The sequence below is a fragment of the Rutidosis leptorrhynchoides genome, chromosome 3 (assembly GCF_046630445.1).
Source record: "Rutidosis leptorrhynchoides isolate AG116_Rl617_1_P2 chromosome 3, CSIRO_AGI_Rlap_v1, whole genome shotgun sequence".
Taxonomy (NCBI): domain Eukaryota; kingdom Viridiplantae; phylum Streptophyta; class Magnoliopsida; order Asterales; family Asteraceae; genus Rutidosis; species Rutidosis leptorrhynchoides.
The window spans coordinates 519268379-519340467 of NC_092335.1; the positions used below are offsets into that span (position 1 = coordinate 519268379).

At 33.5% G+C, this 72089-nt stretch overlaps 4 protein-coding genes and 1 non-coding gene across 5 annotated transcripts; 2 read left to right on the top strand and 3 right to left on the bottom strand.

The window, feature by feature from the left end:
• Positions 1-12436: 12436 nt before the first annotated feature.
• LOC139898310 (cytochrome c oxidase subunit 6b-3) lies at positions 12437-15015 on the bottom strand. Its single transcript, XM_071881039.1, has 4 exons — positions 14907-15015; positions 14171-14259; positions 13244-13325; positions 12437-12789 (listed from the first exon to the last, which is right to left on the bottom strand). Exons 1-4 carry the CDS (start codon positions 14913-14915, stop codon positions 12736-12738), a joined length of 234 nt encoding a protein of 77 aa, XP_071737140.1. The 5' UTR covers positions 14916-15015; the 3' UTR covers positions 12437-12735.
• A 2162-nt stretch (positions 15016-17177) lies between these two features.
• LOC139898311 (protein FLX-like 4) lies at positions 17178-20931 on the bottom strand. Its single transcript, XM_071881040.1, has 4 exons — positions 20703-20931; positions 19014-19549; positions 18404-18543; positions 17178-17604 (listed from the first exon to the last, which is right to left on the bottom strand). Exons 2-4 carry the CDS (start codon positions 19499-19501, stop codon positions 17270-17272), a joined length of 963 nt encoding a protein of 320 aa, XP_071737141.1. The 5' UTR covers positions 19502-19549; positions 20703-20931; the 3' UTR covers positions 17178-17269.
• A 903-nt stretch (positions 20932-21834) lies between these two features.
• LOC139901876 (uncharacterized) lies at positions 21835-33538 on the top strand. Its single transcript, XM_071884546.1, has 2 exons — positions 21835-22518; positions 33014-33538. The coding sequence occupies exons 1-2, from the start codon at positions 21835-21837 to the stop codon at positions 33536-33538; spliced, it is 1209 nt and encodes a 402-aa protein (XP_071740647.1).
• Positions 26723-26829, bottom strand: LOC139903219 (small nucleolar RNA R71). Its single transcript, XR_011778057.1, has one exon. It is a non-coding gene; the product is annotated as a small nucleolar RNA R71 (small nucleolar RNA).
• Positions 33539-33676: 138 nt separating the features above from the next.
• Positions 33677-36100, top strand: LOC139901877 (uncharacterized). The gene is made up of 5 exons (XM_071884547.1): positions 33677-34391; positions 34482-35036; positions 35136-35238; positions 35470-35633; positions 35769-36100. Exons 1-5 carry the CDS (start codon positions 33677-33679, stop codon positions 36098-36100), a joined length of 1869 nt encoding a protein of 622 aa, XP_071740648.1.
• Positions 36101-72089: the final 35989 nt, after the last annotated feature.

Here is a 72089-nt window from a genome sequence, read left to right on the forward strand (position 1 = left end):
CCGGTTAAAGAAATTTCGTCCCGAAATTTGAGTGAGGTCGTCATGGCTAACAATAAATATGTTTTCCTGACGAATATGAGCTGATAAATAGAGTTTTATCATTATTGAATAATACAAATAAAACAATTCGATTATTCGAAGAGTACGAATGAAGCTATCACCAAAGATTGAGATAGAGATATAACTTTTGACGTAGTCACGATTGAATTTAGAAAATAAGGTGCGTCTTAACTTTTGACGTTATCTTGGTTGAATTCTGGAGTTCAAGGGATTTAAAGAAAATCTTCGAAATCTAAGAGATTTGATTCTTCGGCGAATAAGGAGATTAAGATCTCTTCAATTAAATACGGTGATCTGCGTTGATTACTCTGTCTGATATTTCCACTATAAATTAAGCTCTTCCGTTCCATTATTCTCACCATTCCTATACTTTCTTTCTTAGTTCATACATCCAAAAGATTGTGAAAATACTTAATCCATTTCTAATCCTTGATATTTTTCCAATTATCATTTCTGTCATCCTTCTTTTCATTCTTCCACCAGAAAAATATGTTTACTTCTACTATCGCCTTCAGGTGATACTATTCTTAATTATACCGTGTCTTTATATTGCTATTCGTATTAATATCTACGATTTGTAATTTATGTGTTGTTATCGGGCTCTATATCTTCACTTATACTTCAAAGTCCTTGCTTCTGTTTTCTATAATCATTGTCATTCACAGTTAATGCTCTCTCCTATTTGCTGCTATTTATATCCCCTTTCTATTTCAGAGCTTCATACTTTTGTTTTCTTTTCACAAGTAATAGTCCAGAATTCGTAGGTATGGAGTTTCGAATTATCATAATATACAGGGTAGAGAGGAATGGTAGTAGCACAATTTAGTTTGTCAAATTACTAGAATCACTGAGAATAGAACTATCAAGAATATATTTTCTTGATATGTTCAGAAGTTAAGCAGAATGAAAGAGTTATGTAACATGGCACATGATGACGTTATGATTTGTGAATCATCATGTCCCATTAGAAACTCAGCATGACTTACTGTAATATAATCACGTTGATCAAGTGTCATTATATTATACTAACTCATGCATCAGTTCCCAATATTACTTCAATCACATTCATATTTTAAGCTCGAGAGTTTACAGAATATAGAAACTAACAGTTTCTATATGATGTAACACTGATAGTACGAAGAGATTAATGAATTCAGATAAGAATAGTTATAAAAATATATTCAGAAATATTGAGGATATTTATAATGAAAGATACGATAATATCTTTGAATATCTAAGATCAGAGGATGATGGAGACTATTGTCTGCAAGGGTTTAGAGTAATGAGAAAAATATTCGTTAAAGACTTCAGCAGACATTGAATTATTTAGATTCTTTGAAGTCAAACTAATTCTTTGTGATTTGTCCAAGGCTTCTTTCATAGTTTCGCATAATCCGCTTTTCGGTACTAAATTTTCTATTGAATGTTTCCACTATAATGATACACAGGAAGCACGAGGAGGTATATAATTTCGGACGAGAATATTTATGAAAATATCCTCAGAAATATCGAAGATATTGATGATGATATTTTGGAATTTCTAAGTTCGATAGTTGATGGAGAAAGATTTTCCTCAAGATTTTAACATGACCTCGGAGCAAGATATTCTCTAAAGATTTCAACGGATCCAGAATTACCTGAATCCTTTGAATATAGGGTTTGGTCCTTGTATTTGTCCTTGGTCTCCTTCGTGGTTAGCTCAATCCGTTTTCCAGTTCCAACTTTTCTGAGCTTTTCCAACATTCTATTCTTTATCATCAAACTTCCGATGATTAAGGTCGTTTACAGTTTTTGTTGCTTCATTCAACTTTTCAAAATTCAGAGTATTAGTTCGCAGACTGGGTGCTCTTCAGAATTTCAGAATGGTAGATCATTATTCTAAGAGATAAATGTTATACATATAACTGTTGATGTAGATATGATGTGAGTTTTCAAAATACTGCTTGCCGATTCTTCTACATTTACTGCTACCATAACTGAATCATTGATTATCGATCTGAGGTGATTTCAAGAGAATTGTGTTTTTTTTTTAGATGATTAAACGCTGACGGTAATATGGTGGGATATAAAAGGTTCCCCGGTAACAATAAAAGAGCATACATATAAATCAAGGTGATAATAAGGTTGTTTCGAACGAAAAGTCGAAGTTGATTTGCTGGAGCTGTGACAAAATTTGCTACTTTGAAAGGAATTACCAAGTTATTTTGGTAATAATAACACTAAAGGAATTATCACAACTATGTGTTAAACGTTTACTCAGTTTCCGAAAGTTTTTCAGATGCATAACTAAATGCATCAATCTTTTCTCCCGTAGATGAAGTGCGGTTGATTCATCCTATCGATTGAGGTGTTTTCAAGAATCATGAAAGGTTTGAACGCAGATTGTAATTGTGATGATACGAATGGGGTTTAAAATGAAATCAAGTGGCAAACTTGAAGAATTGTTTAGTTTCATATGTTATAATCAATATTTTAATTCATTTTAATTGTCCAGTGTTGGTAGTTCACAGTTGATAGTCCACAGTAACAGTCGAGTAATTCATATATAGTTTAATATATAATATTCGAATTAATTAATAAATATCGTGACCCGTGTACATGTCTCAGACTCGATCACAACTCAAAGTATATATATTATTTGAGAATCAACCTCAACCCTGTATAGAGAACTCAATCATTACTGCATATAGAGTGTCTATGGTGATTCCAAATAATATATATAGATGCGTCGATATGATATGTCAAAACCTTGTATACGTGTCCCGATATTTAAAGTGCGTAAAATAAATAATAGAAATTAAATGACGATAATTAAAGTGCGTAAAGTAAATAACAGAAATTAAATGACGATAAATAAAATTGCGAGAATGTAAATTGCGATAAATAAACTGCGATAAATAAATTGCGATAATTAAATGGTAATACGGAATTAGCAGTTAGCTAGGAACAGTTAGCTAGAATTTTGTTAGCGTGGATTCTTAATAGAATTTCATATTGTTAATTAATCTGTTTCTAATCAATTTTTATTGTGTCCATTATTTCTTCATTATGCCACTTGTTGGATTTTGATAGGTCAAAATCTAAATTTGTAATTGGATGAATATGGTTATTCTGTGGTGAACGGATTTGTATATCGGTGGATGTAAGTAGGATAGTATATGACTGTTGAAACAGATTCGAAGAACGTACAATGTAACTTATTAATGTGAAATTTAAATAGTCCTCGGGTATTACCTACCCGTTAAAATATTTTCACCATTAACAGTTTGTACAAGAGAATTTTTAATTACAATCTTTATGAAAACATATATACATATATATTTTCTTCAGATGTATTCATGGATTTAATGAGTTAATATAATATTAAACTCATTTGCCTTTCGGTTGGAACTAGAATAAATAATCTTTAAAACTTTAGAGATTACATATTCGACATGTCGAACGAAGATCATACTCAAAGTACAGATGATGATATTGAAGCATGGATTGTTGATGGTACTGGTGCTGTTATTGATTGTACTGTTGGTGCCGGTGATGTTGCTGAAGCTGGTACATTTTGTACCATATTCTCCGAATTGATTATTCGAGCGCGAAGTTTGTTGACTTATTACTCCAGGATGATTGTCGGTCGGAACGAGCGGATGAATAAGGTTCAGAATTGTGGATAGGATATAATCTTGTCAAGTTACCCCGGAAATGAGACTGAAAATGGTGTCTCGAACAGGTTCGCCGGTAAACGCTTCAGGTTCATTGTCAAGAGGTGAATTCGGTTGGTGGAAGGGATTGCCTTCTGCGCGTTTCCATTAATTAAGTCGACTACGAACCCATCAGATGAATTGATAATGGCTGATTGGTTGATTCATGTAGGTGACGCTGTTTTCGGAGCTTGGGTAAACATCTATGTCGGAATAGCTGTCGAAATAACTATCAGAATAGCTATCAGAATCTGAGGGACTCGAACTGGTTGCAGGATTCATCTCGTACGATCAGATGAAGGATTTTTCGATAAGAAATAGATTATAGGATGTAGATTAGTACCCTGCTATACATAATTTACATATGCATATATAATACTAAAATCCCATAAGTTACGGAGGAATCTACGGAAGTTGTCAGGCAAAGTTACAGTAATAGATACACTAAGATATGAAGTAGCAGATACGCTAAGATATGAATTTTATCTATACACTATTCATGCAGTCAATGCAGTAAAACGTGTCTAGACTAAGAATGATAAGCAGGTAATTTTCCTAAGGATGATAAGCAAATGATTTCCGACTAGCAATGATAAGCAAAACTTTTGACATGCAGACACGGTCGAAGTCCAGTCTCACTAATGCCTCCTAACGACTTATCAGTTAGACACACTAATGCAGACCTGGTTCACTAAGACCTCTGATCTGATACCAACTATCAAGACCCGTCCTAATCCATCCGGACGAAGTCCACATCGATTATAAATGATTCACAATAGTTGATTTCATTGCGAGGTACTTGACCTCTATATGATACATTTTACAAACATTGCATTCGTTTTAAAAGACAAATTTTCATTTACATCGAAAGTTGACGGCATGCATACTATTTCATAATATATCTAACCATAATTGACTAAATAATAATATTGATGAACTCAACGACTCGAATACAACGTATTTTGAAATATGTCATGAATGACTCCAAGTAATATCTTTAAAATGAGCAATTACACAGCGGAAGATTTCTTTCGTACCTGAGAATAAACATGCTTTCAAGTGTCAACCAAAAGGTTGGTGAGTTCATTAGTTTAACATAAATAATCATTTCATAATTTTAAAAGACCACAAGATTTCATATTTCCATTTCTCATAAACATATGTCTCATGCATAGAGACAAAAATATCATTCATATGGATTGAACACCTAGTAACCGACATTCACAATATGCATATAAGAATATCCCCATCATTCCGGGATCCTCCTTCGGACATGATATAAATTTCGAAGTACTAAAGCATCCGGTACTTTGGATGGGGCTTGTTGGGCCCGATAGATCTATCTTTAGAGTTCGCGTCAATTAGGGTGTCTGTTCCCTAATTCTTAGATTACCAGACTTAATAAAAAGGGGCATATTCGATCTCGATCATTCAACCATATAATGTAGTTTCGATTACTCGTGTCTATTTCATAAAACATTTATAAAAGCGCATGCATTCTCAGTCCCAAAAATATATATTGCAAAAGCATTTAAAAGGGGAGTAATGAAACTCACCTAATGTATTTTGTAGTAAAAATACATATGACGACATTAGACAAACTGAACAATGCAGGGTTGGCCTCGGATTCACGAACCTAAATCATTTGTATATTCATTAATACATATAATCGTATTCGAATGAATATATATATATATATATATATATATATATATATATATATATATATATATATATATATATATATATATATATATATATATATATATATATATATATATATATATATATATATAAATTTATTAATTACATTACTTTTATAATAGTAACATATATTTTAAATTTTTGTGTTCATTCAAATGGTTAATATTTTATAGTTATATTAATATATTGATATACGTACTTGTTTAATATTATATTTAAAAATCGATAATTTGTTGTTTGTAAGTGTTTATATAAATAATTTTAGTAGGTTTTATATATATATATATATTTATGTGAAGTTTTAATATAAGTGTAGTATATATAATAAATATATTTTATGTACAAAGTATTTATTTGCTTAAAAATGATAGTTTTTGAGATTAATAAAGATAATATTAATAATCATATTATTTAATATTAATACTTATTTTGATAATAATATTATTAGTAATAACAATAATAATAATAATTATAATTGTAACTAGGGTTATATTAACGATAATAATAGTTGGTAACTACTACTTATATTAATGGTAGTAACAATAATAATAATTATGATGATAATATTAATAATAATACCTATCAATTACTAATAATAAGTATAACAATATCTAACTTTATAAATGATAACATTAATCATAATATTAATGGTAGTAATACTTTGATTAGCATAATAATAATAATAAGAATAATAATAATACAATAATAATAGTAATTATAATAATAATAATAATAATAATAATAATAATAATAATAATAATAATAATAATAATAATAATAAAATTGAAACTACCTTAGGAAAAGGTTTAACAAAAAGAACATATTTGTGCCTCATGCGAGGCTCGAACTCCCGACCTCTCGAAAACCCTAAAACACCCATCACCACACCTCTGCTTCAGTATTTCTGTTAAAACCCCTATCCTAAAATCATAAAACCCGTAAGTTGATGTTATCATCTTCTTCCATAGCTCAATCGCCCAGGAACCGAATTAATCACCACAACTAATTACTTGATCGATTTTAGGACTTAAGATAGATACATTAACGAGTATGATTGATTAAATGGATTGAAGGAAAGGAAAAAAATATAGATAGAGGAAACAGAAAACTGCTCGCGAATAGCCAAAACGGACCCGAATTTGATTTATGAAATCTGGACATGATTATAGGATGTTTATAAAATAAAATGTGTTCTAAATCATCCATACAAACTTTTGAAGTCGCCAATTTAGCTTCAATTGCTACATCTAACTCGAATTTAATCAAGATTTATCGTTTGACTTTTTACTTCATAACTTTGACTCGTAAAATTTGAATTCGTTTTGAGAAATTAAGACTTAATATTTTACAGATAGTTTAAAGAAACAATTCCTAACAAGATGGCATTAACACATTTTGAAAAATGATTTGAATTCGAGTTTTGATAAAAAAGAACAAAGAACAGAGGTTTTGTTGAGCTGTTTTCTTGATTTCCTGTCTAATTATTCGAACACAGTATCAAATAGGAGTATATATTGATGATAAACGAATTATTAGGTAGTACAGATGATATAATCAAATTTTGTTTGGTAATGGCAAGTGAAGTCGACACCTTCAATCAAGCAGACACAAAATAAATAAAAAAAATAAATCAGATGTAGATATGTAACAGATTAATTGACTTTTCTGTGTTATATATATCAGTATTTTTTATTCCATATATATAATTGGTATTAATAAGTGTATTAATTATTAATAATAATAATACTAATAATAATAATAATAATAATAAAAATAATTTTACCAACAATGATAATGATAATGTTAAATAATAAAATTTTAGTAATAATAGTACTTATAATAATAATTAAAATTTATAATTTTTCTACTATTAATAATAATAATGATAATACAAATTATACAGATTTTATATCCAGATATTATATAACAATATACTGGTATTAGTATTAGTATTAATATTAAATATAATAATGAGAGTAATAATATTAATACAACATTTATATTATAACTTGTAATTACATATATTAATATTATTTATAATTAATTATTTAATATTTCATATCTATACATTATATATATATTTATTGATTATACATTTCAATATATATATATATATATATATATATATATATATATATATATATATATATATATATATGTATATAGTAATAGTTATGTATAGAAATTACTACTATATATAACTATGTTTTTCATAACAAGTTTTTATTACTTAAGTAAATTTATTGATTGTACACATACTGAAGCTCATAGTATAATATTATATATTTAAAACCTTGCTAATGTTGATAAATTATGTTCGACATCATTTACATTCAATATAATCTATATAATTAAAATATCCCGTTTTAGTTATTATGAGTTATCTTTCACATAAACTAAATCACATTTGTTTACACACACTCGTTCGTGAATCGTCGGAATTGGTCAAAGAGTGGTTGCATATGTAGAATCAGTTCAAAGTTTTTAGACTCAACATTATAGATTTGCTTATCGTGTCGAAATTATATTAAGATCAAGTTTAAATTTGGTCGGAAATTCCCGGGTCATCACACGTCTTAGTTACCCGCTTTCATTATGAATTTGAGGAGAACTCTTAGATATAGTGTGGTCCATTCATTTTAATTGTTTGTATGCTTTATTGCTTGTACATTGTATATAAAGAGGATTATTGTTTTAGCCATGATAGGGAGTGTTTAGTTGTAGGTTAGTTATAGGGTTCTGGTGTTGATGTGACGGTGATGTGAAAGGTTAAGAGGATGAAAAGTTTAGCCACGATTGCTAATACTATTTGTGCAATGATCCAATGAGGCATAATTTAAACCGTAGTAAATGTTAACATGGCTGTTAAAGTTTGAATCGAAGGTAATATAATTAAGAACTCATTGAAACATTTAAATACTACTTTAACTAGTTATAACGTGAGTCTCTTTACAAAGCATCATATCTTATATGCTACGATTTTCTTAATTTGATTAAGAAACAAAAAATTCTTAGTTTTTTTACCCAAACTATATCGAATTACACGACTAACATTGTCATGGTATCATGAGTCGAATATTTGACACTCAAATTTCTCCATCAATCACTTCCTTTAAGTCGTTAACGGCGTTAATAATGCAAGATAGAGTATGGGTAGAGACATAAAAATCAATTTGGGTCCAACTCATTGACTAAGACAACATATAATTAAGGAACTCAAATCAATACAACTATGCCCATGAAATAAGTTGTACTCTGCACGTGTGCATCATTAAACTCTAAAACACGTGTGGTGTTGAATGTTTGATTGGTCCATTTCTATATTTATCTTCAATATACGTGTCAACCAACAAGAAGATAGACACTGTTATGACAATCGACAAAAGTTGTAATCAATTTCATGTAAGATTTTTAATTAGGTAGATTTATCGTTAACTAATTGTGTTTTCAAGCGTTTGTAAGTTTCATTAGGTATACATTAGCCGTTTCAGTTTTTTGTTGATTTTCAAAAGTTGGTTTGAGTATATTGGTGCATTGTTTCAAGGATTTTAGTTTTCATAGGATGGTTATGGTTGTATTTTAGAATCTAGTTCAAATATTTGTGTTCAATAAATCGACTGCAGGGTTTTGTCAAGCATACGGTGTCATTTGTAACGTGATAGAGAACAGTCCAAGGACATTCAACCCAAGCATGTCGAAGCTAATCAGTTAATTGTATTACACATCGAAAAATGTGCATATATAAGTTTATGAGAATCTCTTCTATCACCAATTGATTTTAGAGTAATGTGAAACTCATGAGCTTATATGTTTTACATATTAGTGGACCTAAATCGATCAAACAAATAGTTTCAGAGCCTGGTTATAGCCCAGATGTGTGGACGGTGATCAATATGTTGTTATCAATTCTCTATCATAACAACGCTTAAGATTTTTTTTATTTAAGTTCTTGTTTTTTCCGAAAAAACAAGAAGATAGATTTGTCATTACCAACATTAAACGTTAAAAGTCGCAAGATAGTAGTACAAACAAAGTGATCATTAAAGATAATAAGGACGACAAGTTCGTTAATTTCCTTGAAAGTAAGTTCGATAGTAATGAACGACCAACTAAGAAGAAGCAATGAAATTAGCAACTTGGAATACTAGATATTTAGGGAAAGGGAACTATAACTTGTAAATGATGCATTTTTTTGGGATATGGGAGTTCTTGTTAAACAAGGAAACATGACGTGGGACTTGGGACTAACTGATACACGAGATCAGTATGAAGTTGCCCAACTTCATATTTTAGTGGTATTTTTGAAATTTTTTATTATTAATAATGATAATGAGAAATGAGGATGTGATTCTTTGGAAACACTTGCTAGAGAAAGTTTATACGATTGCGGAAGGGAGTCAAATCACGAATATAGCGGATGTGAATTCGGAATTCGATCGGTTAAAAGTGATATGGAATAAACAAACAAGTTCCTTCCATGATAGCCATATTTAATTGGCTATCAAATCAATGAGGTATTCCGGTAAAAGAAGTGTCAAGTTATCGAAATTGTTTAAGGTATGGATCAAACTACAAATGTTGTTGGTGTTTGGGTTATATCGATTCGGTTAGATCATCTCCTTTTACATTGTTCATGGACAAATAGCATTTGGGCCTCTTTGTTCTATTGGTGAAATGTTTGTTGGGTCATGTCTTCGTCTATCCTAGAGTCCTCTCTTGATTGTTGCAACGGGTTGGGTACAAAGGCGGCGAAGTATTGGTACATGATTCGACCGGCTACGTATTGGGCGATTTGGAACGCAAGAAATGACGTTTTGTTTAATGGAAAAATCACTTATTGGGCCGGAGTGATGAACCTCGTAAAGTTTAAAGTGTTTCAATGATTAGTGGAAGCAAAGGTTGGTGCTAGTCACCAATACTACATATGGTTGGATCAACCTTGGATGCTAATGCAAAAGTGAAGATATTATTTGGCAAGTACGGTTTCAGTTATAAACAGCACATTTTTTTTTTTGAACAGCGATTAGGATCACCCAAGGGGGACTAAACCACCCGTTGCGATCATCTCCTGTTTCGACTATGCCGATGCATCGATAATAACCTCGCCCCCATCGCTGCCCGGGAGAAAACCTTGAAATTGATCCAAGGGCACGGCCAAGTAAAACCCCCTCCCCTATACCCCCCCCCCCCCCCCCCCACCCCCAAAACGATATGGGAAAGGTGTCATGGGTGGATACTTCATGCCAAGGATGAAATTGTGTTTTTAATATGTAGTCAACGGGTGTCGAACTCCTGACCTCCCCTAAAGGAGGCAGACCACCAATCGCTGGACCACATCACAACTTCGTTATAAACAGCACATATGAAGGTTTTTAGAGTGGCGCCAGGCCTTTTTAAAATTTTGTAGTGTGTCGATGTAATGGACCTAATGGCCTTTGTTATTTTGATATAGTTCACTTTTTTACACTTTTATTTAACTTTTTTACGTCATAGCCCCAAAAAAAAAAAAAACTTGACGATTTGTCCTCGCAAGGAGCAAGGTGCCTTGCGTCTTGCGTCTGGGCCATGAAATAGGTCAAAACGAGTTTGCTCCTTGCTTCCACCTGGAAGGAAGCAAGGAACAAGGCACCTTGCTCCTTGCTTTCACCTGGAAGCAAGGTCGCAAGAGGCACCTTGCGTCCTTTCTTCCACCCGGGAGCAAGGAGCAAGATGTCACCTTGCGACCTTGCTTCCACCTTGTAGAAATCTCGTTATGACCCATTTATTCCATGGTCCAGGCGCAAGGACGCAAAGCAGCTTGATTCTTGCGAGGGCAAATTGTCAAATTTTTTTTTTTTTTTTTTTTTTGGTTGTGACGCAAAAAGGTTTTAAAAAATGGGTAAAATTTGATAATCCCTATAGTTCATAACAGGTGGACAAGCCCATTGTTATTTTAGTAAGTCCACTCTGCTCCATCTTGTATTTTTCAATTTTTCATTTTATCCTTAAAAAAAACAAAGTGATCATTTACTCAAAGGGTAACATAATTTGTAAAAATGTCGACAAAGTGATCACATTTTTTTAAATCTATTTTATGTTTGTGTTACGCCCATCAGCCATCAACGTATTTTATTGGTACTATAAATATGTCGTTATAGTACCAATATAATACGTTGATGGCTGATGAGCGTAACACAAACATAAAATAGATTTTAAAAAAATGCGATCAAAATTTCGTACTTTAATCTTGCTCCTTATGTGCATTGTTGATTCTTGCTAAAGTATCGCAATTTTAAGTGAAACTCGAATGAGCTTGAATTTACAAGGGATTATCACCAAAAAACACCCATTTTTTGACCTTTTTGCGTGAAAGCTCAAAAAAAAAAAATTTTTTTTTACCAATTTGCCCTCCCAAGGAGCAAGGTGCCTTCTCCTTTGCGCCTTGCGCGTCCTTTCGACCTTGGTTCCACTTGAGAGCAAGACACCTTGCTCCTAACTCTCGGGTGGAACCAAGGTCGCAAGGTGCCTCTTGCTCCCCTTGCTTCCACCTGTGAGCAAGAAGGCACCTCCTTGCTCCTTGCTCCAGGTGGAACCAAGGTCGCAAGTGCCTCTTGCTCCTTTGCTTCCACCTGGGAGCAAGAAGGCACCTTGCTTCCAGGTGGAAACAAGGGAGCAAGAGGCACCTTGCGTCTTTGCTTCCACTTGGGAGCAAGGAGCAAGGCACATTGCTCTTTGCTCCTAGGTGAAAGCAAGGTCGCAAGGGAGCAAGACACCTTGCTCCTTGCGAGGACAAATTGACAAATTTTTTTTTTTTGGAGCTATCATACAAAAGAGGTAAAAAAAAAATGGACTTTTTGGCGATAATCCCTTTATAATATGTGAACCTAATGAAATTATATGACCATCAATTTCTAAAATCTCAATTTGGGTTTGGCTGTTTGGTCTTAAAGTAAAGAACTAATTAGTAGCCTACAAACGAGATGTAGAAGTTCCTCAAAGTGCATATGATAAACGTAACAATCTTATTGTGCAAATAGTAATTTAACAATTAACAAGGTATTAAGACCCGACATGTCAAGCATTCGACCGTGATACCGAAAAAGATTGATTTTTGTACCACGAACGAAAGCATTCTAAAAATTTAAGAAATGTAGCAAAAGCAATCAGACATGTCCGTCCATAAAATCGGTGTCTTATTTTCAAAATATCTTGCAAACATAAACACAGTAGAGAGATTCAAAACAGCATATATTGATGCCAACATCACATTTGCTTCCTTCGGATGAAAGCACTGAAATTACAATGGGCCTGGAAATACCCCATTCTCCCTCTGTTCGTTCCACTTGTCAACCTTCAATATCATCACAAAAAAAAAAAAAAAAAAAAAAAAAAAAAATTTAATAAAACCAAAACCCGGTCTCTATACAGAAGAAATAATTAACACTTGGTCAAAAATGATATTTCTCAACTATAATCATTCCAGATATTCAACCCGACAATGTCAACCCACTTATTTGAGTTACTTATCTCAAACAGGTCAAACGAGTAAAATTTTGAAAAAATGTTAGAAAACAGGGGTCAAATGGGTTTAAAAGTGTCGACCAATGTTTTGGGTCGACAAATCTAACCATACTAAATACTGTCTTTTTAGACCACTCAATTTGCCACCTCTACATTTGAACAAAAAGTTGTGGTTTTCAAACAAAATACCAATGAGAATCTGCAAATGGGCTGAGTGGGGCCCAGCATCTATGTGCATAATTAAAAGATTAATATTAAACAGGCAAAACTGACAGAAAACTCACCCATTCACCAGGGCAAAGAGAACGATAGAACTTAGCGAACTTTTCACATTCAGAAGCATCGTCACCCTTTGCCGCCACACATCTGCAGTTAATAATAAATATAACAAAAATAGTAATTTGCTCAAAGCAAAATAACATCGCTTCATAAACAGGATTTTCAGATGGTAAGAAGATAAATCAATGTATCCATGAACAAAGGGGGTTTCCCGATAACAGGAACTCAACTGTCAGTTTTCAGTTGTAACGAGATACGAATTCCAACAACAGCTTGTGAAGAGAAATAAATAGTGTATGAGCTCATTAAAGAATAAAATAGATGCATATCTGAGGCTTAGAGATTTTTATTTGATGACTATACTTTTAGCCCAAAAGTGGCGTTCAGCAGGTTGCAATCATGAAAAACAATAGGAAACTTAATTTTAATCTATGTAACATGCTTGATATATCTAACTAACTAACGGTAAAATAAGTTACTAGTTGATTCAAATACACACAGAAGACTTCAAGTGATATATAACATAGAACTATTTTTTTCTTCCCAGATCATTCTATCTCGAAATTATGATCAAAATAATACGGGCTTTATAATACAGTCATTACAATATTTGACCAAAGTCCTTGCACATGGTGGTGTGTTAACTTTTAAACTACTTCTTTACTATGTCATTATTGTCACCACCTTTTTTTTGCTTCAGATTTTTAAAACTTTCCTATTTGTTTACAGTGTACCTCAAATACCGTTTGGGATACACTATTTACAATCACTCCAGCCTGAAATATACGGAATACCAAGAAAATAGCCCAATGTGTGTGATCAGACGTACTTCAACATAATCAACATTCAAATTACAGCGATACCATGGTTTTTTCAAAGCAGATTGAGTACATATAACAGAGCTTAAAGCATAAGAAGTGATATTGTAATACCTGTGAAACTCTACATAGCGTGTGAAACAGTGTCGGCTTTGGTTTGTCGTTGGGAAACGGTAGTCACCGGGTGCAGTCTTCAATTCAATCTGAAAACAAAATAGTCATAAAACATGAAACTGAGAGTGACTTAATCCAAGGCAACTGATACAATATTAAACAGAGATGTCTAACACTAATTACTCGAATGTCTTCAGGTTCCAAACTTCGAATAATCCATCAAAGTATCGGTTAGCGACAATTATCAATAAAGAAAGATTATTTCCTGACCTCCTTTAAATTACAAAGAAAAAAATTTATTTAGAGCTCCATCCTCCTTTAAATACATATGCTACAGCTTACAACATCACAATAATGAACAATATAATTTTTTTTTCTTTGAAATTTAAGTATTAGAAAACACATTTCATATACACGATGGTGGAAATTACTATACATCAACTAGTAATTGTGCCTAGTACATATAACAATATATACAATCATTCAAAACTAAACCTAGATTCTAAAAATTTAATGCAGATATAATAAATAGTGATAAAAAAACCTAATCTCACAAATCAATAAACGATATATAATCAAATCATGAATCTTAGATCATAAAATGAAAAACAAAATGCAGATTATAATCTATTAATCCAGGAGTTTGCATAAACATATCAAAAGAAGAAAAACGGAACATTATTAATGTATAAAACTGAAACTAGAAGTACGGATATGAATTGTTACAATTGAATACCTCGGCCATGAATTTTATCTGATCGAAAAATAAAAAATAAAAAAAATAAGGTTTGATTTAAGCGTATTGAATTTGGGGAAAATTTGTGCGATTTTGACGAAAGAGACTACAATAATAATGAAGTAAAAATAAAACAAAATTAAAAATAAAATATTTTTACATTATCAGCCATTTTAATTTAATTGAGCGTACATTCTAGCCCTTTGATTTTAGTCACATTATTGGATATAAGGTTTTGGTTTGGTTAATTTATGTATAAACCAAATACTTACCGAGTTTCTTGTTCAATTTCTTGTTGTAAAAGTCGGCCTACTTAGTCGATGCGTCGTTTTTTAGGTTCTTCGTCCGATTTTTTATGAAAACGACTCAAAAGATGGTCAAAGCTAAAAATTTGTTCAACATTTGTCAAAGACGGTCAAAGTTGGTCAAAGTCGGTCAAAATTAGTCAGATTTTCGTCAAGATCTTATATGTTTTAAAAGTAGTGTTTGTTTTTATTTTTTGGGCCGCTCTTTTCTCTGTGTTCTTGCTGATTAGGTACTCGGTAAAATTAATCGAGTATGAAGTTTGATAGTTTATAAATTCAAGTTCTTATTTGAGAAATTTATGGTATACAATCAACTATTTTTGTACATATATAAATATAAATATACAATCCCTGATGCGTCCTCGACTCGGTCAACGCGTCCTTCCTAGATCTCGACCGATGCGTCCCCGAATCGCGGCATTGTTATGACATTTGCAAATAAAAATAAACGAGGAAAGTGGCCTCGTACGTTGCGACGGATAAGTTGTTATTTTTTTATATCAAAGTATACAATTTTAGATAAAGTTTTTTACCCGTAACGGCGTAACTCATCCTGAAAGAAAAAAAAAATGTTTATATATTTTTAGACATGTCAAATGTGTAATTGATGATTCTAAACCAAGAGGTCCCATTGAAACATGCGTACCTTAAATAGTTGCTTAATTTTGTATGTAGGTTGTTCCGGTCATTGTGTGGTATTTGGACTCGGTTGTTCAAAACATATGATCGGGAACAAATCAATTCTATATAACTGTGTACACAGACTGTACGGGTTGGTAATAACCAAATAGCAGCAATATTAGGTTATGATGATATCATACACAATGGTATTACTATAACTTGTGTTTCATATGTAGAAAAGGCGTAGAGCATAATCTACTACAAAAATTCACGCTTTTAAGATATTTTATCTGAAGATCTACGGACCATCTGTAAAGAAAATGTGACCTGAAGGCATGTATCCTGAATATTGAATATTGTTTTTATTATGTAAAATAACTTAATCATGTCTACAACATTTAGAAGCATATTTCTAAGTCTGTAAGGTTGCAGATAGCATAAGACATTATTTTATATTATGTCTTAGGAAAAACAATTACTCTGCAATAAAAAAGTCTGCTGCCGCATAGACATAATAAAATCTGCAAACTAGAAAACAAACGACACATTACTTTCGTCATAAACTTCTATTGAAAAGGTATAGTAAAGCAAAATTTCGAAGTTGATTTATTTATTAGAAATGTGAGAGATTTAAAATCAGTGGCGAATCCAGGATTGAAACTCAATAGGGTCTTAAAAAAATTTTCACAACTAATTATATTTGACGGGTACTTTACTGGTTGCTTACCTCCAAAAAACTATAAATCCTAAAAATATATGGGGTCCTGCAGTAAAATTTAGTGGTAAGAGAACTTTGTAAAAGAAATTTCCAGACTGGTCACAAGACCTCACTCCTCATAATGTAAATTCGCCATTGTTTAAAATGTAACTTTGAACAATAACTGTGATAGTATCTAATAAAACAAGAAAAATTATAATCATAACCTTAAGGACTATGATTAAGCATTAAATGGAGAGTTAATATTTTACATATATTTTCATGAATAAATTGACCCGCTGAAAATGAAAAATGCAGTACTTTATAAAATGATAACCTTCAAAGTTTAAACGCCATCAACTATCAACTATATAATTATAATGTATTAAAATTAGATGAAATGCAACAGTTGATAAATAAACCTTGCACCTTAGTCCTAAAATTGGATGAATTATATCAAGAAAATGGGGTTTGACTCAAAAACATATGAAACAAAAAAAATTGCTTACTAAACATGCCTAAAGAACAACATTCACATAAACAATTCAAAAGAGAATAATGCTAGTAATGCTAGATATGAAACTAAAATCAGGAACATTTTATCCAAGATTAAAAATCGAAATATTCTATAATACTTTATGAGTTGCTAACAAACAGGGTGATATCTGCATATATCACAAAATAAAGAGCGCCAAAAAAGAGAGTAAAAAAAAAGCCTAAAAATCGAAGTTAACGCCTGTTCAGTTTCTAGGGTATGAGTTGTCATATGGTGGAGGTCCTCTGGCTCTCCAATGTGCAATTCCACCAGGAACAACCGGCGGTGGATGTGGTCCGCCCTGATGAACCATTGGATGTGGTGGTCCCCATTGAGGATTAAAAATTGGGCCACCTGGTCTAGGATGAACACCATAGGCTCCAGCACCCACAAGACCCATTGGGACATGATTTCCATACCCGTCAACATAGCCACCACCACTGGCATGTATGTGAGGTGGCTGAGGTGGCTGAGGTGGCTGAGGTGGCGGTGGTGGGTATACTTCTTGGTTCATGTTGGTTCCACTGTGTATAGCTGGTGCTGCAATGAGCGTAAACATAATTAGAATTCAAGTAGAAAAAAATCATCAATATGCTTGTTCAAATTCGTACGCGTACACATTTTCCATATTGTAGATCTCAAAAATCAAGTAAATGGAAATGTTATAAACTGTAATCAGAGAAGTTGTGGAAGGTTTACGTCTGAATGCTTTTTTGTTGTTTGAGGTTGTAATAATCTGAAAATATATTGTTAGCGTTTAACGGCTTATGATACTTCAAGAATTAATACATATGACCAAAAAAGGGTGTCTTGTGATAAAATGACCTCTTGTGAAATGCGATTAAATTATCGCGTATTAGCTTATAAGCAAGGCTGCAAAATTCGCTACTCGGGAATTAATCAGTCGGGACTCTGGAAGGAGTCAGTAATCCGGGACTTAGTCGGGTTGTACTTTTATACATTTATACATTTAAATAATATATTCAAAATTGTATGTGTAAAAATAGAAGAAAACCACAAACATAATAACATAGTTGTCAAAAGTTGTTCATTCTGTTCAAGAACTCCAAAATTCTAGTTTAAATTCATGTTAGAATGTTGACCAATTTCTACTTTGACCGACTTTGATCAACAAATCCGATTTTGACCTATTAATGGATGTTGACCGATTAATTAAACGGATTTTGGAAAAACGGAACGGATTGTTCTTAAAAAGGAGTAATCGGGGATTAATCGAAAGTAATTGGGGTTTTTCAAAACAATGCTTATAAGGAACTAACAGGAAAACCAAATCATGATAAATTTATTTATCAAACAATAAAAAGAAAGAAATATATACCATTTGCCTTCTGGTCGGCCTTCAAAACCTCAGCTCGCAACCTCTCCACCTCTTTTGCCATCTCAAGAAGATCTTTCTCCATAACCTCCATTTGCGCTACTTTTTCCATATTTTTGGCTTTTTCATGCTCAAAAGTCGACCTACGCTCACCAAAAAAAAAAAAAAAAAAAAATAAAATAAAATAAAATAAAATAAAATAAAAAAAGATTAATGTATTAAACAGATTAGATTACTAGGGTTATGTACTATCTCTAATAATTGGTTTAATTGGTAAAAAAAAAGGTTGACATGTCAAAAAAGTTGAAAGACATCTATGTATGATAATGTATTAAACATGAAAGTTAACATAGTCATTATAATTAGATTATTATCAAGATTGTATATTGTATATTTATTTAATAATCACACGAGGCAAAATTCATTAAGAAAAACTAGAATTTGTAGACAAGATTGTTTAACGGTAACTCAGCCCGACCCGCACAAGACTACCCCATTTGGACCAGATACACAATAAGTATCCATATCCCAATGAACAACTGAGCCATGTTTTAAATAAAATGATAATTAGGAAAACTTAAAAGACATTAGAGCCAAGGTGTCGTTCACTAACCGTAACTTCTGGTGTTCCTGCCTCAACCTATCGAGTTCAACGTTCATTTCAGGTAATTTTTCTACATCAGCACGAACCTTATCCAGTTCTTCAGTAGCCTGTTTAACTTTATCAATGAGCTCTTTTCTAGTAGCCACTAAAGCTCTGGCCTCAGTGTGAGCTTGCTGCAGATCCTTCTTCACATTCTCGCCAGCTTTTATGTGAGGTTCCATTTTAGCCATTTTCTCCAAAAATATTCGAATTTGAACGTCACTTTCGGTCTGAATGCTTCCAATGTGGGCCCTGAGTTTTTGAATGTCTTGTTGAGTGGCAACCAAGTCTTGGCGTAAAGCCACATGAATAGCTGCAAGTCTTTGTTTGTCACTAGCAAGCCTTTCTATTTCGGCTGACCGTTGTGGCTCTATGTTTTGACCAACATGGTGTAATATCCCTTGAGGTTGGGTTGACCGGGACCCATAAGATGGTTGTCCATGCCCTCTTGAAGACATCTATCAGTCTCGTATAACCACCTAAAAATAGAAAATTTACAACGTGTCCTGCAAAATAAGGGACACGATTATAGGTAGCAGGTTGGGTAACACTGTAAGAGTGTCAACATGAGTTCGGGTTGGAATGAGTCCTTATTAGCAAAAGGTAAAGGAAGCCCTAGTTAGGTTGGGCTAAATACTTTTTTGTTCATTTCTATAACTAATTTATACTTCAACTATCAACTATATATACAAAAAGGAAAAAGAAAACTATTACAATAACAATCTGAATCTAAATATTTGTAAAAATTGATTTAGGAGGTTCTATGCATTAAAATTAGATTTTGGATTCAGAAAACAATGATTACATACAAAGCTAGACACGTCTAAACAACTGATAACCAAAGATTAATTTACATAATCTCTCACAGACACAACAAAAAGGTCCATCAACATCAGTGTACCACAACACCAATGTCGGAACTCGGAGCCAACTACAGATGGAACGAAACCAGTGACAGCGGGTAAACACTAAAAAAACCCTTATTTTTTAGTTAAAAAAATAAAAAATTTAGTGTAAACTTTTTTATTTTTAAATCCGGACGGGGCGGGCACCCCCTCCGGGTATAACTAAGTACCGCCCCTTGCACAACACTCACCTTTATAAATATATCGACCCATAAACATAAACACATAAGCAACACACAAGCATTAAAGCATATTAAGTAAAAATTTCGGTATTGAATTCATCGAAGATGTTCTAATAATGACCAACGATAGCTAAAAAAAAAAAAAAAATTAATCCAGAAAACTGTATCAGCAGCAATCAGTTTCGCTAAGTATATATACGATTCAACAGTCAATAGCAACTAATTGGTCAAAATTATGTACATAATAATGCAATACTATATCAGCATTATCATGAAAAATTAGGAATAACTGCCAACTTCACTGCATTTGTCATTTACAATTAATCAATTTCACAATCAAACAAACCGATCCCCCTAACTGCACACATGAGCAGATTGAGCTATTTAGGTATTATAATTATAATAATTATAATAATAATCAACAATCTAATTTGGGTTCAACATAGCTAGGGTTACAATTTCGAAATTAGGGTTTCAATTTAGCTACAGAGCCGAAAATTAACAAAACTATCAAACTAAACGTACGAAAAAATATTAATTTAATTTTCAGAAGATAATAAAGAAAAAATTACCTATCAAAGTAAAAAATATCGGTAAAAGGCAGCCGGAGAAAAAAAGTCGTCGTAGGGTTTCAGGTAGATGTATAATCAGTTATCGCCGGGCGATTGGAGTAACGAAACGAGCGGTGGAGCACGGTGGCAGAAAATGTTAATTGTAACGGAAAAGGAGATACAGAATTCTGTAAGCATTTTCTTTTTGTAAAATTTTTGTAACTTTCATGAGGTTTGCAAACTATGGCCGAACAGTATAACTTGTTGAATATGTAAACATAACCATATGTTGTGTTTCTATATTATTTAGGTCCGAGAAATTAAAGAAAGTAAATTAATTAATTTTTGATTATATTTATTTTACATACATAATATAAAAATAAAAAAGCAAAGATATATGTAGTAACATTGTTAGTGATGTACAAAGAATTTTTATATATGTAGTAACATTGTAAATTAGAGCTAGTGATGTACAAAGGATTTTTGAGATATACTCCATGTATTGATCATATACATAGTATTACATATGTATATTTCAATTGCTAAAAGTTAAAAGCTGAAGCTATGCGAAGTATATTCAAAATGACTGGACATATCCGCTAAAAGTTAAGTCTGCGGATTATGGCGCATTGATAAAAGACTGCGGATTGTCTTCGCTAAGTTATCGTGGACAGCAGTTAAATCCGGACACCGCGAATATTTTGAATACTATAAATAGAGAGTTTGGCCTCTCATTTATGGGTTGTTGATTCTCTGTCATTTGCCGAGACTTTGTAATTTTCACTTGTGATTTTGCCCAAGGAACTTTTACATTGTGTTAAGGTGAATCATGCTAATTAACAATCAAGACCGGGTCGGGGTGGTTGATCACTTGATTGAAAAGTGAAAGACGATCATCAGGGCCCAAAATAATCATCAAACATCCAATCCTCCATCTTTATCATTGCACTCAATCCTGAATTAAGTAACTTCTTAATATAGGATTGATCAATTTGCGCCATCCGTGGGACACGTTTCAAAATTAAACTCGGAATTTTTTGTTTTGTGCTATTGAACAATAAATTGGCTTGTTTAATTTTAATCGTGTGTTGTTTTGATGATTCACAGGTGAATACATTCATAATTTCTGACAAATTGCTTATTTTTTGAAACGATGAATGATAAAGGAATTGTTCGTGGTCTTGCTGTCAGTATGCAAGCAAATGATCAAAAAAGGGGAAGAAAGCAAAAATCGGCAAAAATGCTTCAAAATTGGCAGTCCGTGCCAATAAGTTTTCCCAAAATGCGAAGCGAAGATTTCTATGAAATGCCGATAGTAATATCGTGCAAAATCGCGCAGACAGGAATCACAATTATGAAAGTTCATGTTGATAATGGTAGTAGCGTTGACATTATTTATGAGCAATGCTTTGTTCAACTGCTAGAGAGTATTAGGGAAAATTTACAATCAACCACAGCCTCGCTGACTGGTTTTGCGGGAGAATCTTCATTGCCTATAGGGCTGTTGTCTTTAAACATTGAGCTTTTTGATGAAAATGATGCTAGTTTAGTGCGGCAGGCACAACTAGATTTCTATGTCATGCGGACTTCTTCTCGCTACAATATGTTATTAGGCAGATCTGCGTTGGGTAAATTCGGAATCGTTCCATCTACCATTCATGGCATGATTAAATTTACAACGCGTAAAGGCATTGCAATGATCAGTTCAGCGAGCGTCGTGCCTATTTGTGCGGCTGTCAATGTGAAAACTGCAGTTCAAAAAATTGTTGATGTTGCGGACAACATGGTAGCGGTTAATCCTGGCTATCATGATCAAAAAATTAAAATTGGATGCAATGTTAATGCGAATACTGATAGTGCTCCAAATGAACATATATTTAGGCGCAATATCCTTTCAATATGTAAAGCTTTTAGTTACTATTGTTCAATTTTTATGTAATAATCGTTTAAATAAATAAGTGCGAAGACAAAAGAAGAAAATGACGATTTGAAGACGCAAATGACCAACAAGCTAAAAAGTACAAAGTACAATCCAAGTGGTTCAATTTATTGATGAGAAACGCCTAAAAATGACAAGAGTACAAGCCGCGAAACGCAAAGTACAAGATATTTAAGCGTACGAAAAGGCGTTCGAAAATTCAGAACTGAGACATAAACCGAGCATCAACGTACAACTCAACGGAGCTAAAATTACAAGTCAACTATGCACAAGAATATAATATAATATATATAAAATTATATATAATTATATTATATATTATAATATTCAGCAGCCCACGTTTAACTCAATTTGGTGAGCTGGAATCCGAAGCTCCGCACTCGTGGAGCTGTAAGGCACAAAAGTACCGCACTCGCGGAGCTGTACAGTTCAAAGTGGGCCTATAAAAGCTCACGCTTTCTGCTCGATTCAGACACACCTTTTTCCAATCTATCTCTCTCAATTTATATATATATATATATATTTATATTATAATAATTTTAATTTAAGATTAATAATAAATTATGGTTTAGTTGGGTTATTGTAAGAAATGTTTTACGAGTTTTAAGTCGGAACTCTGTCTGTGTAACGCTACGCGATAAATAATCACTGTAAGCTATGTTCTTCCTTTTTAAATTAATGTATCGTAACTAAGTTATTATTATGCTTATTTGAGCCGAAGTAATAGTGATGTTAGACTAAATATTAAGATGGGGTTATTGGATTTTGTACCATAATTAAGGTTTGGACAAAAGACCGACACTTGTGAACATTGGACTATTGACTATTAATAGGTAGGGGGTATTGTCTAATCGAATGACAACTCATTGGAACCTGTCGAACCTATTTTCAAATTAGTTAATCTAATAATTATTAAAATGATTATGTATGTCCTATTTAGTGACGTTTATATGACGTCTTTTACGATCATTTAATTAATTATTCGGGTTGGGTAATTGATTATTCATTCTAATCAAGTGGGTAAATTAATATTCATATCTCATTAAAATAGGGGTGGATTACATACAAGGATAATTGGTGTAATTGTTAACAAAGTATTAGAACCTTGGATTATACGCAGTCGATAACCTGGTGTAATCATTAAACAAAGTATTAAAACCTTGTTACAGTTCGAATCCCTAATTAGTTGAAATATTTGACTTCGGGAATAAGGTTAATTTGACGAGCATTTTATAATTATGACCGATGGACTATTATGGACAAAAACCAGATAGGTATCAAATAAATACAGGACAAAGGACAATTAACTCAGATAAATAAATTAAAATCAAAACGTCAAACATCATGATTACGGAAGTTTAAATAAGCATAAAACTTTTATTTCATATTTCATCGTACCTTCATTTACTGTCATTTTAATTACTGCAATTTACTTTATCGCAATTTAAATTCTGTCATTTATATTATCGTCATTTATCTTAACGTTTTATTTAAAATTGACAAATCGGTCATTAAACGATAAAACCCCCCTTTTATAATAATAATAATAATACTATTATATTACTAATATATATATATATATATATATATATATATATATATATATATATATATATATATATATATATATATATATATATATATATATATATATATATATATATATACATACAAATATAATTGTTTAAAAATATAGCGTTAAACTTGGATAGCTCCCTGCGGAATGAACCGGACTTAATAAAAACTACACTACTTTACAATTAGGTACACTGCCTATAGTGTTGTAGCAAGGTTTAGGTATATCCACTCTATAAATAAATAAATAACTTGTGTAAAACTTGTATCATATTTCGCCGTATTTCATATTAACAATAGGTATATTTCGTACCCCTTCGCTCGCACATCAAGTTTTTGGCACCGCTGCCGGGGAACAAAAAGCGAAACGCTATATATAAAAAAAAATAGTTTTTAAGCTATTTTTGTAAAAATATATAAGTTTTTAAAAAATATAAAAACATAAAAAAGAAAAATATATATCTATATTTCTAAGTACGAAATTAAAAAGTGTAATTTTTTTTAGTTATAAAACTAATAAGTAATTTTTAAAATATAAGTTTTATTTAAATTATATTTTAAATATATTAAAATCAGAAATAGAGTTAAAAAAAAATTATGCTGAACCTGCATATTTTGGCCTGCATCAATCTGAGACTGCGTAACTCCGCACTCGCAGAGATTTTCTGGCACGTGGTACCGCACTCGCGGAGCCGTCTGACAGGTCAAACACTCAACCTGCATTTATTACGAAATTAGGGTTATAATTTAATTATTATTAATTATAATTAGGGTTTAATTAAATATTAATTAGTTCTATTTCGTTCTTATGAGCTCTTCGGGCCGGAGGTCCTTTGGGAAGCAATCTCTTTTGCGCTAGAGTAGAGGGAGGGACGACCTTATCTAGGCGCGGGTTCTATACCCGCGGGTGGAGTAGTGACTTCCTTCTAATCTAGGGTACGAGGAATGATTGTCTACACTCACCTTCCCCATACCCCACTTTCGTTGGATTGGGTATTGTTGTTGTTGTTGTTGTTGTTGTAATTAGTTTTAGTTTTAATTAAATTTGTATTTTTAAGTTTTATTTAGTTTTATTAATTATAAAATTAATACTTTTATAAAATAATAATACAAAAATAATATTTTTATAAAACTAAATAATTTTATCATTTTTTTTATTTTCTTTTTATAAATTGTATATTTTTTTATCATTTAATTCGTAATTTGTATATTTATCGTTTGTAATTAGTTTTAAACTTAGTTTGTGCCGTAGTTATTTTTATATTTCTAGTTTTTAGGTTTTGTCGTAAAATCCCTTAAGTGCTTTTTCTTTAGATTAAGATTTAGGCGCTTTAGAATTTTACGACGTCGCTTATCGCTTTAATATTTAATAGATTTTAGTGCCTTTTAAGTAATTGTCGTTTTCCGTTTAGAATTCCTTTAAGCTTTAATACCTTTAGACATAAGTTTTAATATTTAGTTTTTAGACTTTTAAGTTTCGACGCTCTACTTTCTTATTTTTATTTTTCGACTTTTTATTTTTCGACGTTTTTCGACACACTCTTTTTCTTTCTCATTTATACGCTCTAGTTTTTAGGACATAGATTTTTATTTCAAAATTTCGACGAAAAATTATTTTAAGCGGTTAAATTGATAGACATCCAAATTTTCTGGTTCGTAGTAATAGTTGAATTTGTTAGTGGCGAGTTGTGGGCTTCCGATTTAAAAGGTCCTGGCTACCTACTGCATCTATTGGCTATTCGAAACGTGGGCAAAATCAGAAAAGTCTATTAATTTGATAGCTTATATACTTTTTATCTTTTATAACTAATAGGATATTCAGTGAATGCACCGAGCAAAACGTTCACCACCTTTCATACGTTCACCACCTGTAACTCGATCAAGACATCTATCCAACATTGTCGCCGTTGATTTTTCTTTAGAATCGTCATCTAGTCGACCAAGTACTCCAATTCAAATTTCCGATAATCCATTTTTTGAACCCGACCTCACAATTGAGAATCCGGAGGATATTCAGGGACAATTCAGAGATCCTGAACCACTAATCATTCCTCCTGAACCACAGATTACTCATCCAGAGATTGTCGAGGAAAAAACCATTAAGTCAGAATCCTCTAGTGATTCAGATTCAACAAATTCAATCATGGAAAATCCGGAACCTCTAAGTATGGAAGACTGAATGAGAGCTAAATGCACTGGCCAAGGACACGCCATTATTAAGCCAGACATTAATGTGCCAGATTATGAAATCAAAGGACAAATCCTACACATGGTAACTAATCAATGCCAATATAGTGGTACGCCAAAAGAAGATCCAAACGAACATCTTCAAACCTTTAATAGGATCTGTACTCTATTTAAAATCAGAGAAGTTGAGGATGAACAGATCTATCTCATGTTATTTCCCTGGACTTTAAAGGGAGAAGCCAAAGATTGGTTAGAATCGTTACCCGAAGGAGCGATTGATACATGGGATGTTTTAGTTGAGAAATTTCTTAAAAGATTCTTTCCGGCATCTAAAGCCGTGAGACTTCAAGGAGAAATTGTTACGTTCACGCAAAAGCCAAATGAAACATTATATGAGGCGTGGACAAGATTCGAAAAGTTGTTGAGAGGATGTCCTCAGCACAGTTTAGACACTTATCAAATAGTACAAATATTCTACCAAGGTCTCGACGTCGCTACACGAAAAGACATCGACACAGCAGCTGGTGGTTCCATTATGAAGAAAACCGCAACCGAAGCTCACAAAATTATTGATAACACAGCCTCCCACTCGCATGAGTGGCATCAGGAAAAAGATATTTTTCGTTCATCTAAAGCGGCTAGAGCCGATTCCAGCCATGACTTTGATTCCGTTTCCGTAAAAATAGATGCTTTCGAGAGACGAATGGAAAAGATGAATAAAGATATTCACGCAATACGAATCAGTTGTGAGCAATGCGGTGGACCACACTTAACGAAAGATTGTCACAATGAACAAACGATGGAACAATGTGAGAATGTTTCCTACATGAACCAAAGGCCAGAAAATAATTATCAAAATAATTATCAACCGCCAAGGCCAAACTTTAATCGAAATCAAAATATTCTTTACAATCCAAATGGACCCAACAATAACTTGTACAACCAACAAGGTCCGAATAACCAACCAACTCAAAACAACACTTTCAATCAACAAAGACCTGGCTTGTATAAACCACCACAACAAACCGAAGAGAAAAAGTCAAATCTGAAAGAAATGGTACAAAAGCTAATGGAATCTCAAACACAATTTATTACATCTCAAACCCAAACAAATGAAAGGTTTGATCAGTCACTAAGAACTCAACAAGCTTCCATTTTGAATCTAGAAAAACACGTAGGTACTCTTGCTAGCTTGATGAGTAAGAGGGAACAAGGAAAGCTACCGAGTGATACTGAAGTAAATCCTCGGAATGAGAATGTTAATATGGTTTCAACGAATTCTAAAAAACCAGCATCAGAAGATGGGAAGGTTTTAGATGTGAGTAACAATGAAGAAGTTACAACACCACCACTACCCGAGTATGTAAAGCCAGTGGTGGCACCATACAAACCACCCATCCTGTTTCCAAGAAAAGGAGTTGAGTATGAGCAAGTAATAGGTAATAAAGTTTGTGAAACCTCTGGAAAGAAGAAGAAGAATAAGAAGATGCAAGAAACAAAAACCGTAGAAGTAAACCCGGTGAAGACAGTTCCACCAAAACCTCCACCCAGGTTAGGTGATCCGGGTGAATTTATTGTTCCTTGTCTACTTAGTGATTGTGTCATGTATGATGCACTAGCAGATTTAGGTGCGAGTATAAGTGTTATGCCTCTTTCATTATATAAGAGATTAGGAGTAGGTGAGTTAAGTCCAACGGAAATGAGTGTTCAACTCTTTGATCAAACCATTAGGCACCCAGTTGGAATTGCTGACAGCGTACCCGTTCAAGTAGGTAATTTAACCTTTCTATTCGAATTTATTGTCATTGACATAGAAGAGGACTCAAACATTCCTCTAATTTTAGGTCGACCATTTTTAGCATCCACCGGGGTGTTATTTGATGTAAGAAAAGGTAGAATGACACTTAGTAATAATGAAAAATCGATCACCTTTGTGAGTCAAAAGTTTAAATCTCCACCAAACAAAACCGTTGAACCAACAAAAACGATTGGTAAGAACCATGTTGTTTTAACAACTCCAACGGTAATGCTTAACAATAATAAAACACCTAAGTGTGAGGAAGATGAAGTAACACCTAATGATGACCTGATAACAAAGAACCCCGTTGTTGATACGAAATTAAATGACCCCGTTATTAATAGTTCAATGAAGAAACTTATTAAACGGATTCGCGATGCTAGAACCAAGGGGAACTTTAAGTTATGTAGCCGGTTAGTATCCAATCTATCGCCTAAATAAAAGGCAAAACTAGTTGAATTTGTAGAAATTACACAGGAATCCGACCAATGGCTTAAAGCAAAAGTCACAGATATGCAAGTTGATTATGGTCCAAGAGAAATTGACAATGAAGTTAATCACAATTTCGACACCACAGCTACCTAAGTGTGGGGAGATTCAAATGTTCTAAAAAGAAAACATTTTCTAGAGTTAGTTGTTCTGTTCTCGTGTAGTTCCGAGAATGGAATCCGATTGGTCTTTTCCGCTAGCAGACACTAAAGAACTAGTTTTCTCCCCCCATTCTAAATTTTTTGTTTTATAGGTTTTATATGAAATTTATATGCATTTTTAAATTTAAGTTTTGTGTGATTTTAAAAATAAAATTTACTTTATTTCATTAAGTTTAAAAAAATGATTTCTAAAATTTGTCGTGAGTTAAAGACTAGATCATAGAATCGAAATTGCTTTACCCGAGGACGGGGCGAAAAATTTTATTATCATTATTTTAATATTATTGATCTAAAGCATGCCAAAAAAAAAAAAAAACCCCGAAAATCTTTGCTTATTAAAACACTCGCTTTAAAATGACAATTTTTAATTATTCATTTAAATTGTTTTAATAAGTAAAGGTTTTATAAATATATATATATATATATATATATATATATATTGTATATATATGTTTGTATTTTATGTTATGTACAAATAGGGTAAAACATCGTATTTTCAAAGACTGGCATTAAGTTCAGCAAAAGCTACTAATTTTAACGACAAGACGTAAAATATCAATTGTGATATAAAACAATATGTTTGCAAATTCGATATTTTTAATCATTTTTTCTGCACTAATCACCCTCATGAATTTAAATTTTTACTGATTTCTTGCAAATGAGGGCATTGCAAGATCTCAAATGTGGGGAAGGGTTATAAATTCTCTCGGGTTTACACTTAGTTTAATTGCCAAATTTTGTGAAAATTTAAAAAATTTTCAATTAAATGAATTCAAAATCATGTTTATACATATTTATGAACGATAAAACTAGGTGATAATACCGAAATTATTGTTACCTCGGAAAGGACATAAATTAAGAAACAACCCAAAACACTTGAATTCATTTAAAATGGAATAGAAGAGAATAAAAAGGCAAAGAAAGACATATATCACATATTTTTGTACAAGATTATTGCAGGTACTTTTGCTTTGGACTAAACTAATCAGTTTTACCCGATTTACTGTAATATATTTGAAAGAAAGATGGATCTACACGATGAATCAATTCCATCATTAAAAGGAAGTAAAGTCTTCCGAAAAAGACACGCGCTTCTTGATTTAGGTCAAGAAGTTGTCGTCCAGACCAGCTGTAGGTTGACGAAGAATCTAGAAAAGTCATCTCTAAAATCAGCAGGAAATCCACGGACCTCAGCATCAAACAGGGTCGCCATGTGGTCAGACTTATTCTAACCATGAGAGGATCTGTCTCGTAAAATGGGGAGGGCGCCGTGCAAATTAGCTTGATAAGACTAATGAATCAGATCCCCAGAAAGGATAATCTCCTTAAAGATCAAAAATCAGCTTTTAAGACTGATATTACTCAATCCTTGAGATTGACCTTAAAGATTGAGAATTCAAACTCATGGAATTCAATGATATCTAAACTCGAGCTTGAACGAGAAAATATTTTGATCAAAATTAAAACCGATTTGTTTTCTGAAAACCTATTTTCAATGCGTTCATTACCATTGAACGTAAAATCCTAAGATTTCATCGGAATTCATTAGGTCACTTGAACCAAATCGGGTGTCAACCGTAAGAACGGTGGTTGCATAGCATGGTCGAAGACAGGACCTTGTACTAGACCGAAAAACTATAGGGCGATCTTTACTATTGCTCCTACAAAGGATAGTAATTGCAACCGATACGATATAGACCATAATCAAAAGCATGTCACGGGACATTGCCTTAACAGTTGCTTGTTCAACGCTTTCCTTTACAACCGGACGGTAGTTTACCGAAAGGTAATATACGGAGCAAGTATACTGGACGTGTTGCTTTCCTAATACAAGGTTAGCAAGTGGGAGACACAAAACCGCAAGTTTTGAGCTAAAATTTTCAAATCTGAAACCCACAAAATCCACAAAAGCATTTTGCAAATACCGGTGAAGGGTTATTCCGGAAAACTTATCTTGGGTAAAAGCTAGAATGAATTTTCAAAAGATCAAATATTTTCATAAAGATCCAATTTCCTTAAAGGATCTAAATTTTTATAGTCATGTGGGACTGTAAACCACATCGTTACTATCATTGTGTATACCGTCGTATCAAAATCACTGATGTATAAAGTGTGAAAATAAAAAAGTGATTCGAGTGAAGTGTGATTTTAATTTCAAGTTCTGTATTGCTTGAGGACAAGCAACGTTTAAGTGTGGGGATATTTGATAGTGCTCCAAATGAACATATATTTAGGCGCAATATCCTTCCAATATGTAAAGCTTTTAGTTACTATTGTTCTATTTTTATGTAGTAATCGTTTAAATAAATAAGTGCGAAGACAAAAGGAGAAAATGACGATTTGAAGACGCAAATGACCAAAAAGCTAAAAAGTACAAAGTACAATCCAAGTGGTTCAATTTATTGATGAGAAACGCCTAAAAATGACAAGAGTACAAGCCTCGAAATGCAAAGTACAAGATATCTAAGCGTACGAAAAGGCGTTCGAAAATTCGGAACTGAGACATAAACCGAGCATCAACGTACAACTCAACGGAGCTAAAATTACAAGTCAACTATGCACAAGAATATAATATAATATATATATAATTATATAAAATTATATATTATTATATTATATATTATAATATTCAGCAGCCCACGTTTAACTCAATTTGGTGAGCTGGAATCCGAAGCTCCGTACTCGCGGAGCTGTAAGGCATAAAAGTAGCACACTCGCGGAGCTGTACAGTTCAAAGTCGGCCTATAAAAGCTCACGCATTCTGCTCGATTCAGACACACCTTTTTCCAATCTATCTCTCTCAATTTATATATATATTTATATTATAATAATTTTAATTTAAGATTAATAATAAATTATGGTTTAGTTGGGTTATTGTAAGAAATGTTTTACGAGTTTTAAGTCGAAACTCTGTCTGTGTAACGCTACGCGATAAATAATCACTGTAAGCTATGTTCTTCCTTTTTAAATTAATGTATCGTAACTAAGTTATTATTATGCTTATTTGAGTCGAAGTAATAGTGATGTTAGACTAAATATTAAGATGGGGTTATTGGATTTTGTACCATAATTAAGGTTTGGACAAAAGACCGACACTTGTGAACATTGGACTATTGACTATTAATAGGTAGGGGGTATTGGCTAATCGAATGACAACTCATTGGAACCTGTCGAACCTATCTTCAAATTAGTTAATCTAATAATTATTAAAATGATTATGTATGTCCTATTTAGTGACATTTATACGACATCTTTTACGATCATTTAATTAATTATTCGGGTTGGGTAATTGATTATTCATTCTGATCAAGTGGGTAAATTAATATTCATATTTCATTATAACAGGGGTGGATTACATACAAGGATAATTGGTGTAATTGTTAACAAAGTACTAAAACCTTGGATTATACGCAGTTGATAACCTGGTGTAATCATTAAACAAAGTATTAAAACCTAGTTACAGTTCGAATCCCTAATTAGTTGGAATATTTGACTTCGGGAATAAGGTTAATTTGACGAGCATTTTATAATTATGACCGATGGACTATTATGGACAAAAACCAGATAGGTATCAAATAAATCCAGGACAAAGGACAATTAACTCAGATAAATAAATTAAAATCAAAACGTCAAACATCATGATTACGGAAGTTTAAATAAGCATAATACTTTTATTTCATATTTCATCGTACCTTTATTTACTGTCATTTTAAATACTGCAATTTACTTTATCGCAATTTAAATTCTGTCATTTATATTATGGTCATTTATCTTTACGCTTTATTTAAAATCGACAAACCGGTCATTAAACGGTAAAACCCCCCTTTTATAATAATAATAATACTATTATATTACTATATATATATATATATATATATATATATATATATATATATATATATATATATATATATACACACACACACACACACACAAATATAATTGTTTAAAAATATAGCGTTACACTTGGCTAGCTCCCTGCGGAACGAACCGGACTTAATAAAAACTACACTACTTTACGATTAGGTACACTGCCTATAGTGTTGTAGCAAGGTTTAGGTATATCCACTCTATAAATAAATAAATAACTTGTGTAAAACTTGTATCATATTTTGCCGTATTTCATATTAACAATAGGTATATTTCGTACCCCTTCGCTCGCACATCAAATACCAAAAAACAGATTGCGCAGTTACTCGTGCAGTATATGGATGTTTTTGCTTGGTGCGAAAATGATATGACTGGTGTTCCCCGTCATATAGCGGAACACAGACTTAATGTAAACCCTGCTTTAAAACCTGCAGTTCAGAAGCGTAGAGGCATGGCCCCGGATCGCGCTAAGTGGCTATGCGAAGAAGTAACAAAGCTGGTGGCAGCTGGTATTTTGCGTGAAGTGCAATATCAATCATGGATTACGAATCCAGTTTTGGTGAAAAAGCATGATGGCTCGTGGAGAATGTGCATTGACTTTAAAGATCTAAATAAAGCATGCCCTAAAGATAATTATCCGCTTCCAGAAATTGATTTAAAAGTGGAATCATTACATGCTTTTTTATATAAATGTTTTTTGGATGCGGCAAGGGGATATTATCAGATCCCCATGGCTAGGGAGGATGCAAATAAAACAGCTTTTCACACAGGCAAAGGCATATTTTCTTACATAATGATGCATTTTGGTTTAATCAATGCAGGTGCAACATATCAGTGATTAATTGACACTGTGTTTGAAAACTAAATTGGGCGTAATCTCGAGGCTTATGTGGATGATCTGGTAATTAAAATCACAATGCAAGAACGTATTGTAAATGATATGCGGGAAACATTTGATACATTGTGCAGAATAAATATGAAGCTTAATCCGTTGAAGTGTAGTTTTGACGAAACTGAAGGAAAATTTTTGGGCTATCTTGTCACTGAGCAGGGTATTCAAGCTAACCCAAAGAAGATAGCGGCCATTGAAAACATGATCGTGCCTAAGATGGTCAAAGAAGTGCAAAGTTTGACGGGTAAGTTAGCCGCGTTAATGCGTTTCTTGTCCAAGGCCGCTGAAAGGCAATTACCATTTTTCAAAACTTTGAAAGGCTGCTTAAAACAAAAAAGTTTTGTATGGACAAGCGAAGCTGAAACCACGTTTCAGGAAATGAAGAAGTTGTTGAAAACATTGCCTACGTTAATAGCACCAATTAAAGGCGAAATTCTTTACCTTTATATATCGATGGCAAATGAAGCTTTTGGTTCAGTTTTAGTTGCAGAAAGGGATAAAATACAAAAGCTAGTGTATTTTGTCAGTAAAGCTCTCGCGAGAAGCGAAATAAACTATGCGCCCATTGAAAAGTTTGTGTGCGCGCTTATATTAATATCGCGAAGGTTGGGGAGATATTTTCAAGGGCACCCGGTACATGTGCTAAGTAACATGTCAGTCAAGCAAGTTTTAACAAAACCAGAAATATCTTGTAGACTTGCGTTATGGGCAGTAGAGTTAGGTGCTTATGAAATCTCTTACCTTCCACGCAATGCTATAAAAGGCCAAGTTTTGGCTGATTACCTTGCAGAAATGTCTGGTGAGCTGGAGGTAATCAATGAGAGAACAGAGTTGAAGCCAGTGTAGGGTGAAACTTGGGATTTGTTTACTGATGGAGCCTCATGTGCAGAAGGTTTCGGTGCGGGTTTAGTGTTAGCAAGCCCAAGTGGTGAGGAGCACACATACGCGCTACGCTTCAATTTTGATGTAACAAATAATGAAGCTGAATATGAAGCATTGCTTGCGGGTTTAAATATCACGCATAAAATGAATGTTACCAAGTTGCGCGCTTTTACAGATTCGCAGCTAGTAGCAAATCAGTTTAGCGGCTCTTTTGATGCACATGACCCCTCAATGCAAAAATATTTGAAGTTATTGCAAGAATTAGCTGCGCGGTTTGAGAATTTTGAGCTTGCCCAAGTTCCAAGAAGTCAAAATAAGAAAGCGGACGCGTTGAGTAAGCTGGCCGCTTTAACATTTTCGCATTTTCAAAACCAAGTTTGGGTCGAGGAATTGCCAAGTAAATCAATAGACAATGATTTAATTATTGAAGAAGAACAGCCAAATTGGATAGAACCAATTCTGCAATATATCCGCAATAGTGTTTTGCCAAAAGATAAGCACGAAGCTCATTTAGTTCGTGAGCAGGCACCAATGTACATCATTCAAAATGATATTTTATATCGTAAGTCATATTGTGGCCTAATGATGCGGTGTGTTAGCCCAATTGAATCCGAAATGATAATGGATGAAGTACATAATGGTTCTTGCGCATTACATTCAGGTTATAAAACCATCGCGGCCAAAATTATGCGGATGGGTTACTTTTGGCAATCTTTATATCGCGATGTTGCAAAGATTGTTAAGCGTTGCAAGAGTTGTCAAAGGCATGCGCCGCAGAATAAGATGCCAAGGCATGATATGATTCCCGTTAATTCGCCATAGCCATTTCACAAGTGGGCTATTGACATTGTAGGACCATTTCCCGCAGGTCCTGGCAATGTCAAATTCTTAATTGTGGCATTTGACTATTTTACAAAATGGGTTGAGGCTAAGGCAGTTCACACTATCACTGGAGTGCAAGTGCGTAATTTTGTTTGGGAATATATTGTCTGCAGATTCGATATTTTACGCGAATTAGTTAGCGATGATGGTGCTCAAATAGCGAAAGATCCTTTTAAAACATGGTGCACTGATTTGAATATAGTTCAAAAGTTTACGTCAATGGCACACCCACGGGCTAATGGCTTATGTGAAGTGACTAACCGTGACATTGTGAGCGGTATTAAAAAGCGGTTGTATGAAAAGTGAACTGGTTGGGTGGATGAACTACTCAATGTTTTATGGGCGCATCGCACTACTTTCAAGAAGAGCACAAGGGAAACACCCTTTAGTTTAGTATATGGCTCTGAAGCAGTAATACCCGCTGAAATTCTTGTGCCAACGCATAGAGTTGCTAACTTTGATGAAGAAGTAAATGGTGAAGCCTTATGCGAAAATTTGAATTTAATTGAAGAGCGAAGGTTAATGGCTACTATAAGGGAGGTAAATAATAAACAGCAAATCGCCAGGTATTACAACAAAAGAGTGCGCGCATTATCTTTTGATGTAGGTGAATGGGTGCTGCGAAATAATGATGCGAGTAGAGCAGAAAAACTTGGTAAATTGGGACCTAACTGGGAAGGTCCTTATCAAGTTGTGGCAATTAATGCGGCAGGATCATATACACTCGCAGATATAGAAGGGTGAACTCTCCCTAATGCGTGGCATGCTGCTTTATTAAAGCGATATTATGCATAACTTTGCAAAAATAAAGTGTTGGCCAATGCACATGTGTATTCAAAGTGCAAAATGAGATGTAAAAAACCTGCATTTGCTATTTTTATTATGTGTTTTAATTTTAATTTTTGCAAGTCTTGATCACACTTGTAAGAATATGAAAAGTAAACACTTATAAGAATATGCGAAAGGTTTGTTTCTATTGATAAGAATAATCATACTTAGCGGAATACTTACGATATTCTATAGTATTTTGTTTTACAACGCTGGTATGTTTCGCAAAGGCTAAGTCGTGTAGTGATGAACCTGCCTACTTACTCAGAAATTAATTATCGTGAAAGGAAGTTTATTTCCTAAGTATTTGATTTTGCCATACTTAGATGCTTCGCGGTGCTAATTAATTGCCTAAGGATCGTTTTGGCGGACTTAGAAGATTCATAACGTATAAATATACACGAATACAGATTGTTTCGCAAAAGTACATACTTATTATGTGCACGATAATAAAAATTGGAAATTGCAAAGGACAAGTCCGTGTTATGAATATTATTGATAAAGCGCTATATAAATATAATTACTTGCAAAAAATAAACAACAAAATTTTTATTAATAATAATGCAGGTATAGCTGCGCGCTGTTTTTACAAGGTACATATTTGTAACACCCCGTCAAATCCCTTTAACGGAATGTTAATTCTGATCCCAGTGCTTGGCTTGACTTCTACGTAACAGCAATATTCTACAGTGGAAGCAATTAATACCTGAGAATAAAACACGCAAAACGGGTCAACAATAATGTTGAGTGAATCTACAGGTTTTAGGTAAACAATACAGTATGTTTAAGAAATAACATTTCGAAAACGTTTACTAGTGAAAGACCACCAAAGTTTAATGTTAAAGTTTTTAGACAACACTGTTTCTCGTTTCAAAAGTTTGTTGACACTACCATGTCAAATTTCAATCATTTGTAGACAACACCCTGTCAAGTTTTATCTCATTTGCTCGTAAACCATAGTTTAAATATCGTTGTATAGTATCTGAAAAACAGTTATCAGAAAAATAGTTTAATTTCTTTGACCACGAGATTCTATCGCTGCATACACCGAGCACCTGAATACTAGCATTAACCCGAGTATAGAAACCACTATACCCGCCTTTACCTCCTAAAATGTTATACACCTGTACGAGTGTATCTAATGTTCAAAATAAATGCACCACTGCTTTTATAGTGGGTGAGGTTGTTAACCTAACGGATCTGTCCATTTAAATTGTGCTTACACCGATGGTATTAAAAGTATTCAAGCTAGAGGCTTTGTGTACAAACTCAGTATGCATATGTGTAGTACTCATGTCAATATAAAAGTAATTGAAAACGTAAATATAACAACGTGTATTCTCATCCCTGAAAATATGTAAAAAGCGGGACTGTAGACTCACCTTTGAATAAAGCTCGGAATGAAAGACAAACGACTTGTACGGTTTAGACCCGAGTAATGTAACCTAAGTATATGTATTTAGGTTGGTCAATATATGTATCTTAAACAAGTGTGGTTTCATAGCATACGTTGTCTTATTGCTCGACTCGACGCGATTTAAAGTAAAAGTCAACTATATCATGCAAGTCAAACTAAGTCAACCGAAGTCAAACCAAAAGTCAAACTTGGTCAAAGTAGTCAACTAAAGTCAACATCAGTAGGTTCATGTCATATATTGGTCAACATGTCAAACCTAAGTCAAAATACGTTTTAGGTCATGAATGATCATTCTCACAATTTCAGTTTATCGTCATGCACAAAATTTATGAACACGTAGCATACGTAGCACATTATCTCATAGTACAAAATTCAAGTAAATATGACAAACTCCAGATCATAAATAGACTTAAAATAGATTCTAAAAAGTCTGGCTAGGGACTCATACGACAATTAAAAGTCAGGAATCAGAAGGGATACATTTGGGGTTTGCCAAGTCAGTTTCTGACCGCGCACTGATTTCATTTCGGCTATAACCGGAGTTAGGAACATGCAATTGATACAAGACCAGTTGCCATAGTTCAAAGAAAAATCAAAGTAACACATATCAAAAATCTAGCAACTTTTGTTTAGCCAATTGATACAGTTTATTCGTGCAAGTTGAACATTCTATTTTCAGCTCAAATCAGAATTCACATAAAGTATGGCTCTATTGTGCCCAATACATAAGGTTTCAGAGATTGAAATAAACTAACAATAAGTCACATATCATATTAAGTTTCATTTTACAGAAGTATACATACTCAATCAATATACAAAATTCAAAAAGTACAAAACCGTGTTCAATTTACAGATTCGATTCCCATTTCGTTAGTCACATTCGCATACGATTATCCGAAGATCTAGATACAATTAGCCTATGATATCTACATGAAAGATGAAGTACTTTTTTTCTATTTTTCAAATATGCAAAACTTTAATCACAGAAGTTTCCACATTTTATCATATAAGATTATTTTCATGCAAGTGCTGTATAAAACTACATTTACACTAATTTTAGCATATCTCAGGCTATACATAAGCAAATGACATGATATCCTAGTCCAAATTGAGTGTTTTTAAACTATATTTCCAGTGATATAAGTCTCACATTCCAATTCATTGTCTATCAATACCAGATTTCTGATCAAGCAACAAAAACACAACGATAATTCAAATCGACATAACTTAATCATACGGAAACGAAATCAAGCAAATCCAAAGCCTAAACTCAATAGTTTTTCGCAAGGAATCTGATTATAACATCATAATTAACATTTGAAAAACTTAATTTTTCTGATCAACAAATACAAATTCGTTTTTAAACCCTAGCGCATCAAACAATCAAAACAACGATTACAATTAACACGTACGCGTATAGACTTGAGCAATTGACAACATAACTATGAAACTTTATAAAAATCAGATTTTTAAGAATTAGGGTTCATGCAAATATACCTTAGATCGCCAAATAAATTACACCAATACGTAGAGGATAACGCGAATTGAAACTTTGATGTTGAACTCTTAAACTAAAAAGCAAAAATTGATGGTGCTATTGGATGGTGATGGGCGACGGTTCATGGGGGAGGGGAAGAAATCGACTGCACAAAAATTTGGGTAGGATATAATGCAGTTTAGGTTTAACACATACTATTTATATTAGGGTTTAACTAATACTAATTACAAATAAGTCCCCTAAGTTGCAAAAATTTAAACATATGGGGTGGGGAGAGGGGGTTCGGCCGTGGCCCACATGGGAAATATTCCTGAGCTCGTATTATCTAATTCCTTGTGATCGTGGTCCGTTTTAAGTGTCGTTTAGTCGTACCGAAGGCCCGGAACGCTAACCCGATCGTTAAACGCAACCAATTGTCTAATTTATTAAAAACCCAATAAATTAAATATTTTAAAAAGTTAATAATTAATAAAATTAATTATTAAAATAAACCCGAGCGTTTCGTTGCTCAAAAAGCTATTATCATAATCGTACCGTTTTTATCATATTTCATTATCCGAAATATTTATTTGAATTAATATCAACCCTTATTAATTACTAAAACCCTCTGAAGATCAAGTACGCATTTAATACACGTAAATGCATAAAAGTTAAATAATCGCCGTTAAATAAACTAACGGAAGGTTAACGAAAGTAACGAAAAAATCAGGGTTGTTACATTACCCACCTGTTATTGAAAATTTCATAACGAAATTTTAGTGATCGTCCGCTGAAGTGGTTTCCTAGAGAAACAATTGCAGATACTTCAACCTCATCTGGTCTTCAGGCTCCCACGTGAACTCTGGTCCTCTTCTCGCGTTCCACCGAACCTTAACGATAGGAATTCTGCTTTGCTTCAACTGTTTGACCTCACGGCCCAAGATTTCAACAGATTCCTCAATGAAATGAAGTTTGTCGTCGATACGTAGTTCATCTAAAGGAAAAAATCAAATTATCATCGGCTAGGCACTTCTTAAGATTGGATACATAGAAAACGTCATGAATACCGCTGAGTGTTTGTGGCAGTTCCAATCTGTAAGCTACTGATCCAACTCTTTCAGTTATCTCAAACGGTCCAATATATCTAGGACTCAGTTTACCTCGTTTCCCAAATCGTACAACACCCTTCCAAGGTGATACCTTAAGCATAACCTTGTCACCAACTTGGAACTCTATGTCCTTTTGTCTAACATCGACGTAACTCTTTTGACGACTTCGAGCCGTTCTCAATCATTCCTAAATCTGTAGAACTTTCTCCGTTGTCTCCTGAATAATCTCAGGACCTGTCAACTGACTATCTCCTAACTCGCTCCAACAAACGGGAGATCTACACTTCCTTCCATATAATGCCTCGAAAGGTGCAGCTTTAATACTCGCATGGTAGCTGTTATTGTATGAGAACTCCGCTAGTGGTAAATACTTATCCCATCCGTTTCCGAAATCAATGACACACGCTCTCAACATGTCCTCAAAAGTCTAAATAGTTCGTTCGCTTCCATCTAAACGGGTCCCCATTGCTTTCTGTAATGATTGCCAAAACCTGGAAGTAAATCTGCTATCGCGGTTGGATATAATGGATATAGGCATTCCATGCCTAGAGACTACTTAATGTAGATCTGAGCCAACTTCTCTATTTTATCGGTTTCTCTTATCGGTAAGAAGTGTGCGGACTTAGTGAGACGATCCACGATAACCCAAATGGTATCGTGACCTCCCGCCGTTCTCAGCAGCTTCGTAATAAAGTCCATGGAAATTCCTTCCCACTGAAATGTCCCGTTCTTATTGATTAAAAACGTTCCATATTACTTGATTTCGTTGCGAGGTTTTGACCTCTATATGAGACGTTTTTCAAAGACTGCATTCATTTTTAAAACAAACCATAACCTTTATTTCATAAATAAAGGTTTAAAAAGCTTTACGTAGATTATCAAATAATGATAATCTAAAATATCCTGTTTACACACGACCATTACATAATGGTTTACAATACAAATATGTTACATCGAAATCAGTTTCTTGAATGCAGTTTTTACACAATATCATACAAACATGGACTCCAAATCTTGTCCTTATTTTAGTATGCAACAGCGGAAGCTCTTAGTATTCACCTGAGAATAAACATGCTTTAAACGTCAACAAAAATGTTGGTGAGTTATAGGTTTAACCTATATATATCAAATCGTAACAATAGACCACAAGATTTCATATTTCAATACACATCCCATACATAGAGATAAAAATCATTCATATGGTGAACACCTGGTAACCGACATTAACAAGATGCATATATATAAGAATATCCCCATCATTCCGGGACACCCTTCGGATATGATATAAATTTCGAAGTACTAAAGCATCCGGTACTTTGGATGGGGTTTGTTAGGCCCAATAGATCTATCTTTAGGATTCGTGTCAATTAGGGTGTATGTTCCCTAATTCTTAGATTACCAGACTTAATAAAAAGGGGCATATTCGATTTCAATAATTCAACCATAGAATGTAGTTTCACGTACTTGTATCTATTTTGTAAATCATTTATAAAACCTGCATGTATTCTCATCCCAAAAATATTAGATTTTAAAAGTGGGACTATAACTCACTTTCACAGATTTTTACTTCGTCGGGAATTAAGACTTGGCCCCTGGTTGATTCACGAACCTATAACAATATATACATATATATCAAAGTATGTTTAAAATATATTTACAACACTTTTAATATATTTTGATGTTTTAAGTTTATTAAGTCAGCTGTCCTCGTTAGTAACCTACAACTAGTTGTCCACAGTTAGATGTACAGAAATAAATTGATAAATATTATCTTGAATCAATCCACGACCCAGTGTATACGTATCTCAGTATTGATCACAACTCAAACTATATATATTTTGGAATCAACCTCAACCCTGTATAGCTAACTCCAACATTCACATATAGAGTGTCTATGGTTGTTCCGAAATATATATAGATGTGTCGACATGATAGGTCGAAACATTGTATACGTGTCTATGGTATCTCAAGATTACATAATATACAATACAAGTTGATTAAGTTATGGTTGGAATAGATTTGTTACCAATTTTCACGTAGCTAAAATGAGAAAAATTATCCAATCTTGTTTTACCCATAACTTCTTCATTTTAAATCCGTTTTGAGTGAATCAAATTGCTATGATTTCATATTGAACTCTATTTTATGAATCTAAATAGAAAAGTATAGGTTTATAGTCGGAAAAATAAGTTACAAGTTATTTTTGTAAAGGTAGTCATTTCAGTCGAAAGAACGACGTCTAGATGACCATTTTAGAAAACATACTTCCACTTTGAGTTTAACCATAATTTTTGGATATAGTTTCATGTTCATAATAAAAATCATTTTCTCAGAATAACAACTTTTAAATCAAAGTTTATCATAGTTTTTAATTAACTAACCCAAAACAGCCCGCGGTGTTACTACGACGGCGTAAATCCGGTTTTACGGTGTTTTTCGTGTTTCCAGGTTTTAAATCATTAAGTTAGCATATCATATAGATATAGAACATGTGTGTAGTTAATTTTAAAAGTCAAGTTAGAAGGATTAACTTTTGTTTGCGAACAAGTTTAGAATTAACTAAACTATGTTCTAGTGATTACGGGTTTAAACCTTCGAATAAGATAGTTTTATATATATGAATCGAATGATGTTATGAACATAATTACTACCTCAAGTTTAGTAGGTAAACCTACTGGAAGTGACAAGAAATGATCTAGCTTCAAAGGATCTTGGATGGCTTGAAAGTTCTTGAAGTAGGATCATGACACAAAAACAAGTTCAAGTAAGATTTTTACTCGAATTAAGATAGTTTATAGTTATAGAAATTGAATCAAAGTTTGAATATGAATATTACCTTGAATAAGAAAGATAACCTACTGTATATAACAAAGGTTTCTTGATCTTAGATGATTACTTGGAATGGATTAGAAAGCTTGGAAGTAAATTAGTAAACTTGAAGGGATTTTTGAAGTGTTCTTGAAGTGTTCTTCCTATGATGATTATAGCTTGATTCTTGAAGTGATTTTTGATGAAGATGATGATTAACTACTGGAAAAATACGTTCATAATAGTATGTGTGTGTTGAGAGAGAATTAGAAAGAGAATTGGAAGTGAAATGGAGTGAATGATGAGTGGTAATTGGTGAGTGGTGAGTGGGGTTAAAAGGAGTTCTAGTTAGTTGACTAGCTCATGGTAGAAGTTAAAATTTATTAGTCTTACATGACATAATCAAGAGTGAAATCCCATGCTAGTTCCTATTGGTATATACTCATAGTAAGTACGTTTTGAAGCTGTGTATAATACGGGTAAGAATACGACTAGAATTCTTGATGAAAGAAAAGAATGGAAAAGTAACTGTAACCATTTTCGTTAAGTATGAGTGTTTTGATATATGTCTTGAAGTCTTCCAAAAGTATTTTAATACATCTAAATACACTACATGTATATACATTTTAACTGAGTCGTTAAGTCATCGTTAGTCGTTACATGTAAGTGTTGTTTTGAAACCTTTAAGTTAACGATCTCAATTAATGTTGTTAACCCATTGTTTATTATATCTAATGAGATGTTAAATTATTATATTATCATGATATTATGATATATTAATATATCTTAATATGATATATATACATTTAAATGTCGTTACAACGATAATCGTTACATATATGTCTCGTTTCGAAATCCTTAAGTTAGTAGTCTTGTTTATATGTATATAACTCATTGTTAATATACTTATGGAGATACTTACTTATCATAATCTCATGTTAACCATATGTATATCCATATATATATTGTCATGTCATTTTTAAAAGTTTTAACGTTCGTGAATCGCCGGTCAACTTGGGTGGTCAATTGTCTATATGAAACATATTTCAATTAATCAAGTCTTAACAAGTTTGATTGCTTAACATGTTGGAAACATTTAATCATGTAAATATCAATCTCAATTAATATATATAAACATGGAAAAGTTCGGGTCACTACAGTACCTACCCGTTAAATAAATTTCGTCCCGAAATTTTAAGCTGTTGAAGGTGTTGACGAATCTTCTGGAAATAGATGCGGGTATTTCTTCTTCATATGATCTTCATGCTCCCAGGTGAACTCGGGTCCTCTACGAGCATTCTATCGAACCTTAACAATTGGTATCTTGTTTTTCTTAAGTCTTTTAACCTCACGATCCATTATTTCGACGAGTTCTTCGATGAATTGGAGTTTTTCGTTGATTTGGATTTCATCTAACGGAATAGTGAGATCTTCTTTAGCAAAACATTTCTTCAAATTCGAGACGTGGAAAGTGTTATGTACAGCCGTGAGTTGTTGAGGTAACTCAAGTCGGTAAGCTACTGGTCCGACACGATCAATAATCTTGAATGGTCCAATATAACTTGGATTTAATTTCCCTCGTTTACCAAATCGAACAACGCCTTTCCAAGGTGCAACTTTAAGCATGACCATCTCTCCAATTTCAAATTCTATATCTTTTCTTTTAATGTCAGCGTAGCTCTTTTGTCGACTTTGGGCGGTTTTCAACCGTTGTTGAATTTGGATGATCTTCTCGGTAGTTTCTTGTATAATCTCCGGACCCGTAATCTGTCTATCCCCCACTTCACTCCAACAAATCGGAGACCTGCACTTTCTACCATAAAGTGCTTCAAACGGCGCCATCTCAATGCTTGAATGGTAGCTGTTGTTGTAGGAAAATTCTGCTAATGGTAGATGTCGATCCCAACTGTTTCCGAAATCAATAACACATGCTCGTAGCATGTCTTCAAGCATTTGTATCGTACTTTCGCTCTGCCCATCAGTTTGTGGATGATAGGCAGTACTCATGTCTAGACGAGTTCCTAATGCTTGCTGTAATGTCTGCCAGAATCTTGAAATAAATCTGCCATCCCTATCAGAGATAATAGAGATTGGTATTCCATGTATGGAGACGACTTCCTTCAAATACAGTCGTGCTAACTTCTCCATCTTGTCATCTTCTCTTATTGGCAGGAAATGTGCTGATTTGGTGAGACGATCAACTATTACCCAAATAGTATCAAAACCACTTGCAGTCCTTGGCAATTTATTGATGAAATCCATGGTAATGTTTTCCCATTTCCATTCCGGGATTTCGGGTTGTTGAAGTAGACCTGATGGTTTCTGATGCTCAGCTTTGACCTTAGAACACGTCAAACATCCTCCTACGTATTTAGTAACATCGGCTTTCATACCCGGCCACCAAAAATATTTCCTGAGATCCTTGTACATCTTCCCCGTTCCAGGATGTATTGAGTATCTGGTTTTATGAGCTTCTCTAAGTACCATTTCTCTCATATCTCCAAATTTTGGTACCCAAATCCTTTCAGCCCTATACCGGGTTCCGTCTTCCCGAATATTAAGATGTTTCTCCGATCCTTTGGGTATTTCATCCTTTAAATTTCCCTCTTTTAAAACTCCTTGTTGCGCCTCTTTTATTTGAGTAGTAAGGTTATTATGAATCATTATATTCATAGATTTTACTCGAATGGGTTCTCTGTCCTTCCTGCTCAAGGCATCGGCTACCACATTTGCCTTCCCCGGGTGGTAACGAATCTCAAAGTCGTAATCATTCAATAATTCAATCCACCTACGCTGCCTCATATTCAGTTGTTTCTGATTAAATATGTGTTGAAGACTTTTGTGGTCGGTATATATAATACGTTTGACCCCATATAAGTAGTGCCTCCGAGTCTTTAATGCAAAAACAACCGCGCCTAATTCCAAATCATGCGTCGTATAATTTTGTTCGTGAATCTTCAATTGTCTAGACGCATAAGTAATCACCTTCGTTCGTTGCATTAATACACAACCGAGACCTTGCTTTGATGCGTCACAATAAATCACAAAATCATCATTCCCTTCAGGCAATGACAATATAGGTGCCGTAGTTAGCTTTTTCTTCAATAACTGAAACGCTTTCTCTTGTTCATCATTCCATTCAAATTTCTTCCCTTTATGCGTTAATGCAGTCAAGGGTTTTGCTATTCTGGAAAAGTCTTGGATGAACCTTCTGTAGTAACCAGCTAGTCCTAAAAACTGGCGTATGTGTTTCGGAGTTTTCGGGGTTTTCCACTTTTCAACAGTTTCTATCTTTGCCGGATCCACCTTAATACCTTCTTTGTTCACTATGTGACCGAGGAATTGAACTTCTTCCAACCAAAATGCACACTTTGAAAACTTAGCGTACAATTCTTCCTTCCTCAATACTTCTAACACCTTTCTCAAATGTTCACCGTGTTCTTGGTCATTCTTTGAGTAAATAAGTATGTCATCAATGAAAACAATGACAAACTTGTCAAGGTATGGTCCACACACTCGGTTCATAAGGTCCATGAACACAGCTGGTGCATTAGTTAAACCAAACAGCATGACCATAAACTCGTAATAACCGTAACGTGTTCTGAAAGCAGTCTTTGGAATATCATCTTCTTTCACCCGCATTTGATGATACCCGGAACGTAAGTCAATCTTTGAATAAACAGACGAGCCTTGTAGTTGATCAAATAAGTCGTCGATTCTCGGTAGTGGGTAGCGGTTCTTGATGGTAAGTTTGTTCAACTCTCGGTAGTCGATACACAACCTGAATGTACCATCTTTCTTCTTGACAAACAAAACAGGAGCTCCCCACGGTGATGTACTTGGTCGAATGAAACTACGCTCTAAAAGTTCTTGTAATTGGCTTTGCAGTTCTTTCATCTCGCTGGGTGCGAGTCTGTAAGGAGCACGAGCTATTGGTGCAGCTCCTGGTACAAGATCTATTTGAAATTCAACGGATCGCTGTGGGGGTAATCCCGGTAATTCTTTCAGAAATACATCAGGAAATTCTTTTGCAATGGGAACATCATTGATGCTCTTTTCTTCAGTTTGTACTTTCTCGACGTGTGCTAGAATAGCATAGCAACCTTTTCTTATTAGTTTTTGTGCCTTCAAATTACTAATAATATGTAGCTTCGTGTTGCCCTTTTCTCCGTACACCATTAAGGGTTTTCCTTTTTCTCGTATAATGCGAATTGCATTTTTGTAACAAACGATCTCTGCTTTCACTTCTTTCAACCAGTCCATACCGATTATCACATCAAAACTCCCTAACTCTACTGGTATCAAATCAATCTTAAATGTTTCGCTAACCAGTTTAATTTCTCGATTCCGACATATATTATCTGCTGAAATTAATTTACCATTTGCTAATTCGAGTAAAAATTTACTATCCAAAGGCGTCAATGGACAACTTAATTTAGCACAAAATCTCTACTCATATAGCTTCTATCCGCACCCGAATCAAATAAAACGTAAACAGATTTATTGTCAATAAGAAACGTACCCGTAACAAGCTCCGGGTCTTCCTGTGCCTCTGCCGCATTAATATTGAAAACTCTTCCGCGGCCTTGTCCATTCGTGTTCTCCTGGTTCGGGCAATTTCTAATAATGTGGCCCGGTTTTCCACATTTATAACAAACTACATTGGCATAACTTGCTCCGACACTACTTGCTCCGCCATTACTCGTTCTGACACCATTTGTTCCTTTCGTTCTATTAACCCCTGGTCCGTAGACCTCACACTTCGCCGCGCTATGACCATTTCTTTTACACTTGTTGCAAAATTTGGTGCAGAACCCCGAGTGATACTTTTCACACCTTTGGCATAGCTGCTTCTGATTGTTGTTGTTGTTGCGGTTATTATTGTTGTTGGGATGATTGTTGTAGTTGCTGTTGTTGTTGTTGTTGTTGTTGGGCCGTTTGTTGTAGTTGCGATTGATGTTGCGATTGTTGGGATAATTGTTGTAATTGCTGTTGTTGTTGTATTGGTGATTCTTATCACCGTTTTCCTCCCACCTTCTTTTGACTTGCTTCACATTGGCCTCTTCAGCAGTCTGTTCTTTAATTCTTTCTTCAATCTGGTTCACTAGTTTGTGAGCCATTCTACATGCCTGTTGTATGGAGGCGGGCTCGTGTGAACTTATATCTTCTTGGATTCTTTCCGGTAATCCTTTCACAAACGCGTCGATCTTCTCTTCCTCATCTTCGAATGCTCCCGGACACAATAGGCACAATTCTGTGAATCGTCTTTCGTACGTGGTAATATCAAATCCTTGGGTTCGTAACCCTCTAAGTTCTGTCTTGAGCTTATTGACCTCGGTTCTGGGACGATACTTCTCGTTCATCAAGTGCTTGAATGCTGACCACGGTAGTGCGTACGCATCATCTTGTCCCACTTGCTCTAGATAGGTATTCCACCATGTTAACGCAGAACCTGTGAAGGTATGCGTAGCGTACTTCACTTTGTCCTCTTCAGTACACTTACTTATGGCAAACACCGATTCGACCTTCTCGGTCCACCGTTTCAATCCGATCGGTCCTTCGGTTCCATCAAATTCCAAAGGTTTGCAGGCAGTGAATTCTTTGTAGGTGCATCCTACATGATTTCCTGTACTGCCAGATCCAAGGTTATTGTTGATATGTAGCGCAGCCTGTACTGCGGCTATGTTTGAAGCTAGAAAAGTACGGAATTCCTCTACATTCATATTCACGGTGTGTCGAGTAGTCGGTGCCATTTCCTTCAAAATAGTCAAATGGAACAAGTTAATCATACAGAATATTAAGAGTAGTTAATAGTATTTCGTAGCATAATATGAACTCATTTATAAAAGCTTTTTCTTCATATTAGCGTTTTATAAGTTTAAATTCGGGTAGTACCTACCCGTTAAGTTCATACTTAGTAGCTAATATACAATTCAACTACTACAATTCTATATGAAAAATTGATTGTAATAATATTTCGCGTTCAAACTTTTATACAATATTTTACAAACTTACAATACCGCTTATTTTACATAAAGCATGAAATATAGCACACAATAACTTTGATACAAGATAGTTGTGAAGATAATTCTAGCTAGTACACAAGTCGTTCAGCAAAGGCAATAAAGACACGTAATTCATACGTCCAGAAACAAGTCATGCATTCTGGTTTTACTAGGACTACTTCCCATCCTTGGTCTTGTGGAACATAACCGTTATGGCCGTTGATAAGACAACGTGTTGTAACGTCGTCAAAGGGACGAGGGTTACGTAATGACCAACAGTCTCGTAATAACCTAAAAAACCTCATTTCTTACCCCAATTACCGACTCCGTCACTTGTGGGAACGTTTTGTTTAATAGTTGTAGCCCGATGTTCTTGTTCTCACTTTGGTGAGAAGCGAATATTACTAACCCGTAAGCATAACATGCTTCTTTATGTTGCATGTTAGCTGCTTTTTCTAAATCACGAAGTCCTATATTCGGATATACTGAGTCAAAATAATTTCTTAACCCGTTGCGTAAAATAGCATTTGGGTTCCCCGCAATATATGTGTCAAAGTAAACACATCGTAACTTATGGATTTCCCAATGTGATATCCCCCATCTTTCGAACGAAAGCCTTTTATAAACCAAGGCATTCTTGGAACGTTCTTCGAATGTCTTACAAACTGATCTCGCCTTAAATAGTTGTGCCGAGGAATTCTGACCGACTCTAGACAAGATTTCATCAATCATGTCTCCGGGTAGGTCTCTTAAAATATTGGGTTGTCTATCCATTTTGTGTTTTTATACTGTAAAATAGACAAGAGTTAGATTCATAGAAAAAAAACTTATTAATACAAGCAATTTTTACATATATCATAAAGCATAAGCACACTATATTACATATATTACACCACACGAATACAACTATCTTATTCCGACTCGCTCGTTTCTTCTTGTTTGGTTTTGGTTCGTTTTGCCAAGTTTCTAGGGATATATGATGTTCCCCTAATACGAGCCGTCGTTGTCCACATTGGTTTAGAAAAACCTGGTGGTTTAGAGGTTCTCGGGTCATTGTTACAACTTAAGGACTTCGGGGGTTGACGATACATATAAAGTTCATCGGGGTTGGAATTAGATTTCTCTATTTTTATGCCCTTTCCCTTATTATTTTCTTTTGCCTTTTTAAATTCAGTTGGGGTAATTTCTATAACATCATCGGAATTCTCGTCGGAATCCGATTCATCGGAGAATTGGTAATCCTCCCAATATTTTGCTTCCTTGGCGGAAACACCATTGACCATAATTATCCTTGGTTGGTTGGTTGAGGATTCTCTTTTACTTAACCGTTTTATTATTTCCCCCACCGGTTCTATTTCTTCTTCCGGTTCTGATTCTTCTTCCGGTTCCGATTCTTCTTCCGGTTCCGACTCTTCTTCCGGTTCCTCTTCGAGAACTTGTGAATCAGTCCACGAATCATTCCAATTTACATTTGACTCTTCATTATTATTAGGTGAGTCAATGGGACTTGTTCTAGAGGTAGACATCTATCACATAATATCAAACACGTTAAGAGATTAATATATCACATAATATTCATATGTTAAAAATATATAGTTTCCAACAAAAATGTTAAGCAATCATTTTTAAAGAAAACACGGTCGAAGTCCAGACTCACTAATGCATCCTAACAAACTCGATAAGACACACTAATGCAAATTTTCTGGTTCTCTAAGACCAACGCTCTGATACCAACTGAAATGTCCCGTTCTTATTGATTAAAAACGTTCCATATTAATTGATTTCGTTGCGAGGTTTTGACCTCTATATGAGACGTTTTTCAAAGACTGCATTCATTTTTAAAACAAACCATAACCTTTATTTCATAAATAAAGGTTTAAAAAGCTTTACGTAGATTATCAAATAATGATAATCGAAAATATCCTGTTTACACACGACCATTACATAATGGTTTACAATACAAATATGTTACATCGAAATCAGTTTCTTAAATGCAGTTTTTACACAATATCATACAAACATGGACTCCAAATCTTGTCCTTATTTTAGTATGCAACAGCGGAAGCTCTTAGTATTCACCTGAGAATAAACATGCTTTAAACGTCAACAAAAATGTTGGTGAGTTATAGGTTTAACCTATATATATCAAATCGTAACAATAGACCACAAGATTTCATATTTCAATACACATCCCATACATAGAGATAAGAATCATTCATATGGTGAACACCTGGTAACCGACATTAACAAGATGCATATATATAAGAATATCCCCATCATTTCGGGACACCCTTCGGATATGATATAAATTTCAAAGTACTAAAGCATCTGGTACTTTGAATGGGGTTTGTTAGGCCCAATAGATCTATCTTTAGGATTCGCGTCAATTAGGGTGTCTGTTCCCTAATTCTTAGATTACCAGACTTAATAAAAAGGGGCATATTCGATTTCGATAATTCAACCATAGAATGTAGTTTCACGTACTTGTGTCTATTTTGTAAATCATTTATAAAACCTGCATGTATTCTCATCCCAAAAATATTAGATTTTAAAAGTGGGACTATAACTCACTTTCACAGATTTTTACTTCGTCGGGAAGTAAGACTTGGCCACTGGTTGATTCACGAACCTATAACAATATATACATATATATCAAAGTATGTTTAAAATATATTTACAACACTTTTAATATATTTTGATGTTTTAAGTTTATTAAGTCAGCTGTCCTCGTTAGTAACCTACAACTAGTTGTCCACAGTTAGATGTACAGAAATAAATTGATAAATATTATCTTGAATCAATACACGACCGAGTGTATACGTATCTCAGTATTGATCACAACTCAAACTATATATATTTTGGAATCTACCTCAACCCTGTATAGCTAACTCCAACATTCACATATAGAGTGTCTATGGTTGTTCCGAAATATATATAGATGTGTCGACATGATAGGTCGAAACATTGTATACGTGTCTATGGTATCTCAAGATTACATAATATACAATACAAGTTGATTAAGTTATGGTTGGAATAGATTTGTTACCAATTTTCACGTAGCTAAAATGAGAAAAATTATCCAATCTTGTTTTACCCATAACTTCTTCATTTTAAATCCGTTTTGAGTGAATCAAATTGCTATGGTTTCATATTGAACTCTATTTTATGAATCTAAACAGAAAAGTATAGGTTTATAGTCGGAAAAATAAGTTACAAGTCGTTTTTGTAAAGGTAGTCATTTCAGTCGAAAGAACGACGTCTAGATGACCATTTTAGAAAACATACTTCCACTTTGAGTTTAACCATAATTTTTGGATATAGTTTCATGTTCATAATAAAAATCATTTTCTCAGAATAACAACTTTTAAATCAAAGTTTATCATAGTTTTTAATTAACTAACCCAAAACAGCCCGCGGTGTTACTACGACGGCGTAAATCCGGTTTTACGGTGTTTTTCGTGTTTCCAGGTTTTAAATCATTAAGTTAGCATATCATATAGATATAGAACATGTGTGTAGTTAATTTTAAAAGTCAAGTTAGAAGGATTAACTTTTGTTTGCGAACAAGTTTAGAATTAACTAAACTATGTTCTAGTGATTACGGGTTTAAACCTTCGAATAAGATAGTTTTATATATATGAATCGAATGATGTTATGAACATCATTACTACCTCAAGTTTAGTAGGTAAACCTACTGGAAGTGACAAGAAATGATCTAGCTTCAAAGGATCTTGGATGGCTTGAAAGTTCTTGAAGTAGGATCATGACACAAAAACAAGTTCAAGTAAGATTTTTACTCGAATTAAGATAGTTTATAGTTATAGAAATTGAATCAAAGTTTGAATATGAATATTACCTTGAATAATAAAGATAACCTACTGTATATAACAAAGGTTTCTTGATCTTAGATGATTACTTGGAATGGATTAGAAAGCTTGGAAGTAAATTAGTAAACTTGAAGGGATTTTTGAAGTGTTCTTGAAGTGTTCTTCCTATGATGATTATAGCTTGATTCTTGAAGTGATTTTTGATGAAGATGATGATTAACTACTGGAAAAATACGTTCATAATAGTGTGTGTGTGTGTGTTGAGAGAGAATTAGAAAGAGAATTGGAAGTGAAATGGAGTGAATGATGAGTGGTAATTGGTGAGTGGTGAGTGGGGTTAAAAGGAGTTCTAGTTAGTTGACTAGCTCATGGTAGAAGTTAAAATTGATTAGTCATATATGACATAATCAAGAGTGGAATCCCATGCTAGTTCCTATTGGTATATACTCATAGTAAGTACGTTTTGAAGCTGTGTATAATACGGGTAAGAATACGACTAGAATTCTTGATGAAAGAAAAGAATGGAAAAGTAACTGTAACCATTTTCGTTAAGTATGAGTGTTTTGATATATGTCTTGAAGTCTTCCAAAAGTATTTTAATACATCTAAATACACTACATGTATATACATTTTAACTGAGTCGTTAAGTCATCGTTAGTCGTTACATGTAAGTGTTGTTTTGAAACCTTTAAGTTAACGATCTCAATTAATGTTGTTAACCCATTGTTTATTATATCTAATGAGATGTTAAATTATTATATTATCATGATATTATGATATATTAATATATCTTAATATGATATATATACATTTAAATGTCGTTACAACGATAATCGTTACATATATGTCTCGTTTCGAAATCCTTAAGTTAGTAGTCTTGTTTATATGTATATAACTCATTGTTAATATACTTATGGAGATACTTACTAATCACAATATCATGTTAACCATATGTATATCCATATATATATCATCATGTCGTTTTTACAAGTTTTAACGTTCGTGAATCGCCGGTCAACTTGGGTGGTCAATTGTCTATATGAAACATATTTCAATTAATCAAGTCTTAACAAGTTTGATTGCTTAACATGTTGGAAACATTTAATTATGTAAATATCAATCTCAATTAATATATATAAACATGGAAAAGTTCGGGTCACTACACCCACTTCCACCGGGGAATCTCTGGTTGAATTAATAATCCTGATGGCTTCTGATGTTCAGCCTTGACTTTAGCGCAAGTTAAGCACTTCCCGACATAAGTAGCGATATCAGCTTTCAAATTTGGCCACCAATAAAATGCCTTCAAATCCTGGTACATCTTATCTGATCCCGGATGAATTGAGTATCCCGACTTGTGTGCTTCCTCCAACACTAGTTCTCTCAATCCACCAAACTTTGGTACCCAAATTCGGTTAGCAAAGTACCGTGTTCCGTCCTCCTTGACGTCAAACTTCTTACCCATTGATGTGGTAGCGGAGTGTATATAAAATACTATTAATTTTAGCAGAAAAATACTATTAAATACGATACAATTTTACACAAGATATTTATTTATTTAGAGAATGGATATACTTAAACCTTGCTACAACACTTATAGGCAGTGTACCTAATCGTACAGTAGTGTAGTTTTTAGTAAGTCCGGTTCGTTCCACAGGGAAAATCTTTAAACAAAGCTTAACGCTATATTAGTTTACTTTTATAAAAATACAAATATATATATAAGTAATATTATTATTATAAAGGGGGGTTTTTACCGTTTAATGACCGGTTTGTCGATTTTAAAACTTTAGTCGCAGTTAAAACCAAATGTAAAATAATAAATAAATACAAGACTTAATTTAAAGCGTAAAGTAAATAACGATAATGAAATTGCGAATAATAAAAGTGCGATAAAATAAACTTGCGATAATTAAAAAGTACGATAATTAAAAGTGCAATTAAATACAATAACAATAAAAATGCGATAATTAGAAGTGCAATTAAATATAAAATAAAGGAAATTAAATATGAAATAAAAGAATTATGCTTATTTAAACTTCCGTAATCATGATGTTTGACGTGTTGATTTTTAGTTTATTCCCATGGGTTAATTGTCCTTTGTCCTAGATTATTTAATATGTCCGTCTGGTTTTTGTCCATAACAGTCCATCAGTCATAAATATAAAGTGCGAGTGTACTCGTCAAATTATCCTTATACCCGAAGTTAAATATTCCAACTAATTGGGGACTTAAACTGTAACAAGATTTTAATACTTTATTTAATAATTACACCAGGATGTCGACTGAGTGTAACCCAAGGTTTTAATATTTTGTTATCAATTATACCAAGTGTCCTTGTACATAATTTCACCCCTGTTTTAATTATTCTAGTGGCTATTAATCCATTCCCGTGTCCGGTTAAATGAACGATTATTCGTACATATAAATACCCCGCCCATCGTGTCCGATCGAGTGTATATGGTAATTTATAGGGACGCCCAATTGTAAATCTTTATATTAACATTAACAAACTATCATTTAGTTAAACAAATATAAAGTCCATTAATAGCCCATAGTCTAATTTCCACAAGTGTCGTTCTTTTGTCCAAACCCCAGTTATGGTACAAAGCCCAATTACCCAATTTTAGTAATTAGCCCAACATCATGATTACTTCGGATTAAATAAGCATAATAATAACTTAGCTACGAGACATTAAATTAAAAAGGTTGAACATAACTTACAATGATTAAAAATAGCGTAGCGTTACACTGACAGAATTTCGACTTACACCCTTACAACATTTGCTAACATACCCTTATTATTATAATTAAAATTAAAATTAAAATTAAAATTATAATATATATATATATATATATATATATATATATATATATATATATATATATATATATATATATATAATACGTTTTATGAGAGAAGAAGAAAAAAGATGATGAAAATGATCAGAATTCGGTTGGCTTTATAGGGAATTGAGTTCAGGGGTACTCCGCGACTCGCGGCCCTTTTTGCCTTCAAACTCCGCGAGTCGCGGAGTTTGTAAATACAGCTCACTCCATTTTGGAGTCTTTTTTGCCGACGGTTTATTTTATTTATATAATATATAAATAATTATAAGAATTATTTAAATATTATATTATATTACATTTATGTGCATAGTTGACTTGTAATTTTTAGTCCGTTGCGTCGAGCGTTGAGAGTTGACTCTGGTTCCGGTTCCGGATTTTATAACGTCCTTGCGTACAATTTAATATCTTGTACTTTGCGTTTTGAATCTTGTACTCTTGTAATTTCGAGACGTTTCTTATCAATAATTGGAACCTCTTTGATTGTATTTTGTACTTTTGAGCTTTTTGGTCGTTTGCGTCTTCAATTCGTCGAATCTGTCTTTTGTCTTCACCTTTTATTATTTAAACGAATATCACTTTTAAATAGAACAATTGCAACTAAAAGCTTGTCTTTCTTGAGGAATAATGCTATGAAATATATGTTCGTTTTTAGCATTATCAAATATTCCCACACTTGAGCGTTGCTTGTCCTCAAGCAATATCGTCTTGAAATACTAGAATCACTTCTTTATTCTTCACACTTTGTACATCAGTGATTTCTATATGGCGGTATAAACAATGGTAGTAACGATATGGTTTACAGTCCCACATGACTATAAAAATTTAGATCCATTAAGGAAATTGGATCTTTATGAAAACATTTGATCTTTTGAAAATTAAATCTAGTTTTTACCCTAGATAAGTTTTCCGAAATAACCCTTCACCGGTCTTTGCAAATTCTTTTTGTGGGTTTGGTGGGTTTCAGATTTGAAAATTTTAGCTCAAAACTTATGGTTTTGTGTCACCCACTTGCTAACCTTGTATTTAGAAAGCAACACGTCCAGTTTACTTGTCCCGTATATTACCTTTCGGTAAACTACCGTCCGGTTGTAAAGGAAAGCGTTGAACAAGCAACTGTTAAGGCAATGTCCCCTGACATGCTTTTAATTATGGTCTATAACGTGTCGGACGCAATTACTATCCTTGGTAGGAGCAATAGTAAAGATCATCCTATGATTTTTTCGGTCTGGCACAAGGTCCTGTCTTTGACCATGCTATACAACTACTGTTCTTACGGTTGACACCCGATTTGGTTCAGGTGACCTAATGAATTCCAGGTGAATTCCTAGGATTTTACGTTTAATGGTAATGAACGCATTGAAAATAGGGTTTTCAGAAAACAAATCGGTTTATAATTTGATCAAAATATTTTCTCGTTCAAGCTCGAGTTTAGATATCATTGAATTCCATGAGTTTGAATTCTCAATCTTTAAGGTCAATCTCTAGGATTGAGTAATATCAGGCTTAAAAGATAATTTTTAATCTTTAAGGAGATTATCTTTTCTGGGGATCTGATTCATTAGTCTTATCCAGCTAATTTGCACGGTGCCCCCCCATTGTACGAGATAAATCCTTCTCATGGTTAGGATAAATCTGACCACTTGGCGACCCTGTTTGATGCTGAGGTCCGTGGATTTCCTGCTAATTTTAGTGATAACTTTTCTAGATTTTTCGTCAACCTACAGCTGGTCTGGACGACAACTTCCTGACTTAAATCAAGAAGCGCGTGCCTTTTTCGGAAGACTTTACTTCCTTTTAATGATGGAATTGATTCATCGTGTAGATCCATCTCTTTTACAGTAAATCAGGTAAAACTTTTTAGTTTAGTCCAAAGCAAAAGTATTTTCAGTTATTTGTACAAAAATATGTGATATATGTTTTGAATAACTTGGAGAATTTTCCCACACTTGGCTTTTATTTTCCTTTTTATTGTCCTATATTTCATTTTAAATGAATTTTAACATTTTGGTTTGTTTCTCAATTTATGTCCTTTCCGAGGTTACAATAATTTCGGTGTTAAAACCTAGTTTTATCGTTCATAAATATGTATAAACATGATTTTGAGTTCATTTAATTGAAAATTTTGTAAAATTTTACTAGAATTGGGTAGTCAGTATATAAGACTAGGGCTGTTCTTTATTATCAGAGAGCACTAGATTCTAATACAACTACTGCTTTACTAGTATTTTTAATGGTAACCAAGTGTTTAAGATAAAAATTATAAAATCCGAAAGAATTTAACCCCTTCCCACACTTAAGATCTTGCAATGCCCTCATTTGCAAGAAATCAGTAACAATTTAAATTATTGAGGGTGATTTGTGTGAAAATGATTAAATTTTTACCAAAGTTTCCAAATATATTGGCGTTTGTTTGCTGAATGATAAATGGTGCACATCATTTGTTCATTCCGCCTTGTTGTTATTTCACATATATTTTACATCTTGTCGTCAAAATTAGTTGCTTTTGCTGAACTTAATGCCAGTCTTTGAAAATGCGTTGTTTTACCCTGTTGTGTACATAAGATAAACTGCAAACATATATACATATTTTTGAAGTTTGGTATATTACCCCACATTCAAAAATTATTAAAATCTAAGAATAAAAGTTAGAAAATTATAAAAACTATTACAATATTAACATAAGTATTAAACGTATCAACATTACAAATTACAAAATAAATAAAACTAAGTAGACTAGGGATGATACTGATACCAATAGGGGTTCCAAGCATAACCATAGGTGCTATAGAATGCTTCGGCTGGGTTATATGTAGGATACGATGGTTGCATCTCTATAGACCAGGGAGGGAATATGGGTTTTGGAGTAGGAATATAGTTTCTACCTATATGTTGGCAATGAGCTATGATTTGGTTTTGATGAACTTGCCAATCTTCAAATGCTCTCTGTCTAGCATTTTCGTGCTCCTGTGAAGCTATAAACCTTTGCATTTCTTGCATTTCATTTCCCCCTCCTACATTACCTTGCTGTTGGTTTCTCTCAACCTGTGGATGTCTACCATGGTATTGTACTGCGGCGTTATTTCGCCTCTTCAAAACTTTCGCACCATGGTATACATTTAAACCTATAGTATCGCGGGGTTCTGGTTCTTCGACTAATAATCCCCCCGACTTATATCCACACCGAGATATTCAGCAATCAAAGTAATAAAAATACCACCTCCTATTATGCTATGCGGTCTCATCCCCCTAACCATAGCTGATAAATAATAACCCACACAATAAGGTATACTTACAGCGCTTTGTGGGTCTCGAATATACATATGGTAAAACAAATCCTGTTCATTTACCTTTTCCTTGTTCTTACCTCTTTGTGTAATCGAATTAGCTAAAAACCTATGAATCACTCTTAATTCAGCTCTATCTATATCCAAATAAGAGTAATTTCCCCCTTTGAATCGGTGATGGCTTGTCATTTGACTCCATACACCATGTGTATCAAAATTTTCATCTATATTTCTACCATTTAGTATCAACCCTCTACAATCGGCAGATGCTAACTCCTCAGGCGTATATATACGTAAAGCCTGAGCCATGTCTAGTAAAGACATGTGGCGCATCGAACCTCCTAACAAAAATCTAATAAAAGATCGATCGATTAAACTAGCTACCCGATCATTTAATTCTATACTACACAACAATTCTTCACACCATACTTTATATACAGGTCTACGCATGGTGAATAAACGTACCCAGTCATTAAAAGTAAAATTACCATACCTCTGTGCAAGTAATTCCCTAATTGGCCCGGCCAATTCTACAGCTTCTAATGGTCCCCATTCTATGACCCTAGGTACCTCAACAACTTTAGAATGAAGAGTATGCAAACCCCTTTGGTATTTTGGATAATCTATCCAAAGTCTGTCAAATCTCAGGTTCGGGTGCAAATCTTCCAAGTGCATATCAGAAAATGTCATGACTGGATGAGGTATATCTTGCTTGTAGTAGTTATCCACCTCCTGTTGTTCCGCATTCTTAGCAGGAGCATTGCGAGCTTGGGATGAAGATTCACCCCTTTCAGTCTGCAAAACACATCAAACACAATTTTTGTGCATCCAAATATGCATTAGTGTCAGCAAAATCATCAATCAAAATAATTACAATGACATGATCAATTTATATCAAACTTAAGCTCATTTTCATATTTTCATCAAATCTACACTTTTTCAAATAAGCATATACGAAAATGTTCGCCAAGTTCATAAGCATTCAACTCAAATAACATGTCAAAATAATCATTACTAGCAATTAAACAAGTTTCAAATGGCATTATCTCTCAAAAATCAAGTTCATGAATTTTTAGACTTGAAAAAGTCCACTTTAATTCTCAAAATCATGTTTAGGCTCAAAGTTTGTATCATTTAACTACCTAAACATGTTACACTACTTAATTTAGCAACAATTCATGACAAAAATCGGCCATAACCTGTTTATATCAAAAAGCCCCAAATTTGCTCAAGAACACAAACCCTAGATTACTCAAAATTTGAAGTTTAAGGCTTCTAATCATGTTAAATAGCATCAATCTAGATTATACAAGCATAATACATAAACAATTTAAGCATAATTACACTAAAAAGCATCAAAATCAAATTGGGGAAAAAATTGCTCAAGAACACTAATTTTCGGATTAAATGGTGTTTAGGTGTAGAAATTTACCGTTTTTCTTGAGTAATTCCTTGATAGCATCCTTCTCAACATGATTTTAGTAAAAGATTTGATGATTAACGGTTAAAAATTGTGATTTTGGGGGTGTTTTCGGGTTTTTTCGCGCAGTATTTTCGCTGTTATTCTGTGTTGTGGGTTGAGACTGATCAGTTCGATCGGTATATATTTTTTTCTGGATTTTTCATTCTCCGCGAGTCGCGGTGTTTTTACTCTTCAAACTCCGTGAGTCGCGGAGTTTTTTTTTTTTTATAACATCTTATACTAATTAAAACAATTAAGTAATTAATTTTAAAATTTTGTTTCCCTTGTTATTTAGGACGAGGTCGTTTCGGATCGATGTCCTAGTCCGTCCTTCGACAAAATTTTAAAATTTGTCTTTTTGTAGCGATTGTTTTAAAAGCTAAGATTTTAGGGGTTTTTTTAATGTTTTTGGCATACTTTAATTCAATAAGATTAAAAATAATGATAATAAAAGTTCTCGTCCCTCTCTCGGGTAAAGCAATTTCGGTTCAAAGACCTAGTCTTCAACTTACGACGAATTTTAAAAATCATATTTTTAACTTAATGAGATAAAGTAAATTTTTGTTTTTAAATTCACACAATTTAAATATAAAATTCAAAATTAATATTAAAAATTCACACCAAACTTACAATTTAAAATTCATATTTTAAAAATTAAAAATTCACACCAAAATTAATTTAAAAAATTCATATTATAAATTCACACCAAACTTATATAAATTTTTTAAAATATTTACAATTTTAAAAATATTGTTTTTACAAAGTTTACAATATTAATTTAAGATTTATATATTAATTTTAAAAACATGGTAAAAATAAAATTAAAAATCTTTTTGGCTTTTTATCCCACTTTAATCAATCAAATATTATCAAAAATATGCGCCCCTCTTTTCGGTAAAGTAATTTCGGTTCCAAGACCTAATTTAACTCATGACGAATTTTTGAAATATTTTGGGTTGATTGATTAAAGATATTTATACCTTAAGAATAAACGTTAAATTTCGCAGTGATGTAATAATTTTTTGAATGATATCAATAATTTCGGTCGCCAAACCTAATTTTATTCAATACCAATTTAATACTTTATAGCGAATAAATTAGCGTTTATTATCAAAAGGTTAAAAATAAAAATAAAAAAAATAAAAAAAACTGTACAGACTTACCTGTGAGATAGTATTCTTAGTTATATGATCTATCCCATTCATAAGATAGTCGGTTTAATTGGTTTTCCATGGCTACATAGGCGTAACCTCGAGCATTCAGTGTCTTTTCTTCTAAACATATGAACGGTCCGTCTCTGCATAAAGTAACAAATTCGGTATTTGAATAGGTTTGATTATTTGAACATTTACCTCCATGTTACCATTTTCCGCATTTGTGACATCTTTCTAGGTGTCGTGCTCTTCTTTTCGCTGCGGATTTTGATTTCCCTTTACCAAATTGTAACTTATTATCTTCGCATCTGGATTCTTTTCTAACTCCGTCCATTCTTTCTCTGATTACTTATACTATTTCACTCGGAAGTGTGTCATTATTACATTTAGTGATCAAAGCGTGTAGCATTAGACCATGGTTTAGTTCACAAGCAGTCTTCATTTTGTAAAAACCTAAAAAAATAAAAATTCAGAATGGGGGGAGAAGACTAGTTCTTTAGGGTCTGCTAGGGAAAGACCATTCGGGTTCCATTTTCGAGAACTACACGAAAACAGACAATCTAACTCTAACAGAAATACATATTATCCTTTAAAGACTTGATTCTCCCCACACTTAGTTAGCTGTGGTGTCGAAATTGTGATTAATTTCGTTGTTGACTTCCATTGGACCATGTATGTAATGTTTAACTCTATGACCATTAACTTTAAATTCAATCCCATTTGAATTTATTAATTCTATCGTTCCGTATGGGAAAACTCTTTTGACTATGAATGGTCCAGACCATCTTGATTTCAATTTTCCAGGAAATAGCTTGAATCGTGAATTGAAAAGAAGAACTCTGTCTCCTTCTTTAAATTCTTTTAAACTTCTGATTCTTTTATCATGCCATTTCTTCGTTCTTTCTTTATAGATTAACGAATTTTCGTATGCTTCATGTCTTAATTCTTCTAATTCGTTTAGTTGACTTAATCGTAGACGTCCGGCTTCATGTAAATCAAGATTACATGTCTTCAAAGCCCAAAATGCTTTGTGTTCAATTTCTACTGGAAGATGACATGCTTTTCCATAAACAAGTTTAAAAGGTGTGGTTCCAATTGGAGTTTTGTAGGCTGTTCTAAAAGCCCAGAGTGCATCCTCCAATTTAATGGACCATTCCTTCGGATTTGATCCTACGGTTTTCTCTAGAATACGTTTTAAAGCTCGGTTGGTATTTTCAACTTGTCCACTTGTTTGTGGATGATATGCGGTGGAGATTTTATGAGTTACTCCATATCTTTTAAGAACTTTCTCAAGTTGATTATTACAGAAATGAGTACCCCGATCACTTATTAAAGCTTTCGGTGTTCCAAACCTTGCAAAAAGACGTTTTAAAAAGTTGACTACAACTCGTGCATCGTTAGTTGGGAGAGCTTGTGCTTCCGCCCATTTAGATACATAATCAATGGCTACGAGTATATATAGATTATTATGAGATTTTGGAAATGGACCCATAAAGTCAATACCCCAAATGTCAAATACTTCACATACTTGTATGACATTTTGTGGCATTTCATCACGTTGACTTATTTTTCCGGCCCTTTGACAAGCATCACAGGATTTGCAAAGAAGGTGTGCGTCTTTGTAAATTGTAGGCCAATAGAATCCAGCATCATAAACTTTTCTTGCTGTTAGTTGAGGCCCATAATGCCCTCCTGTTGGTCCTGTGTGACAATGGTTTAATATTTTACTAGCTTCATCTCCAAATACACATCGGCGTATTATTCCATCGGGACAACTTTTAAACAGATGTGGATCTTCCCAAAAATAGTGTTTTATATCACTGAAGAATTTCTTTCGTCTTTGGTACGATAATCCTTTTTCAAGGAATTCACATACTAAATAGTTTGCATAGTCTGCAAACCATGGAATTTCTTTATAATCTATCATCAATAGATATTCATCAGGAAAATTGTCTTGTATGGCCGATTCATTTAGAACTTCTAATTCGGGATTTTCAAGACGAGAAAGATGATCAGCGGCGAGATTTTCTGCTCCTCTTTTATCTCAGATTTCAATATCAAACTCTTGTAAGAGTAAGATCCAACGGATTAATCTTGGTTTAGCATCTTGTTTTGAAAATAGGTATCTAAGAGCAGAATGGTCGGTATAGACCACCGTTTTTGCTAGAACGAGATATGATCGAAATTTGTCAAAAGCAAAGACAATAGCAAGGAGTTCTTTTTCAGTAGTTGTATAGTTCGTTTGTGCTCCTTGTAACGTCTTACTAGCATAATATATAGGTTGAAATCGTTTTTCAATCCTTTGTCCTAAAACGGCTCCCATTGCAAAATCACTTGCATCGCACATTAGTTCAAATGGTAGATTCCAATTTGGTGTTATCATGATCGGCGCATTAGTGAGTTTCTCTTTAAGAATATTAAAATATTTGATACACTCATCTGAAAAGATGAATGGAGCATCCTTTTCTAGGAGTTTATTCATAGGAGTGGCAATTTTAGAAAAATCTTTTATGAAACGTTGGTAAAAACCGGCATGCCCTAGAAAACTCCTAACTCCTCTAACATTGGTGGGATGTGGAAGTTTAGCAATTACATCTACTTTAGCTCTATCCACTTCAATTCCTTCTTTTGAAATTTTATGACCAAGAACGATGACTTCTTTAACCATGAAATGGCATTTCTCCCAATTAAGTACTAGATTTGATTGTTCGCATCTAATAAGCATTCGTTCCAGATTAACTAGACATGACTCAAATGTATCACCGAAGACTGAAAAGTCATCCATGAAAACTTCCATGCATTCTTCTATCATGTCGTGAAAAATCGCCATCATACACCTTTGAAAGGTTGCAGGGGCGTTACAAAGTCCAAATGGCATGCGTTTGTAAGCAAAAGTACCATAAGGGCACGTGAATGTGGTTTTCTCTTGGTCCTCGGGTGCTATTGGAATTTGAAAATATCCGGAAAATCCATCTAGAAAACAATAGTAACTATTTCTGGCTAATCTTTCCAACATTTGATCTATGAAAGGTAAGGGAAAGTGATCTTTTCTGGTGGCGTCATTTAATTTTCTATAATCAATACACACACGCCATCCTGTTACAGTCCTTGTAGGAATAAGCTCATTTTTCTCATTTGTAATGACAGTCATGCCACCCTTCTTAGGCACGCATTGTACTGGGCTTACCCACGGACTATCAGAAATTGGATAAATTAAACCTGCATCTAGCAGTTTAATAATCTCTTTTTTAACTACATCTTGCATATTAGGATTTAGTCTTCGTTGGCGTTGCACATACGTTTTATGACCTTCTTCCATAAGGATTTTATGTGTGCAATACGAAGGACTTATTCCTTTAATATCATGAATCTTCCATGCAATGGCTGGTTTATGAGCTTTCAACACAGAAATGAGTTGTGATTTCTCATTTTCAGTAAGATAAGACGATATTATTACATGTAATTCAGATTCACCATGTAAATAAGCGTATTCCAAATGGTTTGGAAGTGGCTTTAACTCTAATTTCGGTGGTTCTTCTATCGATGATTTATATCGATATCTGTCTTCTTCTTTTAGCATTTGAATTTCTTCTGTTGTTGGTTCATATCCATTAGCTATAAGTGTAGCTAACATTTCAGCTTCATCAATTGGTTCATTACCTTCTCCTAAAGAACATTCTCCTGTTCCTTGTAATTCTGGAAATTCTTCTAACAATTCTGCATGTGCATCTATAGTTTGAATATAATAACATGTATCTTCTGCAGATTGTGGTTGTTGCATTGCTCTATCAACTGAAAAGGTAACACTCTCGTCCTCTATACTTAGGTTCAATTTCTTACCGAACACGTCTATCATTGCTTTAGCCGTGTTTAAGAATGGTCTTCCTAATATGAGAGGAACTTGAGAATCTTCTTCCATGTCCAGAACAACAAAATCTACTGGAGATACTAAAGTACCAACTTTAACTAGCATGTTCTCCATTATCCCTCTAGGATATTTTATTGATCTATCGGCTAGTTGTATGCTTATTCTGGTTGGTTTCAATTCTCCAAGGTCTAGTTAGCGTATAGTGAATACGGCATTAGATTTATACTAGCACCTAAGTCTGCCAATGCTTCTATTGAACTAAGACTACCCAGAAAACATGGAATTGTGAAACTTCCTGGATCATATAGTTTTTCTGGTATCTTATTCAACAGCACTGCTGAACAATTAGCATTCATAGTAACAGCCGAGAGTTCTTCCATTTTCTTTCTATTTGAGATTAGATCTTTCAAGAATTTAGCATATCTAGGCATTCCTGAAATTACATCAATGAAAGGAAGATTTACATTTATCTGTTTAAACATATCCAAGAATTTGGATTGCTGGGCTTCAAGTTTCTCTTTCTTCATTTTACTCGGGTAAGGAAGTGGTGGTTGGTATGGTTTAACATAAGGTTTAGCCTTAACTGTGTTATCTTCATTAACCTTTTCAACTACCGGTTCTGTTTCCTTATCTTGATTAGGTTGTGGTTCTTGTGGAGTAGGAATAGCTTCATCAGAAGTTACAGGTATTTCAGGTGGTTTAAGTGTTGTACCACTTCTTGTGGTAATGGCTTTAGCTGTTTCATTCCGGGGGTTAGCATTTGTATCACTAGGTAGACTTCCCGGTTTTCTTTCACCTATTAACCTTGCTAGGTTACTTACTTCTTGTTCCAGATTTTGAATAGAAGCTTGTTGATTTCTAAATGCTTGAGCATTTTGTTCATTAGTTTGTTTCTGAGATGTGAAAAACTGCGTTTGAGTTTCAACTAGCTTCATCATCATATCTTCTAAATTCGGCTTTTTATCATCAGTTTGTTGTGGTGGTTTGTTTTGAAAATTAGGTCTTTGCTGATTGTAAGTATTATTGGATACTTGTTGATTGCTAGGACCTTGTTGGTTATTGTATGGAATATTTCGGTTATAATTCTGGTTTTGATTGTAAATCGGTCTTGGCGATTGATAATTATTCTGATAATTATTTCCAGGCCTTTGGTTTATGTATGAAATATTCTCTCTTTGTTCCATTGTTAATTCAATACTGAGACAATCTTTTGTCAAATGTGGTCCTCCACACTGCTCACAACTAATTCGTATTGAGTGAATATCTTTAGTCATCTTTTCCATTCGTCTCTCGACAGCATCTATCTTTGCGGAAATGGAATCTAAGTCATGGCTAGAATCGGCTCTAGCTACTTTAGATGATCTAACGATATCTTTTTCTTGGTGCCACTCATGTGAGTGGGAAGCAGTGTTATCAATAATTTTGTAAGCATCAGTTTCGGTTTTCTTCATAATAGAACCACCAGCTGCTATATCTATGTCTTTCCTTGTAGTGATGTCGCATCCTTGGTAGAATATTTGTACTATTTGACAGGTATCTAAACCATGTTGCGGACATCCTCTTAATAACTTTCCAAATCTTGTCCACGCCTCATATAGAGTTTCATTTGGCTTCTGTGTGAACGTAACAATTTCTGCTTGAAGTCTTACGGCTTTAGATGCAGGAAAGAATTGTTTAAGAAATTTTTCAACTAAAACATCCCATGTATCAATCGCCCCTTCAGGTAACGATTCCAACCAATCTTTGGCTTCTCCCTTTAAAGTCCAGGGAAATAACATGAGATATATCTGTTCATCCTCCACTTCTCTTATTTTAAATAGTGTGCAGATCCTATTAAAGGTACGTAGATGTTCATTTGGATCTTCCTTCGGCGCACCACTAAATTGGCATTGATTAGTCACCATGTGTAGAATTTGTCCTTTGATTTCATAATCTGGCGCATTAATGTCTGGATGAGTAATTGCATGACCTTGGCCAGTGCGTTTAGCTCTCATTCGGTCTTCCATACTTAAAGGTTCCAGATTCTCCATAATTGAATTTGTTGAATCGGAATCACTAGAGGATTCTGATTTAATGGTTCGTTCCTCAACAATCTCTGTTTGAATGATTGGTGGTTCCGGAAGAAAGTTTAGTGGTTCAGGATCTACGAATCGTTCCTGAATATTCTCCGGATTCTCAATTGTGAGGTCGGGTTCAAAAAATAGATTATCGGAAATTTGAACTGGAGTACTTGGTCGACTGGATGACGATTCTAAAGAAAAATCAACGGTGGTAATATTTGCTAAATGTCTTGATCTAGTTACAGGTGGTGAACGTACAAAAGGTGGTGAACGTCTTGCTCGGTGCATTCACTGAATATCCTATTAGTTTTTTAAAAGGAAAGAAAAATTATAATAAGTTATCCAATCAATAGACTTTTCTGATTTTGCCCACGTTTCAAATAGCCAAAAGATGCAGCAGAGGGGCAGGATTCGTTTGGTCTCAATATAATTGAGGACTGTTTGGCTCCAATAACCCGGTCCACATACAAATCCAACTATTACTACGAACCAGAAAATTTTGATGTCTATCAATTTAACCACTTAAAATAAATTTTCGTAATTTTAAGAAAATTAGATAAGAAGTAGAATAAAAATCTATGTCCTAAAACTAGAATAGCGAGAAATAAGAAAGAAAAAGAGTTCGTCGAAAAAGGTCGAAAAAGAAAAATGGTTTAAAAATAAAAGGTGACGGAAAAATAAAAAAACTTATAAAACTTAAAAACACTTGACTAACCTAACCTTATTACTACAACTAACTTAAAATTATAATCGTAAATTGAGATTACTAATTGGAATAATAATTGATACATAGGAAAAAGTCGTCTAAAAATATTAAAGCTTACAAGAAAAACTAAATCCCAAATGGAAATAACTTAAAAAGAAACTAAAACTTAAAAAGGCGTCGCAAAATTCTAAAGTACCTAAATCTTAGTCTAAAGAAAAAGCACTTAAGGAATTCTACGGCAAAGCCTAAAAATCTAGAAGTAAAAATAACTATGGCAAAAACTAAGTTTAAAACTAAATATGAGCTAAAAATACAAATATTACGCTAAAACGATTAAAAAGGGACAAAATATAAAAATATATAAAAAGTTGTAAAAAGTACAATTTTTATAAAAATATTATTTTTATATTATTTATTTATTAAAACTATTAATTTTATATTTTATTTAAACTAAATAAACTAAATATACAAAATAATAATAAAAACTAAAAACTAATTAAAAACTATAAACCTAATTAGGGTTTTAATTAAAAATTAATAATAATAATTACTCCTAATAAATGCTGATTAGGGTTCTGTCAGGCGCGTCAGAGAAACTCCACGAGTTGCGGTATTTAAAGCAGCAAATCCCGCGAGTCGCGGGGTTCCAAAATTCAACTTTGGTACAGTTTTAAATTTGACGTTTTTTTTTTGGTTATTTTATATTTTCTATTTTTATATTTTCTGTTTATATCAAAATATTTGTATAATAAAAACTTATATTTAAAAACTTAAAAATAGAACTACTTTATAATTTTAAAAATATCTTAAAAATAGATTTATATATATTAAATTTTTTTTGGTTTTTTTTTATGTTTTAAATAAAAACAAAATACTTAAATAAAACTTATATAAAAATAAAGAAACTTTATAAAACTTAAATATTTAACAAAATCTTAAAAATACTTATATTTTTGTTTTCTTTTTATATTTTTGAATAATTAAAAACGTATTTTTATAAAAACGAATTTTAATAAAAGTAAACTAAATTTTTTTTTTTTAATTAGCGTTGCGCTTCTGGCTTTTAAGCTAGATTGTTCCCCGGCAGCGGCGCCAAAAATACTTGATGTGGTAGCGGAGTGTATATAAAATACTATTAATTTTAGCAGAAAAATACTATTAAATACGATACAATTTTACACAAGATATTTATTTATTTAGAGAATGGATATACTTAAACCTTGCTACAACACTTACAGGCAGTGTACCTAATCGTACAGTAGTGTAGTTTTTAGTAAGTCCGGTTCGTTCCACAGGGAAAATCTTTAAACAAAGCTTAACGCTATATTAGTTTACTTTTATAAAAATACAAATATATATAAGTAATATTATTATTATAAAGGGGGTTTTTACCGTTTAATGACCGGTTTGTCGATTTTAAAACTTTAGTCGCAGTTAAAACTAAATGTAAAATAATAAATAAATACAAGACTTAATTTAAAGCGTAAAGTAAATAACGATAATGAAATTGCGAATAATAAAAGTGCGATAAAATAAACTTGCGATAATTAAAAAGTACGATAATTAAAAGTGCAATTAAATACAATAACAATAAAAATGCGATAATTAGAAGTGCAATTAAATATAAAATAAAGGAAATTAAATATGAAATAAAAGAATTATGCTTATTTAAACTTCCGTAATCATGATGTTTGACGTGTTGATTTTTAGTTTATTCCCATGGGTTAATTGTCCTTTGTCCTGGATTATTTAATATGCCCGTCTGGTTTTTGTCCATAACAGTCCATCAGTCATAAATATAAAGTGCGAGTGTCCTCGTCAAATTATCCTTATACCCGAAGTTAAATATTCCAACTAATTGGGGACTTAAACTGTAACAAGATTTTAATAATTTGTTTAATAATTACACCAGGATGTCGACTGAGTGTAACCCAAGGTTTTAATATTTTGTTATCAATTATACCAAGTGTCCTTGTACATAATTTCACCCCTGTTTTAATTATTTTAGTGGCTATTAATCCATTCCCGTGTCCGGTTAAATGAACGATTATTCGTACATATAAATACCCCGCCCATCGTGTCCGATCGAGTGTATATGGTAATTTATAGGGACGCCCAATTGTAAATCTTTATATTAACATTAACAAACTATCATTTAGTTAAACAAATATAAAGCCCATTAATAGCCCATAGTCTAATTTCCACAAGTGTCGTTCTTTTGTCCAAACCCCAATTATGGTACAAAGCCCAATTACCCAATTTTAGTAATTAGCCCAACATCATGATTACTTCAGATTAAATAAGCATAATAATAACTTAGCTACGAGACATTAAATTAAAAAGGTTGAACATAACTTACAATGATTAAAAATAGCGTAGCGTTACACGGACAGAATTTCGACTTACACCCTTACAACATTTGCTAACATACCCTTATTATTAGAATTAAAATTAAAATTAAAATTAAAATTATAATATATATATATATATATATATATATATATATATATATATATATATATATATATATATATATATATATATAATACGTTTTATGAGAGAAGAAGAAAAAAGATGATGAAAATGATCAGAATTCGGTTGGCTTTATAGGGAATTGAGTTCAGGGGTACTCCGCGACTCGCGGCCCTTTTTGCCTTCAAACTCCGCGAGTCGCAGAGTTTGTAAATACAGCTCACTCCATTTTGGAGTCTTTCTTGCCGACGGTTTATTTTATTTATATAATATATAAATAATTATAAGAATTATTTAAATATTATATTATATTTATGTGCATAGTTGACTTGTAATTTTTAGTCCGTTGCGTCGAGCGTTGAGAGTTGACTCTGGTCCCGGTTTCGGATTTTCGAACGTCCTTGCGTACAATTTAATATCTTGTACTTTGCGTTTTGAATCTTGTACTCTTGTAATTTCGAGACATTTCTTATCAATAATTGGAACCTCTTTGATTGTATTTTGTACTTTTGAGCTTTTTGGTCATTTGCGTCTTCAATTCGTCGAATCTGTCTTTTGTCTTCACCTTTTATTATTTAAACGAATATCACTTTTAAATAGAACAATTGCAACTAAAAGCTTGTCTTTCTTGAGGAATAATGCTATGAAATATATGTTCGTTTTTAGCATTATCACCCATCCCTTTGAGAAATTCAACATCAACATTCTCTTGTTTCATGGCTTCTTGTTGTGCTTCGCGGACTTGTGATGTGAGATTCATACGGACAACTATATTAAGAGCTTTAACCCTAAGAGGTTTCTCTCGCTCCTTTCTGCTTAAGGCATCTGCCACAACATTCACCTTGCCCGGATGGTATTGAAGTTCGCAGTTATAATCGTTAAGTAGTTCCATCCAACGCCGTTGTCGCATGTTGAGTTTCTTCTGATCGAATATGTGCTATAAACTCTTATGGTCGGTGAAGATAGTGAACTTGGTTCCAAACAGGTAGTGTCTCCACGTTCTAAGTGTAAAGACAACTGTTCCTAACTCAAGGTCGTGCGTAGCATAGTTCTGCTCGTTAATCTTTAAATGACGCGATCCATAAGCAATAACTTTGTTTCGTTGCATAAGCACGCAACCCATTCCTTGACGTGAGGCATCACAATAAACAACAAAATCTTCACTTCCCTCGGGTAGAGACACTACTAGTGCAGTTGTTAACTTCTCCTTCAACAACTGAAATGCAGTCTCTTGCGGTTCTGACCACTCAACTTCTTGCCCTTATGAGTCAACGCGGTTAATGGTCGAGCGATCATAGAGAATCCTTCAATGAATCTCTGGTAGTAACCAGTTAAACCCAAAAATTGCCCAATCTGCGTTGGCATCTTTGGAGTTTCCCAATTCTTAACCGACTCAATCTTTGCCG

Excerpts from the sequence above, each read along its gene's own strand:
- LOC139901877 (XM_071884547.1), top strand. The coding sequence starts at position 33,677 with ATGAAGCTTAATCCGTTGAAGTGTAGTTTTGACGAAACTGAAGGAAAA. Across the intron at positions 34,392-34,481 it reads TTACCTTGCAGAAATGTCTG|AAGGTTTCGGTGCGGGTTTA; the intron begins GTGAGCTGGAGG and ends CCTCATGTGCAG. Across the intron at positions 35,037-35,135 it reads TCAAAATGATATTTTATATC|GTTATAAAACCATCGCGGCC; the intron begins GTAAGTCATATT and ends CATTACATTCAG.
- LOC139898310 (XM_071881039.1), bottom strand. Across the intron at positions 13,326-14,170 it reads CGCTATGTAGAGTTTCACAG|ATGTGTGGCGGCAAAGGGTG; the intron begins GTATTACAATAT and ends TATTAACTGCAG. Across the intron at positions 12,790-13,243 it reads CTCTTTGCCCTGGTGAATGG|GTTGACAAGTGGAACGAACA; the intron begins GTGAGTTTTCTG and ends ATGATATTGAAG.
- LOC139898311 (XM_071881040.1), bottom strand. The coding sequence starts at position 19,501 with ATGTCTTCAAGAGGGCATGGACAACCATCTTATGGGTCCCGGTCAACC. Across the intron at positions 18,544-19,013 it reads CAGGAACACCAGAAGTTACG|GTCGACTTTTGAGCATGAAA; the intron begins GTTAGTGAACGA and ends TGGTGAGCGTAG. Across the intron at positions 17,605-18,403 it reads GGCCGACCAGAAGGCAAATG|CACCAGCTATACACAGTGGA; the intron begins GTATATATTTCT and ends CGCTCATTGCAG.
- LOC139901876 (XM_071884546.1), top strand. The coding sequence starts at position 21,835 with ATGAATGATAAAGGAATTGTTCGTGGTCTTGCTGTCAGTATGCAAGCA. Across the intron at positions 22,519-33,013 it reads AAATTAAAATTGGATGCAAT|ATTGCGCAGTTACTCGTGCA; the intron begins GTTAATGCGAAT and ends ACCAAAAAACAG.